The 72,089-nt window shown below is 35.3% G+C and overlaps 5 protein-coding genes across 14 annotated transcripts; 4 read left to right on the top strand and 1 right to left on the bottom strand.

Moving 5' to 3' along the window:
* Positions 1–33,226: 33,226 nt before the first annotated feature.
* On the top strand, positions 33,227–36,829 carry LOC120075188 (Nucleolar histone methyltransferase-related protein). Of its 8 annotated transcripts, none has more exons than XM_039028388.2 (6): positions 33,227–33,449; positions 34,537–34,615; positions 34,744–34,839; positions 35,130–35,231; positions 36,060–36,189; positions 36,317–36,829. In XM_039028388.2, the coding sequence occupies exons 3-6, from the start codon at positions 34,780–34,782 to the stop codon at positions 36,604–36,606; spliced, it is 582 nt and encodes a 193-aa protein (XP_038884316.1). In that variant the 5' UTR covers positions 33,227–33,449; positions 34,537–34,615; positions 34,744–34,779; the 3' UTR covers positions 36,607–36,829. The 8 variants fall into 8 exon arrangements, with proteins under 8 accessions (XP_038884316.1, XP_038884314.1, XP_090168821.1 ...); XM_039028386.2 differs by having other exon boundaries at positions 33,228–33,449; positions 34,537–34,602; XM_090312695.1 differs by having other exon boundaries at positions 33,234–33,449; positions 34,537–34,602; positions 36,335–36,829.
* Positions 36,830–38,429: 1,600 nt separating this feature from the next.
* On the top strand, positions 38,430–44,194 carry EGY2 (ethylene-dependent gravitropism-deficient and yellow-green-like 2). Its single transcript, XM_039028764.2, has 12 exons — positions 38,430–38,883; positions 38,984–39,056; positions 39,858–39,989; positions 40,544–40,594; positions 40,695–40,805; positions 41,381–41,455; positions 41,547–41,652; positions 41,748–41,841; positions 42,117–42,270; positions 42,810–43,017; positions 43,519–43,679; positions 43,847–44,194. Exons 1-12 carry the CDS (start codon positions 38,726–38,728, stop codon positions 44,093–44,095), a joined length of 1,572 nt encoding a protein of 523 aa, XP_038884692.1. The 5' UTR covers positions 38,430–38,725; the 3' UTR covers positions 44,096–44,194.
* A 1,359-nt stretch (positions 44,195–45,553) lies between these two features.
* LOC120075399 (protein yippee-like) lies at positions 45,554–48,542 on the top strand. The gene is made up of 6 exons (XM_039028765.2): positions 45,554–46,013; positions 46,190–46,287; positions 46,666–46,709; positions 47,102–47,210; positions 47,304–47,359; positions 48,223–48,542. Exons 2-6 carry the CDS (start codon positions 46,192–46,194, stop codon positions 48,320–48,322), a joined length of 405 nt encoding a protein of 134 aa, XP_038884693.1. The 5' UTR covers positions 45,554–46,013; positions 46,190–46,191; the 3' UTR covers positions 48,323–48,542.
* Positions 48,543–49,222: 680 nt separating this feature from the next.
* LOC120076550 (arginyl-tRNA--protein transferase 2-like) lies at positions 49,223–54,020 on the bottom strand. 3 transcript variants are annotated; one of them, XM_039030410.2, is made up of 7 exons: positions 53,741–54,020; positions 53,223–53,429; positions 52,620–52,661; positions 52,204–52,354; positions 50,589–51,725; positions 49,954–50,275; positions 49,223–49,548 (listed from the first exon to the last, which is right to left on the bottom strand). In XM_039030410.2, exons 2-7 carry the CDS (start codon positions 53,359–53,361, stop codon positions 49,432–49,434), a joined length of 1,908 nt encoding a protein of 635 aa, XP_038886338.1. In that variant the 5' UTR covers positions 53,362–53,429; positions 53,741–54,020; the 3' UTR covers positions 49,223–49,431. The 3 variants fall into 3 exon arrangements, with proteins under 3 accessions (XP_038886338.1, XP_038886339.1, XP_038886340.1); XM_039030411.2 differs by having other exon boundaries at positions 53,736–53,937; XM_039030412.2 differs by having other exon boundaries at positions 53,515–53,760.
* An 8,776-nt stretch (positions 54,021–62,796) lies between these two features.
* LOC150036888 (uncharacterized) lies at positions 62,797–63,200 on the top strand. Its single transcript, XM_090313263.1, has 2 exons — positions 62,797–62,950; positions 63,031–63,200. The coding sequence occupies exons 1-2, from the start codon at positions 62,797–62,799 to the stop codon at positions 63,198–63,200; spliced, it is 324 nt and encodes a 107-aa protein (XP_090169389.1).
* The last annotated feature ends 8,889 nt before the right edge of the window (positions 63,201–72,089 follow it).

Below are 72,089 nucleotides of genomic sequence, written 5' to 3'. Positions count from 1 at the left end.
AGGATAAAAATGAAGGACTGTGAGGTCCATAGCAGAAGCGGGGATCATTCCCAATTTTTAAAATTCACAGTAATTAAAATACACAGAGAAATCATTATGCATATCATACATATTTTACAACATGCTTTTGAATTAAGAAGAAAGATTAGGGTTAGAATTTTACTAACCTTTGAAGAACCAAGATCTTCACAAATTTCCTCCCAATTGGCCACAAACTCTTCGTACAGAAACAAACCTCAACGTGGACACCATCACAATAGAACCTTCTGTATTCTCCATAGGGGTAGAGAATTACAGAGAGAATTGAGGGCTTTTTCTGATTTTTAGAAGAGGGAGAGATGAGAGTTTTCTATGTTTCCTTATAGGGAGATCAAGACAAAGAGAGTAATCAACACCCGGACCTCTTGTGATCCTCTACTGTGAAGAAGATGAAGTAATCGTAAAACAACTCCCCACACACTATGATTTTTTGTGAGAAAATCAAGGGGAGGGAAGTTGTAACTCCCTTCCTTTAATTTTAAAACTAAAATTAATTTAATTTAATAAATAATATATATATATAACTACATGTTATATCAAATATAACACATAATCTATAGTTTTTATATTGTATCAAATACAATATAACCTATAGTTTTTATTTCTCTCAATAATGCATGGTATTTAATATAAATCCAATTCATATTAAATTTAATTATATGAACCTCATCCATACAATTAGTATTTAAATCATATTTAAATATTTAATTCCTCTCAAAATAAGCTTTATATTATAATGTATCAAATACAATATATTAATTATATCAAATATAATTAATTTTCTCAGTTAATTTGAACAATTCAAATTAATTCTCAATAATTCCTACTGAGCTATAGAAGGGACCTTATGGACCTGTAGATTGAAGTCCAATGGTACTTGAATAATTAATTAAACTCCTTTAATTAAATTACTCAACATCCATTAACTGTCGGTCACTCCACTAAAGACCTACAATTGCACTCTTCGCACTAAAGATATATTGTTATGTCCATTGGATATAACCAGTCAACAATGCAATGACCCTTCATAAATTTCTCGTAATTGCTCGTAAGTACTAAAGATACATGTTTAAGCTACGTAAGATAACCTCGAATGTTAGTTTATTGGTTTTGTTGGTTAATGCTACTAAATGTCAAATAAAATACCTCAAATTTTATTAAATAAATAAATCGTTTCTACATTGCAATTACAAACTATGGAACCCACGAGATTTAGGGAATCAACCCAAACAAAAAGAACCTCAACCTTCGATCACATCAAACCATCTGTAGTATGTGCCTTGGTCTTTGAGAGATTGACCAGGACAGAAGTAGATAAAAAGAGTCCATGAACGACCCGTAGCTCTATCCGACACTTAGCCTTTCGAAGGTTGACTATGCCTTCTAAAGAAGAAGTAGAAAATGTCTGTCAATTTTTTATAGTTACACGACCATCAACCTTCGAAAGATTAGGTGCGGTTTTGAAGAAAAGAAAAGGAAAATCCTGCGCGTCTATTTTTTATCGCCTTAAGCATGAGGGTGTTGAGGATCACTTTAGCAAGCGAGTCTTCATTGAGATAAAAGGTGAAGGAGAAGCTCACAATGTCATCCCTAATGTAGCCATAAGGAAGAAGGAGTCGATACATCGCGCGTTAATCTGGCAGCACCTCAAGCATAAGAATACCGAAAGTCCATCAAGTGAGAAATCATCTTCTGAAGCAAGAAATGACGGGGAAGTTCGTAGTGTTGTTCTTTCACGGATGAAAATAAAAAATTTCGTTACTCTTAACACAAACGAGGGTTCCCTAAAGGTGAAAAGGCATGCTGTTATCTTTACTAACCCTCAGAATGGAAGCTTAGAGTAGGGGGAAAGTGAAACTTTAGATCACCACATTACCATCATCGAAGAGTTCGAAAATGACGCGGTTAAAGAGGATATGGAGAATACTCTACTAGGTCTAGAGGATGGTGATCAATCCATAATGGATGAACTCAAAGAGATGAATCTTAGCACAATAGAAGAGTCACACCCGACTTTCACTAGTGCATCTCTCTTTGGTGAAGAGAAAGGCGAATATATAAGTTTACACACTGAATACAGGGACATTTTTGCTTGGTCTTACGAGAAAATGTCAAGGCTCGATTCAAAGGTAGCAGACCATCATGTCGCAATTAAACCAGGGTGTCGGCCGATTAAGCAGGCCCAACGACGCTTTTGACTAGAGCTTATTCCCTAAATTGAAGCTGAAGTCAATAAGTTGATAGAAGCAGGGTTTATTCGGAAAGTCAAATACCCAAAATTGATAGCCAACATTGTCCCTGTTAGAAAGAAGAACGAGCAATTTTGTGTTTGTTTGGACTTCCGTGATCTAAACAACGCATGTCCGTAAGATGATTTTCCATTGCCCATCACAGAGATCATGGTTGATATGGCAACAGGGAATGAGGCCCTGTCCTTTATGGATGGATCATCTGGATATAACCAAATATGAATGCCTCTCGTTAATGAGGAAATGACGGCCTTTTGGATCTAAAAGGAATATATTGTTACAAGGTGATGCCCATCGGGGTGAAGAATGCTGGCATTACTTACCAACGCGCCATGTAAAAGGTGTTTGATGATATGTTGCATAGATATTTAGAGTGTTATGTTGATGATCTCGTGGTCAAGTCCAAGAAATGACAAGATCATTTAAAGGATATGAAAATTGTGTTCGATCGCTTATGAAAATACCAGTTGAGGATTAACCTTCTCAAGTGTGCGTTCAATGTAACATCAGGGAAGTTTCTTGGTTTTGTTGTAAGGCATTGAGGGATCGAGATAGATCAATCCAAGATCGATGCCATTCAAAAGAATTCACATGAGTTGAGAAGTCTTCAGGGGTGTCTGGCTTACATCCGAAGGTTTATTTCCGACTTAGCTGGTTGATGTCAACCTTTTCAAAGACTGATGAGAAAATGAGAAAAATTTGAATGGGATGAGGCTGCCAAAATGCTTTTGACAACATAAAGAGGTACTTGCTTAGTCCTTTTGTCCTAGGCGCTCCTATAGCAGGCAAGTCGTTGATGTTGTACATTGCCACACAAGAAAGATTGTTGAGGGCGTTGTTGGCACAAGAAGAAGATAAGGGAAAAGAGCGTGCTCTATACTATGTAAGCAGAACTTTAACCGGAGTTAAGATCAATTACTCTCTTATTGAGAAAATGTGTCTGCACTTTTCTTCACTATCAACAAACTAAGACACTATATGTAGGCCTTTAAAGTTCGTTTAATTGCAAAAGCCGACCCCATCAAGTACGTTCTATCTAGGCTAATCATCTCTGAGCGTTTGGCCAACTGGGCAATCATGCTTCAGCAATACGGCATTGTCTATGTTCTACAAAAGGCGATTAAAGGACAAACGTTGGTCGTTTTCTTAGCAAATCACCCAATTCCATCATATTGGAAGTTAAATGAAGACTTGCCTGATGATGAGGTTCTCTTCACAGAAATTATGGAGCCTTGGATCATGTTCTTCGATGGTGCAGTACGAAGGAGTGGTGCAAGGGCAGGCATCGTCCCCATTTCGCCAGAGAAACACATGTTGCCTTATAGCTTTGCTCTTGCTGGATTGTGCTCGAACAATGTCGCCGAATACCAAGCCTTGCTATTCGGCCTTCAAATGGTTTCGGAGATTGGAGTATCATACGTAGAGAATTTTGGTGACTCAAAGTTGATAATCAATCAGCTCTTACTTCAGTATGATGTGAAACATGTTGACTTGAAGTCGTACTTCCTTTATGCCAAATAGTTTATGGAGAAACTCGAATGTGTGATGTTGAAGCATGTCTCGAGGATAGGAAATAGGAAGGTAGACACCTTGGCAAACTTGGCTATTGCCCTGACAATTCTGGGCGATGTATATCTAAGTATATCGATTTGTTGAAAGTGGGTTATACCTCATGTCGAGACTGCATATGAAGAATTGAATGTGGTATCAGTCTGCTTAATTGATGAGAAAGACTGACGACAACCCATTATAGATTACCTTGAGCATGGAAGGCTTCCAGATGACCTACGTCATAAAATTGAGATTTGAAGGGGAGCTGCTCACTTCATTTATTACAAAGGGGTTTTATGTTACCGCTCCTTTGAAGGGCTCTTTCTTCGATGCCTTGGAAAAGAGGAATCAATGAAGGCCTTAGAAGAAGCGCATTCAGCCGTCTTCAGCCCACCAATCTAGACTAGAGATGTCCGAAAAATCTGCGGGTTCAAGGCCCTGTGGGGACCTGCCCCGAACGGGGCGGGGAATCCCCGAATACACGAGGAATGGGGGAGGAAGGGGAGAATTTTTTTCCCCATTTACAATTCGGGGCTGGGGATAGGGAATATTCCCCGTTCCCGGCCCTGCCCCGTTTTCCCGCCCCACCCCGACTTTGTATATAAATTATAAATTTTTAATATATATATATTCATATTATTATTGTTGACTTCATTAAGATAATTATGGATGTTTTAATTATTTAAGTTCAAGATTTTATTACTTTAATTCTTTAGATGTTGTAATATTTAAGATAGAATGCTCTAAATGTTGAATTTTAATTCTTACAAATTATGAGATTTTAGCATTTTAATTATGTTTTTTAAATTGCATGTGTATTATTGTTTTAATTAGTAAAATTGATATTATTTCATTTAAATGAAAATTCCATTGAAAATGTTTAAAGAATTGTAAATATATATATATATTTAATTGAAATTAAAAAAAAATGTTAGAGAAAAATAAAAGCTTGGAATTTTTCCCGCAAGGAACCCGATCCCCGCGAAATCCCCGCCTCATTCCCCCAAGAAAATTTTCGGGGACAGGGAAGGCTTCTCATCCCCGCCCCGCCCCGTGTACATCTCTAATCTAGACCAAAGCGTCAGTTCCAACTGCAAAGGATGGGTTGTTGGGAATGTCCTAGAACTCACAGTTTGTGTTAAACATTCTATTTATCAATAATAATAAGTTGATGATTTTGCATCTTATTATGAGAATTCAATAAACATATCCATGGCTATAGTCTGAACACTGTAACTTTATGTAGTGACATAAACAGGATCAAGTTAACAGTAGATAGTCTAAATGGTCTAATAAGTATATGGATGAAATTGGGTATCTCATCCTGGTAACACTATTGGATGCGGCCCACTCTGTAGTTGTTACAAGAAGTTGTAAAGTGCTACAAACGATGTGATTCAATGATCGTTCATGTTGAGACATGTGAGTGGGGACATCCTATGCAATGAGTTTGCATATAGACTGGACCATGAAAATAGTCACTTTTCTTTATAACGACCATTTACTGTTAAAACTGACTATTTCATTTATTACATAACCTAGGTTAACTCGATCTTAATCTTGAGCTAGCTATGAACTCTGGTTTGTTCGGGATATCCTTTTATCTGCAAACGGTGAGAGTAGTCCAACAACACTACTTAATAAGCTTCCCATTTTGGGGATAAGACCAGATGAATAGCTGGGGACATAGCTCTGCAAGATGGAATTCACTCCTACCCGATTTAGGGTTAGCAGATAGGTTGTTCTCTTAAGTACTGATTCGAGGTTTTGAACAATTGGGGCCCTACCTTCTCATGATAGAGAAAGGATTTGATTCATAGATGTTATGAATCAGAATTGTTCATTAGAGGGTCAGTGGGAACTTAAGGAACAAGATGTATTCACAGGGGTAAAACGGTTATTTTGACCCAGCGTGATTACGAACAACCTGTGAAGGATCGACTTACTGATTATGGTTACATAAAGTGGACATAATATATTTACAGTGAAGGGAGTTCAACTATGGACTATAGTGGAGTGACCCATTAGTTAACGAATGGGGGTTAGATCGGTCTAATGAGTTTAGCCGATTAATCTCGAATCGTTGGAACCCATGATCTATAGGTCCGTGAGGTCCCCCTACTAGCTCGTAAATGGTGAAGCTTTAGAGTAGTTTGAGAAATTAATTTTAAATATTCAAATTAAAATTAAACGATGGAGAATATATATTTAAATATATGAAGATGGATTTGTGCAAAAATTAATTTAATATTTGATATTAAATTAGTTAGTATTTTTTTTTAAATTAATGTATGAAACCTTACCTTTGAAGACTTTTTTCTTCACGATTTTTCCTCGAACAGATCACGAACAACTTGAAGACCTTCTTCAAGATACACCTTGAACAAAACTCGAACACTACCACAAAAGATACCTTAGTATTCTCAAGGTGAGAACCCAGAAGTGGTAGGCTCTGACTATTTTGGCTAAGAGGGAAAAGTTTAAGGTGGAGAAGGAAGAAGATCGAGAACTTTCACACAAAACTCAAAGTCACAGAACACTTCTGTAAAAAAACAATTGTTCATCCAACTTAGGAGAAGAAGAAGAAAAAAAATTTTCTTTTATTTTCCTTTCCATAAAAAATAGCCACTACCCACTAATGTGGGTGGAGAGAAAAGATGAGGAAGGGAGTTGACTCCCTTCCTTATTATAAAATAATAATAATAATAATATCAATACAAATATGATAACTAACTTATCATATATATATATAAAAAATGATATGTTATATCAAATATAATATATAACCTATAGTTTTAATATTGTATCACATACAATATAAACTATAGTTTCTTTTCTCTATAATATAGCATTTAATATAAATCATATTTATATTAAATTTAACAACTATGAATCCCATTCATAGAAAATATATTTGAATCTCATTCTAATATTCATTTCCTCTCATTAAGCTATAATATACCAAATACATTATGACAATTATATCACATATAATTTAAACAACTTAATTATATCATATATAATTAAATCCCTCTATTAATTTGAACAATTCAAATTAATCCAAAAACTGATTCTCAACTAAATCCTACTAAGCTACCAAGGGGACCTCATTGACCTATAGCTTGAAGATCCAATAGTACATGAATAATTAATTAAACTCTTTAATTACATTATTCATCATCCATCAATTGTTGAGCACTCCACTAAATACCGACAGTTGCACTCTTCGCACTACCGATATATTTCTGTGTCCATTGGATATACGAATCAACAGTATGATGACCCTTCACAAATTGCTCGTAAGTACAGCTACGCCAAATTACCGTTTTTCCCCTGTAGTTACATCTAACTCTTTAAGTACCACTGATCCTTCTAATAAACAATAGATCATAGTCCTACTTTGACTACCCCTCTCGAGCGAGGAGAAGGTGTAGCGCCACATTGTTCAAGACCCGGAATCAGCCCTTAAGGGAGCAATTTATCTACTTACCCCTGCCTCGGGGAAGGAGTGAATTCCATCTTGTGTGGTTGTGTTCCCAGCTCCCCAATCAGACGAATTCCTAAAATGGTAGGCATGTTGAGTCGACGATCTGGCCACTCTCACCCATACAAATCAAAAGACTGCCCTTATAGCAGGAGTTCACAACTCACTCATAATTCAGGTCATGTTATCTATGGTCATCCTAGTGAAATGTAAGTCTCTATTATGAACGACGTTATATAATGAGACTAAACATTTCGTGGTATGGTCTTATACAAACTCCTTTGTATAGAATATCTCTGCCCGCATGTCTATACATGAATGATCCGGTCATATTATTTGTAGCACATTACAACAATTGTAACACCTACAAAGCGGGCCATACTCGTAGTATCACAAGGATAAGGTACCCAACCTTATCCATATACTACAGACCTCTTAGGTTATCATTTAAATATGATCCACCCGTATGTCTTTACATACATGTTTAAGTTATAAAGATAACCTCGGATGTTAGTTTATTGGTTTGTGGTTAATGCAACTAAAATATTAAATATTTTATAGACAATGAATAAAATATCAAATATTTTATTAAAAACATAATGAGTTTGTTCAACAATGTTTATAAACTATAAGACCCTATGAGATTAGGGCATCAACCCCAACAATACCTTTTTTTCCCTGGCACAAAACAGTGGAAGAAGAAGAAGGGTGGAAGGGGGAAAGCTAACCTTGTAGTTGCTATTCAAAGCGACAGAAGACCGATCAAGGCTGCAAATAGAATCTGTTTCCATTGCAATGAAGATGGGCATTGGAAGAGGAATTACCCCAAATACTTGGCAGAAAAGAATAAGGCCAAGCAAGGTAAATATGATTTACTTGTATTAGAAACCTGCTTAGTGGAGAATGATGATTCTGCCTGGACTATAGATTCTGGGGTCACTAACCACGTTTGTTCTTCATTTCAAGGAATTAGTTCCTGACGGTAACTAAATGCTGGTGAGATGACGATGTGGGTTGGAACTGGGCACGTCGTCTCGATTGTGGCAGTGGGAGGTCTCCGATTGACTTTATAGATCAAATTTTTTATTTTAGAAAATGTATATGTTGTTCATGATTTAAAAAGAAACCTTGTTTCTGTAAAGTGTTTGATTGAACAATCTCATCCTATCAACTTTCTTTTAAATAAAATGTTTATTTCTAAGAATGGTGTTGATATTTGTTCTGCAAAACTGGAAAACAATCTTTATATGCTAAGACTATTAGCAACTAACGCCCTCTATAACACATAAATGTTTAAGGCTATAGTAACTCAACATAAAAAACTTAAATTTTCTTCTAAAGAAAATGCCAACCTTTGGCATCTAAGACTAGGACACATCAATCTCAATAGGATTGAGAGGTTGGTGAAAAATGGACATCTAAGTGAGTTAGAAAAAAAATTATTTACCTGTGTGTGAGTCTTGTCTTGAAGGCAAAATGACTAAAATACCTTTTACTTGAAAGGGTCATAGGGCCAAAGAACCTCTAGAGTTAATACATTCAGACCTCTGTGATCCGATGAATGTCAAAGAAAGGGGAGGTTGTGAATATTTCACCGCCTTTACCGATTATTATACAAGACATGGTTACGTTTATTTAATGCAACATAAGTCTGAATATTTTTAAAAGTTCAAAGAATTCAAGGCTAAAGTTGAAAATGCATTAAACAGAATGATTAAAATATTTCAATATGATCGAGGTGGAGAGTTCATGGATTTAACGTTCCATAACTATTTGATAGAACATGAAATGGTATCCCAACATGAAATGGTACATCTCAGCAAAATGGTGTATCAGAAAGGAGAAATCGAACCTTTTTGGATATGGTTTGGTCAATGATGAGTTACGCATTCTTACCTAACTCGTTTTAGGGTTATGCAGTAGAAACTGCAGCGTACATCCTGAACTGCATTCCATCCAAGAGTGTTGCTAGAACACCTTTGGAATTATGGAATGGTCGTAAAGCTACTTTACTCCATTTCATAACTTGGGGTTGCCAAGTACACGTGCTTGAGGCTAATCCTAAGAAATTACAACCACGTTCAAAATTGTGCTTATTTGTAGGCTACCCCAAAGGCACGAGAGGTGGTTACTTCTTCGATCCTAAAGAAAATAAAGTGTTTGTATCGACAAATGCTACTTTTCTTGAAGAAGACCACATAAGGGAGCACAAGCCCCTAAGTAAGATTGTGTTGAATGAAATTTCCAAAGAAAGCTACTGAATCTTCAACAAGAGTTGTTGAAGAACCTAATACCTCAACAAGAATTGTTGAAGTAGGATCATCTAGTAGGTCAAATCCACCTCAAGCATTGAGGGAACCTTGACGTAGTGGGAGGGTTGCGAACCCACTTGTTCGCTATATGGGTTTGGCTCTGCTAACGAATGGTGAAGTTGAGGATCCATTGTCTTACAAGAAGGCAATGGAGGATATTAACGAAGATGAATGGATGAAAGGGATGGATCTTGAAATAGAGTCTATGTACTTAAATTTCGTATGGGATCTTGTAGATCAACCTGATGGGTTAAACCTATAGGTTCTAAATGGATCTACAAAAGGAAACGAGGTGTTGATGGGAAGGTGCAAACCTTCAAGACTAGATTAGTAGTAAAGGGTTATACCCAGGTTGAAGAAATTGACTATGAGAAGACTTTCTCACCTATCGCCATGCTAAAATCTATCAGAGTACTCCTGTCCATTGCCTCATATTATGACTATGAGATTTGGTAAATGGACGTCAAGACTACCTTTCTGAATGGCAATCTTGAGGAGACAATTTATATGGAGCAACCCGAGAGATTCATAACCCAAGGTCAAAAGTAAAAGGTTTGCAAGCCTAATCGGTCCATTTATGGATTGAAGCAAGCTTCTCAATCTTGAAACATAATGTTCGATACTGCGGTCAAGTCTTATGACTTTATCATGTAAGCCTAATTGGTAAATGGACGTCAAGACTACCTTTCTGAATGGCAATCTTGAGGAGACATTTTATATGGAGCAACCCGAGAGATTCATAATCCAAGGTCAAGAGTAAAAGGTTTGCAAGCCTAATCGGTCCATTTATGGATTGAAGCAAGCTTCTCAATCTTGAAACATAATGTTCGATACTGCGGTCAAGCTTCTCAATCTTGATATTTACTAAACGATCAAGCAAGTGGGAGAAGAGGTCGTCTATCGCATAGACAGGATGCTTGATCATTTAGATGAAGTATACGATCATGTAGTAAAAGTAAACGATCGTCTATAGGATCGTGTAGGAAAAGATAAACGATCGTCTATACGATTGTATAGGAAAAGGGTGAGCGATCGTCTAATACGATCGCGTAGGAAAAACTAAGCGATCGTTTATACGATCATTTAGTAAATATCAGAAGCTAAACGATCGCTTAGTAAAAAGGTAAACGATCGTTTAAATAATAGCAAGCGACGGTGTACTTGGTATACGATCGCTTAACAATATCGTATATGTAAACGATCGTGCAGTCCTATTGTATAGGCATTGATTTTCTAAACGATGACTATCTTTTTCACAATACCCGCGCACCCCAAGATCAGCATACCATATGCTATTTATAATGCACTCGTCCATTATTTTATACGAAGAGGTGCCTTCCCATTTCCTTTAAAACCGACCAATTAGTGTGATCTTATCACATTCATAACTTATAAATTAATATCAAATATTAATTATAAAATTTTTTCCTCTGCTAGATATAAATCATATTTATATCCAATTTCATCCAAATTAATGTATCTCATACATAAAATTAATTATATCATATTTAATTAACTCATTCAATTATATCATATATAATCAAACTCCCTCTTGTCAATTTGAACATTTCAAATTGACCCAAAAACTGACTCTCAACTTGTATCCAAGCTACCAAGGGAACCTTATGGACCTGTGGCTTGAAGCTCCAACGGTGCGTGAATAGCTGACTAAACTTTTTAGTCATGATATTCACCATCCGTTAAATGGCAGACATGCCACTAAAAACCGACAATTGAACTCTTCTTGCCATAGATGTATTTCTATATCCATTGGATATAACCAATCATCAGTACGATGACCCTTCACAGATGCTCGTAATTACAGCAGGCCAATTTACCGTTTTGCCCCTATAATTACATCTTCCTTCTTAAGTACCACTGATCCCTCTAATGAACAATACAACATAGTCCTACTATGTGTGAACACTTCTCGGGCTATGAGAAGGTGTGTGACACCATATCGTTCAAGCCCTGAAATCAGCCTTTAAATGAGCTATTTATCTATTTGCCCTTGCCTCGGAGAATGAGTGAATTCCATCTTGTGTAGCTGAGTTCCCAGCTCCTACATCAGACGAAACCCAAAAATGGTAGGTTTGAGTCGGTGTTCTGGCCACTCGCACCCATGCAAATCAAAGGACCGCCCTCAATGGTAGGTGTTCCCAACTCACTCAGGATTGAGGTCATGTTACCTATGGTCATCCTAGTGAAGTGAAGTCTCAGTTATGAATGTGTTATATTACGAGACGTTAACACTTCGTGATCAGGTTTTATACAAACTCTTTGTATAGGATGCTCTCACTTGCATGTCCCCTACAAAAATGATCAAGATTAGATCATCTGTGACAAGTCACAACACTTGTGACCATTCCACAAAGCGGGCCGCATTCGTAGCATTACCAGGATAAGGTTTCCCTCCTATATTCATATATTACAGACCATTTTGGTTATCACTCAAGACATGATCTACATGTATGTCACCACATACATGCTTAAGTTACATATAGATAACCATGGATCTTAAGTTTATTGGTTTGTGGTAAAATGAAAAAACATCTAAATGTGCAAAGTCAAGTAGTGAAGTAAATATCATTTATATTATACATCACAAGTGTTCGTACAAAGTTGTTTACAAACTACTGGACACGAGACTTTAGGGCACAAACCCCAACAGTGTATACAAGAAGATCATCAACAGTTCAGTAGTTTTTCTAGTATTATATGTAGATGATATCCTACTCACTGGGAATGATGTTTGTTTATTGATTGAGGTTAAAAACAGGCTAGTGACCCAATTCCAAACGAAAGATTTGAGAGAGGCTCACTTTGTTCTGGGTATTCAAATCTTTAAAGATCGAAAGAACAAAATGCTAGCTCTGTCTCAAGCGTCGTATATTTACAAGATGCTTGTCAAATATTCAATGCAACACTCCAAAAGGGGCTTATTGTCTTTCAGGTACGAAGTTACATTATCTAAGGAACAGTGTCCGAAGACACCTCAGAATGTTAAGAAAATAAGACGGATACCCTATGCATCAATTGTGGGCAACCTGATGTATGCTATGTTATGTACTAAACCTTGAAGGAACTATAACTAGAGAGAACCGTGAGTGGAAGTAAGATCGACCCAAGTTCCATTTTTCATTGAATGTAAGTTTTGCAATAAATAAGAACAAGATGTGCATTTACATAAATCATAGCATGCTACAATAAAGGAAAACTTAGGGTTTCAGAAACCTTTACCTTTGAAGAACACTTTCTTAGAGAATCCCTCGAACAAATCATGAACGGATCTCCTTCTCCAAAAGGGACACCACCACTTGAGAATCCTCTGTATTCTCTTGAGACAAAGGATTTAAGCAAGAGTTGTGGGCTTTGCTCGAATCCTTGGAAGAAGGAAGGAGATGGAGAGGAGGAGAGGGAGGAAAAGAACTTTTCTTCTCTATAAGTTTTTCCTAGAGAGAACTCTTCTCTCAGTGTTTTCAGAAAGAAGATGACAATCTCATCATCTACTTATCTCACACAACCCATGTATATGGCTAAGAGAAATTAGGGGGAGGAAGTTGTAACTTCCTCCCTTTAATTATTTCATATTAATTTAATAAAATTAAATTAATAATGATTATACTTATAATAACAACCTTATTATATGTATATAAACTATATGCCCATATAACACATAATCTATAGTCACATATTGTATCAAATACAATATAGCCTATAGATGTATTTTCTCTCAACAATACATGACATTTAATATAAGTCACGTTTATATTAAATTCACTTATATGAATCTCATTCCTATAATTAATATTTGAATCATATTCAAATATTTAATCCCTCTCAACTTATTTATGGTATTTAATATAAATCATATTTATTTTAAATTAATTACATGAATCTCATTCATATAATTAATATTTGAATCATATTCAAATTCCTCTCATAATACCTTATATTATAATGTATCAAATACATTATATTAATTATATCTCATATATAATTAATTTAATTAATTATATCTTATATAATTAATTCCCTCAATTAACTTGAACACTTCAAATTAATCCAAAATTAATTCTCAATTAAATCCCTGTTGAGCTACGGAGGGGACCTTATGCACCTGTAGATTGAAGCTCCAACGGTACACAAATAATTAATTAAACTCTTTAATTAAATTACCCAACATATGTTATTTGCCGGCCATTCCACTAAAGACCAGCAATTGCACTCTTCGCACTATAGATAAATTTCTGTGTCCATTGGATATAACCAATCGACAGTGCGAACCAATCAATAGTGTGATTTCCCTTCACAAATTGCTCATAAATATAGCAGGCCCAAAATTACCGTTTTTCCCTTGTAGTTAAATCTAACTCCTTAAGTACTACTTATCCCTCTAATGAATAATAAGTCATATTCCAACTATGACCAAGTCCCTCTCGAGCCAGGAGAGGGTGTGGCCACTATGTTCAAGACACGGAATCAGCCCCTAAGTGAGCAATTTATCTACTTGCACCTACATCGGGGAAGGAGTAAATTCCATCTTGTGTAGTTGTGTTCCCAACTCCCAAATCAGATAAATCCCCAAAATGATAGGCTTATTGAGTTGGCAATCTAGCCACTCTCACCTATACAAGTCAAAGGATCGCCTTCATGAGCAGGAGTTCACAACTTACTCAAGATTCAGGTCATGTCACGTATGGTCATTCTAGTGAAATGTAAGTCTCTATTATTAACGTTGTTATATAAAGAGACTAATCATTTCGTGGTCTGGTCTTATACAAACTCTTTGTATAGGATACCCCCGCTCGCATGTCTCCACAGAAATGATCAGGATCATATCATTTGTAGCACTTTACAACACTTGTAATAGCTACAAAGCGGGTCGTATCCGTAGTGTCACCAGGATAAGGTACCCAACCTTATTCATCTACTACAGAATGTTATTATTTAAACAAAATCCACTTATATGTCTCTACATACTTGTTTAAATTACATAAAATAACCTCGGATCTTAGTTTATTGGATTGAGTATATGCTTATAAAATAACACTTATTTTATTAACAACAATATGTTTATACAAAGTTTACAAACTATGAGATTACAAGAGATTTAGGACATCAATCCAACCAATCTCTCACTTGTCCTAAAGCTTAGGGAGCCTAATGTACAATACAAATAAAGTACAAAATCACAATAAACTAGAGCATACACTATACCCCAGTAACATATCTCACTTGCCCTAGACAATATGTCGCATATCTCGTAGACCTAGACTTTCTAAATGACCCTCGAACACTTTAGTTGTGAAATTCTTTATAAACGGATCAACAACGTTATGCTTCAAAGCAATCTTTATGACAATCGCGTCACCTCGATGAACAATCTCCTGAATCAAATGATATTTTTGTTCTATATGCTTGCATTTTTTGTGACTCTTGGGTTCCTTAGAATTTGCCACAGCACCACTATTATCACAATAAAGTGTGATGGGAAAAGACATATTTGGAACAACTTCCAAATTAGTAAGGAACTTCTTAAGCCAAACAACCTCTTTAGCAGCTTCACAAGCAGCTACGTATTCAGCTTTCATAGTGGAGTCTGCGATGCATCTTTGCTTGAGATTTCATCATACTATAGCTCCTCCATTCATAGTAACACTGACCTTGGTGTGGATTTTCTAGAATCCTGATCAGCCTGAAAGTCAGAGTCTGTGTATCTTATAAGGATCAAATCCTTATCTCCATACACAAGCATATAGTCCCTCATCTTCGAAGATACTTGAGGATCGTTTTGACCATCGTCCAGTGATCTAATCCTGGATTTGATTGATATTGACTGACAATCCCTACTATATAGCAAATGTTAGGCCTGGTACATAACATTGCATACATAAGGCTACCAATAGCCGATGCATAAGGAATTCGTCTGATTTCCTCAACCTCTTAAGGAGTCTTAGGACACTGTTCCTTAGACAATGCAATTCCATGCCTGAAAGATATAAACCCTTCTTGGAATTGTGCATCGAATATCTGATAAGCATCTTGTCAATATACGATGCCTGAGACAAGGCCAACTTTTTGTTCTTACAATCCCTTATAATCTGGATCCCTAGAACAAATTACGTCTCTCCCAAATCTTTCATTTGGAATTGGCCAACTAGCCATTTTTTTACATCAGTTAGAAAACCTACATCATTTTCGATGAGTAGGATATCATCCACATACAGCGCAAGGAAAGCTACTGAGCTATTGATGATTTTCTTATAAACACAAGGCTCATCAACATTCTGATCCAAGCCATAAAATTTGATCGCTGCATCAAATCTTATATTCCAAGATCAAGATGCTTGTTTTAGTCCATAAATGGACCGACTTGCAAACCCTTTTCTCTTGATCTTATTCAATGAATCCTTCTGGTTGATTCATGCAGATGGTCTCTTTAAGATTACCATTCAAAAAGGCAGTCTTGACGTCCATTTACCATATTTCATAGTTATAATATGTGGCTATGGACAAGAGAATCCTGATAAACTTTAACATGACAACAGGTGAGAAAGTTTCTTCATAGTCCACTCCCTCAATCTGGGTATAACCCTTTGCCACAAGTCTAGCTTTAAAGGTCAGTATCTTTCCTTCTACACATCTTTTCCTCTTGTAGATCCATTCACAAACTATAGATTACCCTATCAGGTTGATTTACAAGCTCCCAGACAGAATTAAAGTACATGGAGTCCATTTTTTTATTCATGGCTTTAATTCATTCATCCTTATCAACATCTTCCATTACTTGTTTACAAGATAGTGGATCCTCAACTCCATCATTTGATGTTTTGGGCTTCTGTTAAACTCATGTAGCGTACAGGTGGGTTCACAACCCTCCTACTACGTCGAGGCAATCTCAACTTTTGAGATGGATGACTAGATAAGCTGACATCAATAACCCTTGTTGATGTATCAGCCCCTTCAACAACTCTTGCTGAAGTCTCAGTAGATTCATTATAAATCTCACTTAAAACAAATTTACTTTGTGGTTTATGATCCCCCATGTGGTCTTTTTCCAAGAAGGTAGCGTTTGTCGATACAAACACTTTATTCTCACTTGGATCATAGAAGTATCCACTTCTCGTTTCATTGAGGTAGCCTATAAATAGGCACACTTTTGAACAAGGTTCCAACTTTTTGGGGTTTTCCATTAGCACATGGGCTGGACATTCCCAAATTCTTAAGTGATGTAAACTACCTTTTCGACCTCTCCACACTCAAAAGGTATTTCAGAAACACTCTTTGAGCGAACGTTATTCAAAATATGAACTGTAGTCTCTACTACATATCCCCAAAACGAGTCAGGAAGATGAGCATAACTCATCATAGACTAAACCGTGTCCAACAAGGTTATGTTTCTCCTTTCTGATACACCATTCTGTTGAGTTGTACCTGAAGCTGAGAGTTGGGACATGATTCCATGTTCTATCATATAGTTTTGGAATCTTAAGTCCATATACTCTCCACCACGATCAGATCGTAGTGTTTTTATCTTTTTACCTAACAAGTTTTCAACTTCAGTCATGTACTCCTTGAACTTTTCAAGAGCTTTAAACTTATGTTGCATTAGGTACAGATACTCAAATCTAGAATAATCATTTATGAAAGAGATGAAATATTCATACCCACCGTGTGCTCTTACATTCATCGGACCATATAGGTCTGAACGTATAAGCTCCAAGGTTTTTTTTTTTTTTTTTTTTTTTGCTCTATAACCTTTTCCAGTAAAAGGTTGTATGGTCATTTTGCCTTCAAGGCATGACTCACATACTGGTAAAGAGTTTTCTTCTAAACCATTTAGAAGTTCACTTTTCACCAACTTCTCAATCCTATTAAGATTGATGTGACCTAACCTTGGATGCCAAAGATAGGAATTTTCTTTAGGTGAAATTCTCGATCTTTTTATAATTGTTGTTGTTTTGAACATTTCAGTATTGAGCACGACTTCTATGACTAATAGCCTTCCTACATATAAGTTATTTTCCATTGAACCAAGTTCTAACTCCATTCTATTCTTAAAAATAAATACTTTACTCTCAGAGAAGGATATGGAATATTTTTGTTCAATTAGAGAGGAAACAGAAATTAGGTTCCTCTTGATATGAGGAACTACATATACGTCATCTAATAACATATATCGTTTCTTGTCCAAAAATAACTTAAGCCTGCCTACAGCAACAGTTGAAACGGCCTCACCAGTAATGACTCTAAGAGTCATCTCTCCAGTTTTTAATTGTTTCCATGAATTAAATCCTTGATGGGAAGAACACACGTAGTTAGTAGTTCCTGAATCAACTATCCAAGCATAATCATCATTCTTTACAAAGCACGTCTCCAAGACAAATAAATCAGATTTATTTTCTTTGGAGTTCTTCTTTTTTTGGAGAGTAGTGAGATCAATTCCACAAACCAAGTCATAAACTCCAAATTTCATCTTAGAGGACAATCCTCGTCGATGAACTTCATCAGAATTGGCAACAATTGTTTTCTCTGTTAGTCCCTTGACATTAAATATGGACTGGAGATTAACTTGAGAATTGACACTGTTGGTTTCATTGTCATCAATCTTGTTTTGCTTGAATCGTGAGAACTTTCATTCAAACAATTATTGTATTGATTCCATGATCTCAAGTGCAATGAATATGTTCTCAAACCTTTTGGCCAATGTATCAGGTATGCTTGCCAAAATGTGAACTCGGGCGTTTGAATTAGTCTTTGTCCACACCTCATATGCATTACGAACATTCTGTGGTGCATCAGAGGTTGGGACTTGAGGACAATCCTCGGTCATGAGAATTTCGAGGTTGTTTACCACGAAAAATGTTTTAATGGATTCTCTATGTCGTGTAATGGAAATCGGTCAAACTAGAAAAGGCAACTAAAGGGAAAACGCTATTTGATGTATTTGCTAAAAAATAAACACATTAATCTACATTAGATTTTAGTATAACTCTTAAAAAATCCAATCAGTTTTAGAAAAATCTAAATGAACCCTATTTAACATCTAATTATGCAATGACGCTTTAGTGATTTAGGACAAAAGCCACCGAAGGGTAGTCAGTTGTCCCTTCACTGAATTGAGACACTCCCAACCAATCGCTACACCAGAATAACTCTTATTCCTATAACAATCAGTCATCATTTATTCGATCAAAAAATCATTAACTTGGTTAATGATTTTCCTTAAGTGTGACCCTCCATTTTAGATCCTAAAGTTCTACCCCAATGAGCCAACCGAAGGGAAAAATCGATTGGGCAAAAACTAAAGCGATCCTATCCATTTCTGGAGTTCGTCTTGATATTGACCTACTGCACAAACCTTTTAAAGAGGGACGCTCTCAAGGCGCCTCGAGACTGTGCAAAAAGGTCTCACTATGAAAACCAATGAAAGAGACCGTAGGACATGTTGACACATGCCCCTCTCCCACTTACTATAAATACTCTCTCCATGCACCTTGATATTGACCCATGCAAACATCATCCGACGGGGGACGCTCCTAGGGCACCTCAAGGCCAAGCATGAGTCTCACGACATGAATATTAAGGGAGAAACATGAGTGGAAAAATTGACGTATCATATACATCTTTTCCTCCCACTGAGTATTTTAACAACCTAGGGTTTAATTTACTTAGGAAAAATACGGCTAATTATTTTCACTAAATGATTGTTTAAGCTTGCCAAAAGTAACATTTACTTTGGAAAGTTAAAATTTTTTTATTAATATTCGTTAAACACTTTAACAAATGTTAATCAACAATTGCATACTTGTAGCAAATCTATCTAATTCACCTTTCCAGGTAGGTTCCCAGGTAAAAGTGTTCCGTTTCCGTCATCTTAAGTACCCGAGCCTAGACAGAACCTGCCTTAGACAAAAGGTCCCTTATAGATATATTTGCTACAAATTTAATCTTTTATTGAAATTAATTTAATCCTATTAACCTGATTTAAAATGAATAATCTAATTTCTAATCTCATTAGAAATTTGTGAACTTAGGTCTATGTGGACCATATTTTAAAACTATTTTAAAAAATGATTTTACATAAGTTTGCATGCAGTTCTTAGTTATTGATTTTAATTTCTAATTTCATTTATTTATAACTCTTATAAAGTAAATGAAACAAATTAAAACCTATATTGCATTGATTGACATACTTTATAAAATTATAACGTTTATAAGATTATCTAAAGTAATGTCATGCATCATGCAATATTCATTTCATTACTACATATATATAACACTAATATATAACAAAGTAATGAAATTAAATAACATACATCATATGCATAAATTCAAAATATATATTATAACGATTATAATATAAATGATGCATGACTATGTTATTTATGCATGTAAGCATATATTATAACACTTATATTATATGATGCACGAGCATGCTATAAAATTAAATCATGCATATACATATATTATAACACTTATAATATAAATGATGCATGAAAATAAATGCATAGCCTATGGTTAGTTTTGATTCTATATGACATACAATATGACATATAATATAGAACATACATCATATGTATATTTAAAATAAACAGTTGATGGACCAGGATAGGACAATTAAAAAAAATTTAAAAGGCTAACTATTACAATATAAGAGTCATCCAGTTCGAAACAGGTGAACCAGGTCTTGAACTGCTCGAACCAAACCACAACCTTTGGAAGTCTCTACAGTGATCGTGTAGCATAACTAGTTGTAAGTGTTGCAAAAATTTTCTATCGCAAAAGCTACACGATCTTGTAGTTAAAGCTACACGATCTTGTAGCAAAAGCTACATTCCTCATCGAAGAAATGCTCTGAATTTCTTCTTTGAAGCTCCTCGGGAACAACACAAGCAACTCAAACTTATGAATTATAGACTCTATAGCAAATAATTATGCCCAAAATAGGGGCCTTTCCAAATCAAATTTGTAAACAAAACAAAGCCTTAAAACTAAGTATCCTATCCCAAAACATCCATTAACAAAACCACATTCATAACCATTCATCGCATTAACTTTAAACTGAATGCAAAATATGTAAAGTCCACCATCGATGTAAAAACAACTCAGTAAAAGAATGGAATTTGGGATCAGATAACCAGTAAACCTGGCTCTGATACCAATTGAAAGAACTCTAACTGAAGAGAACCGTGAGTGGAAGCAAGATCGATCCAAATTCAATTTTTTATTGAATGTAAGTTTTACAGTAAATAAGAACATGTTATGCATTTATATAAATCATACCATGCTACAATAAAGGAAAACTTAAGGTTTTAGAAACCCTGACCTTTGAAGAATACTTTCTTCAAGAATCCCTCAAACAAGTCACGAACGGATCTCCTTCTCCAAAAGGGACTCCACCACTTGAGAACCCTCTGTATTCTCTTGGACAAAGGATTCAAGTAAGACTTGTGGGCTTTTCTCGAATCCTTGGAAGAAGAAAGGAGATGGACAGGAGGAGAAGGAAGGAGATGGACGGGAGGAGAAGGAGGAAAAAAACTTTTTTTCTCTGTAAGTTTTTCCCAGAGAGAACTCTTCTCTCATTGTTTTCAGAAAGAAGATGAAAATCTCATCATCTACTTCTCTCACACAACCCACGTATATGGCTAAGAGAAATTAGGGGGAGGGAATTGTAACTTCTTTCCTTTAATTAATTAATATTAATTTAATAAAATTAAATTAATAATGATCATACATATAATAACAACTTTATTATATGTATATAAACTAAATGTTATATCTCATATAACACATAATCTATAGTCACATATTGTATCAAATACTAGTCTATAGATGTATTTTCTCTGGACAATACATGACATTTAATATAAATCACATTTATATTAATTCACTTATATGAATCTCATTCATATAATTAATATTTGAATCATATTCAAATATTTAATCCCTCTCAACTTATTTATGGTATTTAATATAAATCATATTTATATTAAATTAATTACATGAATCTCATTCATATAATTATTATTTGAATCATATTCAAATTCTTCTCATAATACCTTATATTATAATGTATCAAATACATTATATTAATTCTATCTCATATATAATTAATTTAATTAATTATATCATATATAATTAATTCACTCAATTAATTTGAACACTTCAAATTAATCCAAAATTAATTCTCAATTAAATCCCTATTGAGCTACAGAGAGGACCTTATGGACCAATAGATTGAAACTCCAACGGTACTCAGATAATTAATTAAACTCTTTAATTAAATTACCCAATATCCGTTAACTGTCGGTCATTCCACTAAAGACTGACAGTTGCACTCTTCGTACTATAGGTAAATTTATGTGTCCATTGGATATAAATAATCAACGGTGCAGTGGCCCTTCACAAATTGCTCGTAATTACAGTTGGGCCAAAATTACCGTTTTGTCCCTATAGTTACATCTAACTCCTTGAGTACCGATGATCCCTCTAATGAACAATAAGTCATAGTCCAACTATGACCAAGTCATTCTCAGGCCAGAAGAGGGTGTGACCACTATGTTTAAGACACAGAATCAGCCATTGGAACAATTTAATTAAAGAGTTTGGATTAATTTGGATTAATCGTACTGTTGATTGGTTATATCCAATAGACACAAAAATATATTTGTGGTGCAAAGAGTGCAGCTGTTGGTATTTAGTGGAGTGACTGACAGTTAACGGATGGTGAATAATTTAATTAAAGAGTTTGATTAATTATTCATGTACCGTTGGAGCTTCAAGCTACAGGTCCATGAGGTCCACTTGGTAGCTCAATAGGATTAAATGAGAATCAATTTTTGGATTAATTTGAATTGTTCGAATTAATTGAAGAATTTAATTATATATAATATAATTGAGTTATTTTAATTATACATGATATAATTATATAATATATTTGATATATTATAGCATTTGAAAGGGAAAATAAATATTTGAATAAGATTCAAATATTAATTATATGAATTGGATTCATAATTGTTAATTTTAATATAAATGTGATTTATATTAAATGTCAAATGAGAGAGAAAAGAAACTATAGGTTATAAGTTATATTTGATATAACATGTAGTTTAATATATATATTGTGATAAGTTATATATATATAAATTAATTTATATTATTTTATATATCAAAATTAATTTATTTGAATTAGGGAGAAATCCCTCCCCTCTTTTTTCTCCCCTTGGGTGGTTTTATGATTTTTGGATTTTGAAAGGAAGATAAACACATTCTGATAGAGAGTTTTTGTTAGAGATCAATCATAACTCCACTTCCTCCTCTCTACTCTAAATTCATTTCTCTCATTCCAAAATAGATAAAGCCCCACCACTCCTAGGTTCTCTACCTGAGAATACCAAGGTCGCTATCGTGGTAGTGCCCCTTTCGGGTTTAAAGGATTCTTGAAGATCTATCTTCAAAGGTAAGGGTTTTTAAAATCTTACTTTTAAGCATGTTGTAATTTAAGTAAATGCATAGTTTGTTATTTCTTTTCTATAAAAATTTCTTTCGATGAAAAATGGGAATTTGGACAATCTCGCTTCCGTTCAAGGTTCTCTTTAATGAGATCCTTTATTATGGACTCCTGTTCACGAGGAATTGTTTTTTTATTTGTATAGGTGAGAATAGCCAGTTCACCGACTCAATAAGCCTACCATTTTGGGGAAAAAATCGAGTGAGGAGCTGGAAATATAATTTCACAAGATGGAATTCACTCCATCCTAACTTTAGAATAAGTAGATGAGTTTTCCCTTAAATGGTGTCTCCGAGACTTGAACAAAAGGTCATACCCTCTCACTAGCCCAAGAGGGATTTTTGTTTAATGATTGAACCATAAATAGGTTGTTTAATAGATGAGCACTGGTAGTTAAAGATATATAGGTATCTCAGGGGTAAAATGGTAGTTTGATCCAGGTGATGTTACGAACATTCGTGAATGACTAACTTATTGTAATTGATCAATGTTCGTGGACACAGAAATATATCTGCATGGAACTATGGGTCTATAGTGGAGTGTACCCACGATTAATGAATATTGATTAATTTGGTTAATGAGTTTAGCCAATTAATCTCACATTGTTGAAGATTCTGATCTATAGGTTCATTAAGTTCTACTGGTAGCTCATAAAGCGTATTGGGTAATTAAAGTAATTTGGAATGTTCAAATTTACTAAGGGAAATAATATAATGTATGGTGATACATTACAATATAAAATTTATATTTTAATTAAACTTTATAATATAAATTTATTTTGAATTTGATTCAGAAATTAATTTATAGGAGAATCAATATTTGAAGTAGGGGTGTTCAAAAAACCTGATGATCCGAAAAAATAGATCAACCCAACCCAACCCGTGCGGTTTGGGTTGGGTTATCAACTCATTTGGGTAGGGTTAGGTTGGGTTCAAATAAATGAAAATTTTATGAGTTGGGTTGGTTCATGGGTTCACCTAATACAATTGTTTATACATATATTATTTTAATTTTATTTAATTCCAATATTTTTTTCAATAATTTATTCTTTACCAACTCTTAAAATAGTTTCTTTGCATTTTAGAAAGAAAATTTTCACTATATAAATTGAAATTGAGTTGTTAATCTTAATACAATATATGAAAATAATTAAATTAGATTTTTATATATTTACGTTTTGCTTCTTTTTAAAAAAAAATTAAATAAATGATCCGACTAACCCGAACCAACCCTAATATTTCATGTTGTTGGGTTAGGTTCATTTTTTAATAAGGGTTATTTGGGTTGACGAAATTTACAACATGAACAATTGGGTTGGGTCTAAAAAGTCTTTCAACCCAACTCATGAACACCTTTTTTTGAAGGAGTTCAAATATTAAATTTAATATGAATATAATTTATACTAAAACTATAGGTTAAAATTAATGTATATTAGATGCGGATTAAAACTATAGATAATATGAGAAAAAATGTAATTGAATATGATTCAATTATAAAGTTAAATTAAATATGTTATATTTAGTTTAACGTTTAATTAATTGGAGAATTAATTAATTATTTAATTAAATTAAAATTAGTTAAATTTGATTTAATTAAATTAATTGAAATAAAACTATAAATTATGGGAGAGAAATGTACTAAAATATAATTCTAATGCACATTTAATTAAATATGAGATATTTAATTATTTTTAATTAATAACTATTTGATTTATTTTAATATATTAAATTTTGATTTAATTTAATTTTTAAATTAAACGAATTTATTGTTATTTAATTAAATAAATTAAATTTGATTTAATTTATTGATTAAATAAATTTAAATAAATTTGTTGTAACTAACTCTCAACGTGGAGAGTTATACGGAAGCGGGCGGGAGAGATCTTTTCCCTAACCCCCTTCGCTCTACATGACAGAAGAAAAAGTGATACGCAGAATTTTTTCTCTCTTGGCTTCTGGCTTTCTGAGATTTTTTCTCCTTAGAAAATTCTATCCAAGGATCTCACCTCCTTCTACCTTATTTGCAACCCTCAAGAGTCGTAAAAAAAGTAAGATATTCTAAATTTTATTTCCCAACCTAGTAATGAGGACAGGTTGGTTCAAGATATCTCGTGTTCAAATCCTTGTAACATTGTAATTAAATTTGCTCTCACCCATTAGCTTAACCTTTTTGGTCAATTGGTGATTTAAAATGGTATCAGAGTATGTTGGTCCAGGAGGTCTATTGTTAAAGTTTGCATTGTTATATTCATGGAATAATCAAGTATATAACAGTAATTACACTATCATTTGGAAAAAAATAGCAAAAGGCGAGATCCTTTTGAACTATAGCAAAACGCATGAAAGTTATGTGAGTCCAATTTTTTAAAATCCTAAAATGCCCTCATCGTCCCTTTTTATTGCAGTGCAATTAATTCGATATCTTTATTAATGAGATTGAAATTAATTAATCAACTATATATCCCACAAAACTTTCAACTCAACTAAGATCATCATTTTAAGCGAATAATTCCCTATAAATATCGTGATTTAATAGTTGTTTTGAATTTTCGAATAAGGTACATCAACTGATTTTCAAATCTTGTTTTAAAATTTAAAATATCCTAATATGTTAATTATCCTAACTGATATTTGTTATTTTTATTATACTTTCTATTAATCTTAATCAATATTCAAGGATTTTATAAAGTATTTTGAACGTTATATTTATTATCCTGTTTCAAATATTTATTATCCTTTTATTTCAAACATAAAATATTAGAATATGACACGTAGCCCTAGCTTTCTTCATCCTCTGTACTGAACGCTTTTTTGTTATGGCTGTTCAACGATTAAGAGTTTTGTTCAATGGTAAGTAGGATGAAAATAATTACTATCATGACTTGCGATTTATTGAAGTTTCTGTTGCTTCGAGCACATCTTTTTCAATTTTTATCTTTTTTTTATTGATTTTATTTTTTGTTCTAAATCGACGAAAAGTCTACTTTGGAGGCTTGACTTAATCGATCAAATTCACTGGTGCATGGATGAAAGGCTTGACTTAATCAATCATCGACCAAGAGTTCAAGTCACAAAGTCTCTTCTTTCCAAAGTGATTCTTATCGAGCCATTGTGAAAAGGTAAGTCAAGCATATGGACGGTGTTGGTATTAACCAGTTTGCCTTGGGGTCTTAAACCCAACTTGATAGATTCGATCAAGGAGATGTACCATATTCAAATATTTTTTATTTCTCTTATATTCATGAGATCTCCACGATTGGCATTAACGATTTTTAATTGGGATTTTCATACTACAGTCTAAATCTATTTCTTTTTTCATGAATGTAATTATTTAGATAAAGTTTTTATCGGTACAATCCTCACTTCTAAACTGATATTTTGGGTCTAGAACAAGAAAAAATATTGTTATAGAATTTTGGATAAGTTCAAAAGCGATTTAGATGATTTGGTTAATTGATTTTCAATTGTAGTATATTTGTTTTTAAGTTTAGTGTAGTTGTTGGGCGTAGTTTGGAGACTAATTACAGTGTATTTATAGGTCATGTAAATATTGAAGGAACTCTTATATAAGAGTACCTCTGAGCGGAAGCGGATCTTTCTAAAGATATTGTGACAGAATTATCACATTTACATTCAAACAAACAGATATTCATCATACTGTAAAATTACCGGCATGCTTTAACAAAAACAAATACGAGAACAAGAAAACTTACCAGTTGAAGAACTTTTCTTCTCAGCATATCTCGCTCTCTCTAAGGAACGGGTGCTATCGCTCTCGCTGGAACGTCAAGTTATTGTTCAGCAATACCACCGGTCGTCTACCACGAGCGACCTTCACACGAACAGACGAAGATGGGGGCGACACCACCACTTGGAACCCTTAGTATTCTCGGTATGAGAATCCAAAGAGTGGACTCTGTTCGGATTTGGTAGAGAAGAGAAGGAATGAAGATCGTATGCAACGATCAAGCAAGTAGGAGACGGTTGTGTCTATCGTATAGACAAAATGCTTGATCATTTAGATGAAGTACACAATTGTGTAGTAAAAGGGCAGCGATCGTCTATACGATCGTTTAGTAAAAGCTCGACACTAGACGATCGTTTAAGAAAAGGTAGGCGATCGTTTAGAGGAAGTGCGTGTGTAAGCGATCGTGTAGTAAAATGTGAGCTATCGTATAGTCTCTGATTTTACTAAACGATGGGCAGCAAACATTTCATGAGCAAAATAACCGTGTTCCTTTCAAAATGAAAACAATTTTCATTTTATTCTTCAGTTATGAAAAACGAATGGAACTTCCCACTAACGCACAGATACAGAGAAAACGACGGCCAATTATTCTATAATTGTCCAATTAATAATAATAAATATAATCATATTATATTCGTTAACTAATAGTTTGATATCACATATAAACCATAGTATTTTCTCATCCACTAGATATAAATCATATTTATATCCATTTTCCTCCAATTAATGTATTTCATACATAAAATCAATCCTATCATATATAATTAACCAGTTCAATCATATCATATATAATCGAACTCCCTCTTGTCAATTTGAACATTTTAAACTAACCCAAAAACTGATTCTCAACTTGAATCCATTGAGCTACCAAGGGGACCTTATGTACCTATGGCTCGAAGCTCCAACGGTACGTGAATAGCTGACTAAACTCTTTAGCCACGAGATCTACCATCCGTTAACTGGCAGACATTCCACTAAAGACCGAAAACTGAACTCTCCTTACCACAAATATATTTATGTGTCTATCGGATATAACCAATCAACAGTACGATAACCCTGCACAGATGCTCGTAAGTAAACCTGGGCCAATTTACCGTTTACCGTTTGGTCCCTGTAGTTACATCTAACTTCTTAAGTATCATTGATCCGTCTAATGAACAATATAACATAGTCCTACTATATGTGGACACCTCTCGAGCCATGAGAAGGTGTGTGGCGCCACATCGTTCAAGCTCTGGGATCAACCTTTGAGGGAGCAATCTATCTACTTACCCCTGCTTTGGGGAAAGAGTGAATTCCATCTTGTGTAGCTGAGTTCCCAACTCCCAAATCAGATGAATCTCCAAAGTGGTAGGTTTGAGTCGGCGACCTGGCCACTCGTACCCATACAAATCAAAGAACCGCCCTCAAAGGCAAGAGTTCCCAACTCACTCAGGATTGAGGTCATATTACTTATGGTCATCCTTGTGAAGTGAAGTCTCTGTCATGAACGACGTTATATAACGAGACCTTAACACTTCGTGGTCATTTCTTATACACTCTTTGTATAGGACGCCCCCGCTCGCATGCCCTCACACGAATGATCAGGATCAGACCATTTGTAATAAGTTACAACACTTGTAACTATTCCACAAAGCGGGCTGCATCCGTAACGTTACCAGGATAAGGTTTCTCTCCTATATCCATATATTACAGACCATTTTGGTTATCACTTAAGACATGATCCACTTGTATGTCACCACATACATGCTTAAGTTACATAATGACAATCAGGGATTTTAGTTTATTGGTTTATGGTAAAGCAAATAAAACATCCAATGTTCAAAGAAAAGTAGTGAAGAAAATATCATATATTATACAGCACAAGCATTCGTACAAAATGTGTTTACAAACTATAGGACACGAGACTTTAAGACATCATCCCCAACAAATATCTCATCAAAAGTATCGCAAAAAACTTTCAAAAGACCTTTTATGACTACAAAACTCTCATCTTAATACACTGTAACTAATTTTTTCCTTGCATTCTTTTATCATGCATCTTTATTTTCTCCTAAAATATCCCCCCGTTTTAAATCATCGAATCATATTGTTATTATTTTTTAAAAAATTCAAAACTAAACCCTGTTTTTTTTCAAATAACATTTTATTTATTTGTTTTGATCTTTTTAATATTTTTCAAATAAAATTTTATTTTTCAAATAACATAATAACATTTTATTATGTTTTTGCATTTTGATTTTTTAATTAGTTTGAAAAATTTATACAATCAAATATCTGATCTTTCATTTGGTTCGAAAAATTTTGAGCGAAGGGTGAAGACAGACCAATTACATTTAAAGTAGTAGGGTGGAGAAAATTATGGTTGCGATGATAGATTCAGATATAGTGTATTCTATTCACAACAACACCATTGTTAGGAGTTGAGGTGGGCGACGGAGCCTGGGTTAGAGGAGTTGAGATAGAAGAAGATGGAACTAGAGTGATCACTAGTGGCTTCAAAGGAACAGTAAATGAAGCTCATGGAGAAGGAGCAGAAGTCGAAACTGATGGTGAAGTATTGGTGGAAGGAGAGGGAGCCACGCCCAACGGAGCAATTTCAAGTCGGAGGAGTTGTCACTGTTGGTGGATGAGTCGATTTCGGAGAGAAAAATGACAACAACTTGGTTGGAGAAGAAGTTGCTTTGAGCATGACCAACCAATAGTCTCTAGATATTTGTTTTGGTTACCGTGTAATCACGAATATTTCTTAATAAGTCAATAGCAATTTCATTTGTATGGTTGGAGATAGTTTAGACTTTTATAAATTCGTTTATTTTTTATTTTTAACTCGTTGTGCCATTTTTACAAATGAAATGTTGATTTGCTATTTTTATAAATGAAAAGTTAAAATTTATCATTCTTCTTGTTAGCACTTTCTACATTCATTTTTGAGTCAATTGATGATTTAAGAGATAGATCGATGGTATATCAACGTTGATGATATTTATGTAAATTAACAAATTTGTAAATTTTATTTAAGTTGACTTCTAAGTTATTTTTACTTAAAAAAGCAGTTCCAACTCTGGTTATTATTATTCGTATCGCTTTAAACTTAATCAATCTTAATAAAAAAAGTGGACCTATTTAAATAGGTTTCCATATGACTAGTTGATAATATTCCATAAATTATGAATAATAAAAAAATAGTACAATTGCAGTAAATTGATTATGGAGTTGTAAATATGACCTAAGTGAAGAGAAAGAGAAATCCTCTAATTGTTACGCCGTGAATAAAATTACTCATCTTCCTCTTGCACATGCTTTCCTGGCGGTTCATGTTCCCAAAATTAAGGGGGTGACCGGTCGGAAAATTTGTTGGTTCAACAATGCTTCACATTTTTCGGTTCGGTTTGTTTTGGTTCTCAATATTGGTCGAACTGACCCAAATGTAGTTTGTTAAGGTTTGCTTTTTCATTTTCATCAAACATAGTAGATGGAAAATTGTCGAAAATAAACCTTTTTAAATTTAACTTTTCCTAGTTAATACGTTTTTTGAAAATTCGTTAAACTAATTTTTCTCGGTACATCTTAGTGAGATTGACCAACGACATTTAGTTTAAAAAAATAACCCTTTTGATAGTTTGAATATAAGATGAAAAAGTTAAAACCTTTTAAATAAATCTTAGTGACCGATCTCGATCGAGATGGACAAAAAAAAAACTCGAATTTTCAAAGAGAGTTATGAAAATTGAAAATTAAAAAAAATGTTATTTCTGACAATTTGGTGTGGTTTTCGTAAGCGGTGTACATGGGTTGGATTGGGTTAGGGAGATTTTTTGGACCAGCCTGAAAATTCAAGTTGGTTGGATTGGCTACCCAAATGACCCATATATGGTCTCCAACCCAACCCAAATTGGGTTGTCGTGGAAAATTAGAGGAAATAGTAAAATCGGAGGATGTCTTTTGATTTTTGTAAAAGAAAGTGGAAATAATAAGATTTTCAGCAAAAGCATGTTGCACACATGACATATATATTTTTAATCCTCAAATTGTTCATGGTATGGTTGATTAACAGTTCTTTCAAGTATTGTGTAATTGTTATACCATGTATAAATTCTCAATAGAAATACAATGTAAATGGAATTGTCTGTTATGAGACCGTGTATCAATTCTTAATAGAAATACAGTGTAAATGGAATTGTCGGTTATAAGACTTCAACCTAACAAATTCAAGAAATAAAGGTGCCGAATTTTTCTCCCATTTTAAAATTTGAATTAGTTGTTTCATATCCATTTTGATTTGATTTAAGTACTGTTAGAAAATATTCAGAATTAATCATTTTTTATTTTTTTAATCACCATTTTGATTTTAATTTATAATATATCTTTAGATTTTACATTATTTTATTTGTTTTTATTATTTTAAATTCGGATTAATTTTTTTTATCCAGATTAGGATTTCACTTAATATTTTATACATATTATCATCTAACAAATGGTACATATCATTTAAATTTTATAATTTTTTGTATTTTTTTAGTCACCTTTTATTCATTATCATCTTATTATACTATTATACTATTAATTTATCTTTTTGACAAACAAATAAGTATTCACTTTTACAATCTTCTATTTTTGTCATGTCTCTACATCGTATTGGGCTTCTTTAAGGTTTTATGATTGATGGAGTTATAAGTACAGTGTAATTGTTGAAGCTTAAATGAAAATGAAATTATGTATATAATGTAATTATACATAAACGAGCTGATTTTTCTCACCCGAATTATATTTGAATTTATATTTTATTAGCAAATTAGATTTTATCTAAATACTTATTGAATTAATCACAATAAACAAAAACTTCTTGATTTTTCTATTTATATTTGAATTTATCTTTTATTATCAAATTTGATTTTATCTAACTAATTTTCGATTTTTTTAAACGTTTGTCACAATTTCAATTGTATTTAAATATTTTTTCATTATTTTGTACATATTATTATCAAATTAATTTGATTTTTTTTCATATTATCGATGTTTCAAATTTTCATATAAAAACACATAAAAATGATTTGGTTTACTTAAAAGGAAATATATAAATGAGAATTAAACTTTAAATGTTTGAAACATGTACATGTATATAATATATATATATATATATATTGTTCACTTTATTGTTAATATTATTATTATTATTACTATTATCATTATCATTATTAAAATAAGATAACAAAAAACCCTAAATCTCATATTCTTCATCTTCTTTACTTAGTCGCCCCCCAAAATCTCTTTTTCTCCTCAATCTCATGTCTGTGATCATTGGTTCAACAACCCTTTTTTAAGTTCCATGTCTTGGCTAGCTTTTGATGATCACCCTCGTCAGGTTGTCGATCTTTTTTCGCTCGCACACATGTTCCTGCTTTTGTTTCTACTTTGAATGTTGTTTTCAACAATGACGTTCTGGGATTGAAGTGCTTAAAGTTGGCTTTCAAGATCATATGAGCAACATGGTCACATGGAATGAAGAAATGAAACTCCCTACAACTTGTTTGATGTCAAATACAATCATATTTCCAATAGTCATATCGTCCTGAAGTTGCAATTCCTTCAAATACTTACTTGCTAACAACAACTTCATTGGTACAATCAACTTTGCTCTTTCTCACCTTGGAGGAAGTCTATCGTTGTAGACATCCATAAGTTTCTAATGACCCACATTACTTGGTCGTCATCTTCCCTCGCATACACACATTCTATAGGCAGTTGGAAGCGTTAAGGACCACATTGGATGATTTTAATTTCTACTTTTGAAATGTTTAGATACTATGTAACTGTGGTTCTAGAATGTTTAGGTAGAGTATATTTGTGGTATTCGAGTTTTTTTGAAATAGTGTATCTTTGCATTCTCGTTTGTACTTAATTTTGTTGTTTTGGGTAATTTTGTCATTTACTAATTAGTATTTTCTATTATATAAATTCATTTTGCTATTTTTATAATTTTGAAACATTTTTGCCATTTTTCCAAATGAAACTTTAAAATTTGCTATTTTTCTTGTTAGCCCTTATATTTTTAGTATATTTTATTAACTTAAAATACTTAAATTGTCTATAACACATATTAATAACTAAAATTTAATCAAGACTCAAATGTTAAATATCAAAATCTAAGATATTCATTACCGTCTTCCAGCAAACATCATATCAATATATATAAGTTATATATTTATAGTTATAATAGCCCATCCAATCCAGAAAACATTAAAAAAAAAAAAATTGATCCAACCCAACTCAAAATTTAAACTAACCTAATCTCACACATATAATTTGGGTTGGATAATATGGATTGTTTGGTTGTCGGATCATTCCTAGGTCTTTTGATTTTGATTTTGATTTTCATAAATGTAGCTTGTAGTGGTCGTTTGGTTCTCTCCCTCGAGTCTTTCGTCGCCTCACTCGCACTCGGCCACTGAGTTGTCCACGTCGGAGAAGCTAGGAGCTTCGGCTTTTTATCTGCTAACATCGGTAGCATCTGTGTGGACTTCAGATAAGTAATGGTCGTCGGAACGGTGAGTGATTCTGATTGAACTTTGTTCGGCCTCTTTTTTAAAGTTGATTGCGGCAGGCTTAATGGTGTGATTGTTAGATGGTATAATATTAAAATTTTCTGCACCTATGAGCTTAAGTTTTTAAATAATATGGTATTACAGAGAAGTGTTCTACCTATTTCAAGTTCTAGTGATATAATATTAAATTTATCTTCATCCATCAACTTTGGACCTTAAACGGATTCATTGCATTGACCCAATAATGAATTTGTTGTTCTTGTGATGGGAAAATGTTGGCTTGCTTTAACCTGAGTTTCTTGTTAGGTCATAGATTGCTTTCTACGGGGTGGGAAATTTTATCAGATATTGTATGAAGAAATGGTTTAGAAAATCAAGAAATTGGTACAAATGTTTTCTTTTTTAATATAATTGAGAGGCCATTTACGATTTGAAAAAGAAGTCCTTAAATATGGAAGGAGAGAGACGGGGGGGAAAAGAAAGAACGGCTTTCTTATACAGATGACCTACATTTTGTATGTTAATGTGAGGATGACCATATGCCACAAACAACGTTTTAATCATCCAAATTGTCCCTCACACACCATTAACAAGAGTTTAGAGTGCAAATGGGCGAGCGAGAAGAAGGAGTGAGGAAGGAAGAGCCCTACTTTTGTGAAAATGACTTTAATTTCACATCCACCAATATTGCGGGGGGAGTATGGATAATTAACCGTCTCTTTTTGCTTCTTGACAATGGTAGAGAATCATATTTCATTATTTTAAAAAATTGGGACAAATGAGATCATGATAGCAAAATTGAGGTTATCCGTACAAAAAACCAATGAAAGAAAACCGTCCCATTCTGGCCAAAATCACGCCCCTTTTCTCTTTTCATTTATTCCGACACCATCCCATTCTGCTGCTCAAGGTATGTTTCTTCTATGATTCTTAGGTTTCTTTTGAACCCATATTCCTATTTTTCTCTCTCTTCTGTATGTTTGTTGGGAGACTTTAGCGTTGTAGTGGAATATTGTGATTCTTGGTAACTGTTCTATCAGGTTTCTTGGGTTTTCAGTCGTATGAGAAATCTTTCTTTATTGTCTTGCAGCTTATTCGACGATTCTTTGTTGGGTTCTGAGGTCTAGAAATGGCTCCTAGAGTGCGAAGCAAAAAGGCATTTTCTATGTGTATTTAACCTTTTTGTTGATTCCTTTCTTTCTTCCAGACGAACTTTCTGCATTTCTCCTTTCACTTGCTCTCTTGTAGATGATAATAGTATTTTTCTAATTTTATCCTAATTTGCTCGCAATTTTAGAGGGTTAACTTACGAATTGATGCTGCGCTCGATGCTATGAAACCGTTTGGATTTCCTCTGAAGTTGGTTCGTGACACGGTTAAGGAGCTCCTTAGTGTAGGTTTTTCAGATTTCTTCTCTGTTATTGTTATTGTTTTTGTGTGTGCTTCTTCTGTGGCTGTAGTTTCTAGAAATGTGGGTGGATTGATTCTTCTTTTTCATGTTATAAAACAAGAAAGGAAGCTTATTAATTTATCCATTTTCTTATTTTTCAGTTTGGGGTTATGTCATTATTTTATGGGTGGTGCCTCAAAATATTTTATTTGTTTCGTTTCTTTAAATTGATTTTCTTGCAATCATTGCGACATTTTGTTTCACTCATACATTATGGGAAGAATTTTCTTTAGGTGTATGGAGGAGACGACGGATGGGTATTCATTGAAGAAGGCTCTTATACTCTCTTGATTGATACCCTTCTCGAGAAACAGAAAGAGGGTGCAATAGAGTTGGTTAGTTTTTCCAACTACTTTTGTTGCATTTGGTTCTTAACATGCACATGTTCTTTTCTTTTGCATATTGTCTATGGATGATTAAAGATGCCAACGGAGAACCATTGATGTTTGTTTTGTTGGGTTAAGAAAATGCTTGCTTTGTAGATTTTAGTAAACTATTAGCACCAAGCGTCCTTCTTAAACGGAAAGGTGTGCACCGCACTGTTTTTGATATAAATAAGAACCGGAATATTTAACTTCATGAGAAACTCGAATTCAAAATCTCAAAGGGGGTGTTTGGTCCAAGAAGTTGGAGTTGTGAACTCCTCTCCTTGTTTGGTCCAAGGAGTTTGTGGACCCTCTGATTAAAAGAAATCACTTTTATGCTTTATTGACTCTATACATTATGGGTCCCACAACCTCCTAACTCCTCGGATTTCACAATTGAGTTCACAACTCCACTCCTTTTGCTAGTCTTAGTTAAATTGTTATCAGTTAGCACGTATTTGCTCATGCATATAGTTTTTGTTTCTCTTTTACTTGGAGCACTTTTAGTTGAACTTCTAATCACAATAATTCCACCGTTTGTGTCAACTGGGAAGTGTGCTTGTAGTTCTATTGGCACTTTAAATTCAAAATGGCTGTTGTTATGTTGAACTGTGTAGAGGATTGGTTTTTTCTCTGGTGAGCCTGTTGATCCTATTTTTGAGGTCATGACTGTTATCTTTATCCCCTCTGGAAGCAACATGATTGACTAATTATCAGAATAATGCACACCTTGAATTTTTTCTTTCCCAACGTTTTATTTCTTCAATTTTTCCACGTTTGAATGCCCATTTTCTGAAGGTTCATGATAATGAAAGAGCCAAAGATCATCAGGAGACCTCAATAGCTAGCTGTTCGTCAAGTGCTATCAATGAAATTCCCTCAAATGAAGTTACAATGATCACAGCCACATTGCCTGCAAATGATTCAGGTAACTAGTTTCCATACCTTACCAAAGTTTACATCGTTCTATAACTACTGTTATCAATTCCTTCAAATGTAATTTGGTGAGTTTAGTCGTAAAGTTGATGATTGGTGCCTTAAACTTGTAACCTCAGTACCTCACTATGTTTTAGATACATTATTTCCTGGAGATGAAAGTTATTGGAAGAGCGATAAAGCTTCTGTTGACCATGACCATCTTAGGAGTACTTTTAATCAGTCTTTACCTGCATATACCCCCAAAATACGAAGGCGAAAACCTTATCATGGCTGGATTGGTAACGATGACAAGGAGGAGGATCTTGTGTACTTAACCCCAGATCATTTGCCCGAAGAGTTTGCCAAATTACTCAATGCATTTAGAAAAAGAAAGAAGCGTTGGGACGTGGAACCTTTGAAATCATGAGTTTTTATTTGGCTGGTTTGTCTGTCGTTTGAGGAAAGAAGATAGGTGAAAGTGTAAATGGTAGTTTTTCTTTTTAGTACAATAGGGATTCGAATTACAGACTTCTTGAGTACTAACACATATCGCATACTAATTGGGCTATGCTCAGTTTGACAATGTAAATGGTAATTCTGATGCTTACTTTAGCTCTATAATTTAATAATAATATTATTATTATTTTAAATAATCTCTCCTCAGGAAGCAGCTCCATTTCCTTGCGAGACAAGAAAAAACTGTGTTGTGAATTTCACCATATCTTGTCTGTTACTAACATTGGAAGTAACTTCCAAGCTTTTTAGTTGAATTGCCCACAAAAAGGTGTTTTTAGTAGTGTGATGGATTACGAGTATTTTGGTAAATGTAGCTCATTCATGTCTCTATTTTGAAAAATGAATTTACCCCTCTTCTATCAACTTCCTATGATTGTGTGTGGAAGATTTTTTTTTTTTTTTTTTTTTTGAAAAAAAAAAAAAAACTAGGATGCAGGCATTTATCTTTTGTGTAACCCAAGTTGTACTTAATAAAAAGATTTGTCACCTGACAAATTTTTTTTAATTATTTTTTATTTTTATTTTTATTATGCTAAAAAAGGAAAGTATTGGATTATGTATAGCACCTAATTATTGTCCTAAAAATATAGAAAATATGATGGCGATCTCTTTTTTACAATTATGAACTTTTGTTATGCCTCCCTTTTAAAATCTTAGATAAGAAGGAAAAGTGATAAGATGGATTAAAAAAATACACTTATTTATTTATTATTAATATTATTATTAATTTAAAGTTAAATAATAAACTTGGGCTTATGGTTTGGAAAAAAGTTACAATTTAGTCCTTTTGATTTTAAAAGTTAGAATTTGATTCTTATAGGTTGATAATATTTAAAAATAGTTCATATGATTTGATAAAATGATAGGGACTATTTATGAAGGTTTTATCAAACTCTATAGATCAAATTGTAATTTTTTCTATTGGAGGGTATTTTCAACTATACACAAACTCTTATTCAAGACAAAATGATCTATGCTTATTTGAGCACAAAATTTGATAATTATGAAACAAACTAATGGGCAATTATATTAAACAATTATTATTATTTTGGATGTAAACCAAACCTTCCTTACATAAAGGAATAGGGATATTCGTGGGTTGAATTGGGTTGGGTTGTAGAATTTTTTAGACCCAACCCAATTATTTGAATTGTAAATTTTTTCAACCTAAATAATCCTTACTAAAAAATGAACTCAATCAAATCTAACCATAAAACATTTGGGTGCAAAATGTAAATACTTAAAAATCTAATTTAATTATTTTCATGTATTGAATTAAGATTAACAACCCAATTTCAATTTATATAATAGAAGTTTTCTTTTAGAGTGGAAAAAAATTATTTTTTAGAATTGTTGAAGAATAAATTATTAAAAAATAATGAAATTAAATAAAATTAAAATTAATATATGTATAAATAATTGTTATATATATATATATATATATTAGGTGAATCCATAAGCCAACTCAACCTATAAAATTTTCATTTACTTGAACCAAACTCAGTCTAAATAAGTTGATAATCCAACCCAAATCACATGATTGGATTTGGTTGATGAGTTTTTTTCGATTTATTGGACTTTTTGAACACCCCATAAAATCTTTTCATATTCCCATAATTGCCCCATAAAATGCAAAATTAGATATTAGCCCACAAGATTTTTTGTCAAAGCTCCCTCAATCTTTAATCCACTCAATAATAACACGTGCGAAGGAATAATTCGCAGTTCAGATTCGCTTCAACTTCAATTTCATCTATTCCCTAATTTCTCAATATCTATTTTTGTATTTAATATATAATAATGAATAAAGGCCTGTTTTAAAAAATAATAATAATAATTAAAAGCCGGTTCCATTTTCACCATTTTACGAATTTGCCCCTCTCGAATCGGTTTTCGTTTTTTCCGGATAATTCATTCTGCAATCAATCTCCTCGTTTTTCTCACAATTGCTTGGAGAAGCTTCAATTCATATCAATGGAGTTCTTTAATCTACTGAGTTAACTTCAGCAGTTTCGCAGCTACTTTCTTCAATGGATTTACCTGCAACTTTTCGCCGGAATTCCTTCCCTTTGTCTCAGTGCAGCTCTTGCTGTTACATTCGTTTCAATCCTTGTTTCGCTTCGTTTACTAGCTTGAGGGAGCAACAACGGATTCGTCATAGCAGCCTGAAGCTCTATCAGGTTTCCAGGTAATTTGCTTAGTTTCTAATTGGAGGCTCGTAATGCAGGGCTGTAAGGGTATCGAAATCGTTACTATTCTGTTTGTTTGTGTTGTTATGTTACTGATAGCCGTGTGAAGCGCGGGATTGCTTGTAGAGTTACTGAAACGCCGACTGAACCAGATGGCAATAATAATGATAAGGTATTCGGAATTTTCCGGCCGAATTCTTTATTATTTTTTTTCTGTTGTGGTTGTTCGTTTTAGTTTTATGAGGTTTCGTACAGATGTTTCTCTTAAGCTTACTGTTACAATTGCTTCGTAATCCACAATGTCCCTTTTCCTGTTGAATTGGAGGCGCACTAGAATCAATCGCTTTGTATTAATTTTCTATAACTTCACACGGCTGTCAGTAACATAACAACACAAACACCTCGAGGTTTAGGTTTTTCCTTCTCTTTCTGATGAGGTTCCTTTCCTTCGACTTAGGGCACAGGATTTATAGTACGACATGAGTTCTAGATTACACAGTTCTTGGTGTCATGGTTAATCTTAGAACCTGGTGTCATCTTTTTAAAAGCATATGCTTACCTGTCATGTAGAAATCACTTCCAAAATTGGGATTGGATTATGGTTAATTTTACACAAAAGCCTAAAGCGGATGTGTTTTGATAAATTTAATAATATCAATGCTTTTAACACTTTCTTCACTTGTGGGCTTGAAAGTTTGTAGTAGGCCTAATAAGTGGAAATCAATATTAGTTAGGGAGAAAATGCCATTATAGGGGTTTGGACATAGGATTGATACATCTTAAATCACTAATTAACCCCAAAAGCTCAAGCTGTCATGTTACAGTTAATTTAATTCATTACTTTAATACAAGGGAGTTGTATTTACATTCGGAAATAGATGTCTTACTTGTCTAGTGACATAGTTGGATTAATATTTCACGTCATTCTTGTGAATGGTTAAATGGGTTAATGAAACTATACCTCAACTTGTAGGAAGAACATGGCTCTGAAGGTGGAGATCAGCCATCTTTCTCCAACTCTGTCACAGAAGATAAATTTCAGCTTGATTCTCAGGCTGTTGATGAAGTCAATAATGTAGAAAATAAGGACCAAGGTGACATCCAGGTATGTATTTCTAGCTACTTGCTAACCTTATACATAAAGAAACTAGCTTGGAAATCAGTTTCTGGTTAGTAAGTGTTCTCGAGTAGACAGCCGACTGAAATAGACATTCATGCTTTTACCCGTTGATGAGTTCTAAATGATGTTTTCTTAAAGAATATGTGTCAAATTTGCCTTTTCCCAACAGAAGCCTGCAGAGCTCTATTGCATGGTGCACTTGATTGTATACGTCTATCAAGTTCTATATACAGTAGAATTATGGATTACCGACACTGAAAGTGCATATAATTCACTTGTCGTAATTAATATAACGTAGAAGGCTATATCCTGATCCTACTATCAGAAGCCAGCATATGATCCACCATTTCATTTTAAAGATCAAATCTACGATGATCCATTTTAAGACCAAATCTTCTTTTGGTTGTCATTTTTGCTTCAACGATCTTCATTTCTTGTTTGATTTCTGCTTTTAAAAATTCAACCCTGCAGAGAAGGGGTGGTTACAAAGTTAGTTTGTGACCTCAGTATATTTGAAGTGTTTTTAAACTTTGAAACAGGACATTGATAATGTAGAAGTTGCTAGTGGATCTCCCCTTCCAGGACTAAAGGTACTTATAGTTTATTGCTGTATTTCTCTTGTAACAGACAAAAGGAAAATTTTCGTGCTCCATACTTCATCTGTTATTTGTTTGATAACATTTCAAGCAGCCACAACAACTGGATGAATCATTCAGAATTCCCCGAGAAACAATTGAAATTCTTAAGAACCAAGTGTTTGGATTTGATACTTTCTTTGTGACAAGTCAGGATCCATATGAGGTGAGTTGATTACATATCTTCTCTTTTTATTTATGCCTCGTGGTTTTATATTTTTGTTTAAATTTTTATAACTAATATGAAAATTCCGAAGACAGCCTTAACCTCTAATAAAACTTGTAACCAATGTCTTGTGTATTGAATATAATATGTGAGTACTCAACAAAAAAAAAAAAAAAAAAAAAAAAAACCCTAAAAGAAGAGATTTATATCAATTATCAGACAAACACGAGATCCTATCCTAAAACCAATTGGCAATGAGAGGAGTAATCCATGTTTTTTACAAAGACCACGTGGCCTTTCCATGTTTCCAATGTGAGATCTTCAACATGCCTCCTTAGGATGATGCCTTTAATACCATTTTAGAGAAACATGAGGTTCTATCTCAAAACCAATTGACAATGAGACGAGTAACATATGTATCTTATAAAGATTGAAAAATCTCTCAATCATTTTATTGTGAGATCCTCACCGATATAGAGTGGAAAAAATGATCCAGATGGCCAGATATGATTATCCTAGCCTTTTGCTATATAAACTTTGATTTTTTTTTTTCCTTTTCTTTCCACTTCTACTAGGGTGGAGTGTTGTTTAAAGGAAATTTGCGAGGAGAGGCTGCTAAGAGCTATGAAAAGATAACAAGGAGAATGCAGGTATCTCTATGTCTGCATTTGGTATTATTTACTGGTTTTTAAACATTCCTAAGTAATTAATTGCTTACTTGATATTTCGGTAACTGTACAGGATACATTTGGGGATGTATATAAGCTTTTTCTTTTAATTAATCCAGAGGACGATAAACCTGTAGCTGTTGTTGTTCCACGAAAGACCTTGCAACCAGAGACGACAGGTGAATGTTTAGTTTGTGATTGATGTATTTTACCCTTGTGGGAGTTGGAAGGTAGAAGGAATAATGACGTTCACATTAAGGTTAAAAAATTGCAGCTGTCCCAGAATGGTTTGCTGCTGCCGCTTTTGGACTGGTTACTGTATTTACGCTACTTCTCCGAAATGTGCCTGCATTGCAATCCAACTTACTGTATGAAAGTTTTCCTTTATGTGTATTGATCGTTCTCCCTCAGTCCAATTAACCCTTGCACTTTTAGTATTATCCTCTGTTAAGTGATACAAATTCAGTTGTAAAATTTTTCCATTTTTTTTTAATGTAAATCTGCTGCTTCTATTGTACAAATTTTCTTTTCCCGTGTCTTCTAGAGAACCTTTTATCTTCTCGGGAAGGTCTTTATTGCTGCTTCTTGACCTATTGACTTATTGTACTCATTTGAATTTTTAGATCTATTATCTTTGTGGCAGATCGACTTTTGACAACCTTGAGTTGCTTAAAGATGGACTACCTGGGGCTTTTGTAACTGCACTTGTTTTAGGAGTGCATGAACTCACCCATATATTAGTTGCAAGAGATGCAGGAGTTAAGTTTGGAATTCCATACTTTGTTCCTAGTTGGCAGGTGATATACATTTTTCCCTCAAGTGTTCTTTGAATCATCAAATGGTGCATCAATATTTTGCCGTGAACGCTATGCTTTTTTTTTTTTTTTTTTTAACCAACCAGCAAATCAGTCTTCTTGCACGAGGCAACCTAGTCAGAGACTGACTTATGGATGATTTTATTGAACTTAACTGGCGACATTCTTTTTATTGTATTGATATTATCTATGTTTTTGCTTGAAAATTTTGTGTTCAGCTAAAACCAAACGACCACTTCTATCAGAATATTGCTTAGTACCAATTCCCTGTAAAGGAGTTACAAGAAAATATGCTAAATCATGGGTCTGCCTTAGACAAGAGTCACAAGACTAACGTCTTTTCCCTCATAGCTCTCAGCCTAAGCTTCTCCACTATTTATATCTCCTCAAGTTCTCATCTATGCTTTCCAGCATATGTTCCTAGCAGATTTCAGTTGTTTTTTCTCTGTTCAATGCTTGTCAACTTGGGTAGAAGGCTGTCCAAATATACCTACGAAGCTAATGAACTGTTTTGGTGGCAGATAGGCTCCTTTGGTGCAATCACACGGATCCTAAACATTGTACCGAAGCGTGAAGATCTGCTCAAGGTGGCATTAGCAGGACCGTTAGCTGGGTTTTCCGTGGGCTTCCTTCTTTACATTCTAGGTTTCATCTTGCCACCTAGTGATGGCATTGGAGTTATTGTTGATGCTTCTGTGTTTCATGAGTCATTTCTTGCCGGTGGTATTGGTAATCATAATTTCTCTTATGCGTTAGATCTTTAAAGTTAATTCTTTCACGTCTTCAAATTTCAAATTTGGGTGGAAAATCTAGCCAAACAGATCGTGTGGCGTCCCAAGTTTCCCTTTAACCAATAACAAAATTGCCTGGCACTTTCAAAAGCATCATCTGGGATCTGCTTCAGGAATTTAGGTCCCATTCGATAATTGTTTAATTTTTAGTTTTTTACTTTTAAATATTAAGCACTACGACCACTAACTTGTTTCCTTATATCTGCTTTTGAGGAATGTTTTCAAAATCCAAATCAAGTTTTGAAAACTACAAAAAGAATCATTTTTCTAAGCTTGTTTTTGTTATTGAAAGTTGGTCCTGATTTTTTCAATATTTTCAAAAATTAAAAATCAAATAGTCATTGAACGAGGTCTCAGCTATTGCTTTTTTTTTTTCCTTCTGCTCTCTAGTTTGTGTAACAGACATTTAACCTCTATGCTATCCTTTTCCATTTCTCAGCCAAGCTACTTTTGGGCGATGCCCTCAAGGAAGGAACTCCTATATCCGTGAACCCTCTTGTGATATGGGCTTGGGCTGGACTTCTCATAAATGCCATCAACAGCATCCCCGCCGGAGAGCTTGATGGTGGGAGAATTGCCTTCTCAATATGGGGAAGAAAGGTATGTTATTTGAAGTTCACTTGCTGCTATCATCCTCTAATATGGTTACTTTATGATCTCGGCTGCCTGAAATCAAATGCCTTAATGGCCCCCCTTGAAATTAGTAGTGAATAGGGATGAACTAAATAAAATATTACTCTGGCTAATCAAATTCTCATTTTAAACAGGCATCAGCTCGAATTACTGGCGTCTCAATTGTTCTTCTAGGACTAGCCTCTCTGTTTAGTGATGTAGCATTTTATTGGGTGGCTTTGATATTCTTCTTACAAAGGGGTCCAATCGCTCCACTTTCTGAGGAAATCACTGATCCTGATGAGAAGTATGTTGGTCTTGGAATTCTAGTTTTGTTTTTAGGATTGCTGGTCTGCTTACCATTCCCCTTCCCCTTTACAGAAGAAGTCATCACAAATTTTTGATGTTATAGTCCATCCCTTTTTGTTTATACAACTTCAAATGTGCATTGGTAGCTACTCAAAACTTAGAAGAATTCCCCTATTCCATTCCATTTCAGTTAACTCCATTCTGATGCATGAAATTCACAATATACACCATGATTCGGATCAATAGTGAATACCGACCTCCCCCACGAATGTTTAGGCTCGGTTGTACTAATCTCAAGGGACAATTGTTTGACTCAATAGTATTTGGGTGTAAAAGAAACTCATAAGACATTAAATTCTAGGTAGGTGGTTAACATGAATTGGCCTTATTTCTTTCAAATTTTAGGTAGGTGATCACTAAATCGACGGATGACTAAATCGGATGATAGTTGTACAATTTACTTAATAAATAACTTACCTACATAGAGAATAGGAAGCTCCAAAATAAATTACGATGTTTGATAGACCGTTGGAAGTTAGGGTGATATTTTTTCCCCACCAACGATGATTTGTTCATTGATTTTCATAAAAATTTCAATAACTAGCTTTTTATTGCATTGGGGTATGTTGATGGACCATGGTTATGACTTTATTCTGGAAGGTAATTCTTCTAAATCCTCAGGCTATGTGCATCTTAATTTTAACAGTTTTGCTCCTCTTTACAAATCAATTACTACACTCTATCCTCTATGTTAAATTAAATTCATATGTTTCAACTAGGTATATTATAAACTCAAAACTATGGATATAATGTTGCCTCATAAAATAAAATATTATGTTAAAATGATAAAAAGAATTAATTACAATTTTTTTTTTTTGAAAAAAGAGTTAATTACATTTAAGTTAACAATAAAGAGTATCGTTAGGATAAGTGATAACTCAATTATGTATATCCTTTCACATTTAGATAGACCAAGCAATTAAATAGTTAGGCATGCCCTTTCCCAAAAAAAAAAAAAAAAGAAAAAGAAAAAATTGCAGATATCGGTCTAGTATAGAAACAAATAACATTAGATACGTCTTTCAATTAAAAATGGATTGTTTTAAAATATAAGAAAATAAACTAAAATATCTATAAATATAACAAAATTTTATTGTCTATGAAAGGTTGTCATTTAAAATAATTTTCTATAAAAAAATACTCTTTGAAATTTTCTATTATATTTCTTTTAGATAAATAAATGAGGGATGAAATGATGGAAAAATGAGAGGAATTCCCTCCCCCAAAGAAAGAACATGTTTACTTTTTAAAGTATTTCTATTGACCGTAGAATGACTAATTTAGTCGGTAGATCTCAATTCACATAAATTCAAATAAGTTTTAATCAAAATTTGAAAGGAGTATAGTTTTATAATTTTGATCCATATTGGTTCGAAATTCAAACTAAAGAAAGAAAAAAAAAATCAGATAATTAGGCTTTTAATTAGATTTGTTTTAATTACTCTCATTCATATTTATTAACATTTTATATATATATATATATTTTCCCTTTTTGGGTGAGAGAAAAGGGAGGGATACGAATCCTTTGGGCCATGACTGTCTTCGCTGGCTCAAAAGATCCTTAACCGACGATGGCTTCAACCCTCTTTTTTCTCTACACTTCACAGTCAGCGCCGGCCGCCGACAGCAGTCAGCTCCATGAACTTCGCTTCATAAATGGTCGTACTGGCGATGGCTTCGCTTTGATCGTTGGAAATCGCTGTTTCTCTCTAAGAATTTGGAGATGAAATGGAAATGGAGGTAATTTAGAATGAACCCAAAACCCCAAATGAGAAAATAATATAAAATTCCAAGTGGAAAATGAAGTTGAAAAGTTGATTGCATTAGCATCCACGTCGTATCGGGTTAAAGGGACCGTCTTTTCCAGAGAAAGTGGTATTTATAATTGGTGAGACGTGACCAAACTTCTCTGTCCACATTTCTTGTAACTTGCGACTACCCACAAGAAGATAGGTAAAGTTCCATTTTGATTCTCCTCTTCCCTTAATTTCCCTCTTTTTTCTTCCATTTCTTCCTTGCTTCCCACTCGATTCTTCCTCTTCTTCTTCTATCTGTTCTTCTAGTTTCTTGAGCAACTCAATTTCTGATAACCCATTTTCCCCTTTTCAATTTTTGATGAGATTTCAAAGTCATGGGGAGGTTGTTCGTGGTGAACCTTGAAGGAAGGATCTATAGCTGCAAGCACTGCCGAACCCATCTTGCTCTTTATGAGGACATCGTTTCCAAGGTTTTGATACACAATAACTGTTCATCTCTGATTTCTGATCTGATTTCGTCTATGGATTGTTCATTGATGTCCTTGCAATATTGATTGACCCTTTAATATTGTATGAAAAATATGGTGTTCGACTGTTTTTAATTGCTGTTACTAGAAGGATCACATCCAATCCCCAGGCTTCTTCTTGGGGGTTCTTCTCAACTTGATGATCTATGATGTTAATCTGAACTTTGATTGAGTATATAGACTGGTTCTGTTTATGCTCTTTATTGGTTCTACCCTTTGAATATTCATTTTCAGATTAAAAAAAAAAAATACTAGGAATGTCATTGGAGGAAAGTGTTCTGACTTGATTTTTTTTTTCCTGTGTTTCTATAATTTATTCAGTCTTTCCAAAGCAGGCATGGGAAAGCTTACCTCTTCAATAAAGTGTAAGTTTTCCTGGATGATAGTAGTTATTTGGCCAAATATTTCCTTTAAAGAGATCCCAAATGTCCTTTGTTTCTTCCCAATGACAAACTAAGAGAATGGGGATAAAGGTCAAATCCCCCATTTTATTTCATTTTATCTAATTGCTCCATTTTAGATGTAGTTTTGGAATTCATAACTTTGTCTATTATGCTGCTCTTCCCTCGCTATTGTTTTTGGTTTCTGTAAAATTCAAGTGAATGTGTTTGTCATTTTAGAAGTAAACGTTCATCATCCTATATATGCATACAATTGAATGAAGTTCAAGCTTCTTTTTTTTTTTTTTTTTTTTTTTTTTTTTTCCATGTGTTCTTTAAGAATTGAGACTAATCTTCACCTTTTTCACCTTTAACAGAGTGAATGTTTCTGTTGGAGTGAAAGAAACGAGGATGATGATGACGGGGATGCATACTGTTGCTGATATCTTTTGTGTTGGCTGTGGATCAATTGTGGGATGGACATATGTATGATATAAATCAGAAAAGCTTAGAAGGTTTATGCTGTTATGTTCTTATTAATGATGTCTTCTTTTGGTGATCTTTGATCATTCACTTCAGGAAACTGCCTTTGAAAAGAACCAGAAGTACAAAGAAGGGAAATCGGTACTGGAGCGGTAAGTAAATGTACATGATGAATCAATTTAGATCAAATGGGACTTAATATTTTCCAGTAAGTTGCTTTGAATCATTACTTTAAGAGACTTGAAGCTGCTCTAAAATGTCCATTTCTGGGAAGACCATCTTTCTTGGATCATAGTTAAGAAAATGATCTTATTCGGCCCATATAGTTTAACCCTTGAAGTATGATTCTATGAAAAATGTATTAGACCCCCAATTATTAATACATATAAGAAAAAGGGTAGAAGGGGAATTGTGCCTAGGATCCTAAATAACCGTGAGGAGGGGATCACCATGGTGTTATATAACTGAATGGGGAAGATTGCAATCGGGAGGTTGTTTTTGGTAAAGGCTGAAGCAGCTTTCGGAAGGAGAGACTGACAGCCCTCTCCAATTGGCTGGGTATCTTTGTTTTCTTTCATTTCTTTCTACATTGATCTAAGTCATTGTTTGTGGATCACGCACTGTTCTATTTTCCAATTTTGTTGGCATTACATCAGAACCCTTTTTCCTATATCAATATATCTACATCAGAGCTTGTGCTCTATTCTCTCTCCTTTTGCCTCCTCTCATTAGAGCACTTCAATTTTTCATTTTTAAACGTAATGTAGTTTCAACCATATAAGAATTCCATATTGGACATCTTCAGAAAATCTTGTCTTCAAGTATAACCATCCCAAGATTGTTGTATCATCACATGGAATATTTCTCTTATTAGAAGTCCGCGGTTGAGAAAATTTGTCCAACATAACCAAAGAAGGGGCAATGAAGTAGTAGCAGTAGTAGTAGTATGAGTTATATATAGAAGTAAGGTGGAAATGGAAATAGGGTTTTATGGATTTGTTTGTTTGATGAATAGGTTCAAGGTTTCAGGGCCTGGTGGAACTAGTTACTGGGTCAGTCATGCTCATAGTCATGAAACAGCACATGGTGGAGGAAGTGATGCAGATGAAGCTTGATGATGATGATATGATTCCAACTGTATATTCTGAACTCACAATGTTCATTGTTCATATTCTTCAAACTCATTGTTCTTCATCTGTCATTCCTCATTCCAGCAGCAGCTAACTTGCTTGCTGTTTGTAACAGAACTGGAAACATTTCATTGTGATTCTTCTTTAACAGATATTATATTACTCAATATCGCTTCGCAATACCATGATATGTTTTTTCATCAAATTTTGTGGTCTTCTTTTGGTTAAATACATCAGTTAGGCCCTAATGTTTGTCATTTTTCAATTTGATTTTTTTATTGGTATATATTAGAATATAATAAAAATGAAAATTTCGTGTTTTGGTTTAATTTGAAACCCCGCATTGTTAAAATTTGAATGAAAATTTATTACTTAAAAGATAAAATAAGCTTCTCTAAAAGGAAAAAGAATATGGTGTTATAGATTTCTGTTTGATTTAATTGGAGGGGCACTGGGGCATTTTTCGGTTTTTCTAATAGCTGGCAACTCATATAAGAAATTTATAATCCAACTGCCAAAAATCAAAATAAATAACACGTTAAAGATTCGATTCTTTCTTTCTATATCATCAATATATACAAGAGGGTCGTCTGGGAAGTAAAATTTTTAACGATAGAATCTGTTAAAGCATACTTTTTAGACCACTTAAAAATGATTTTAACTAATTAAAAACCATCCAATTATTCCACAATATTCAATGACATAGCAAAAATTGCTTAATAGACCTACTAAAGTGTTCTCAGAGTAACATTTCATCAAATATTCGCCCCCCCCCCCCCCCCCCCCCCCAAAAAAAAAAAGCATAAGAAACAAACTTCACATTAAAAACATTCATCCTGAAAAGTATGAAAAGTAACACATCCCAAACTCACCCTGTTCCACCCCTTTGATGTATATATATATATATATAACTCGAAGCATAACACTAGAAAACATTCCTCGTTAACATGGAAAAATGAAAATGGAAGGACTCAAATGCCTCAGCTGTCTGTAATGTAATTTCAAATATAGTTGACAGAGCAAATATATAAACAATCAACAGAGAGCCCTCAGATAGCTTCAAGAATTGAAGTTTGCAGTCTTGCATTTACAGGTCATCTTAGTATATAAACTATCCTTTCCGAGAGCTCTTTACCAACCACTCTCTTGTATTTAACCAACTGATTTTCTAAGTAACTTCTTCCAGAGGGGGAGATGGCTTGTTGTATATCCTTTTATGTAAGAAAGACACAAAAATAAGCATTAAAAAGCAGGAGAGATTAAAACATCAACAGAATGAATAACAGGTTCTCAGTTCAGATGGAATATATCTGATGTGTAGTAATTCCAGGCAGTACAGTAACATAACTAGAACCAAGGAACCTAATTCTTGCATTGAATTTGGTTCTTTATAAGGAATTTTTTGTATTTGTATTCTAGATTCTAGAAGCAACACATATTTCAAAATGGAAAAAGAATAAAAAATTGAATATAATTTTATACCCAAGACAACAGGACAAATCAATATCCCAAACCAACATGAGGATAGTATGAATTTCTTTTGTTACCAATATGAACTTGTAGGCGAAGGATTGAAGCAAAGCACAACATATTAACAACAAAATAACAGTATATACCTTATATCTCATACGGGAGTCGCCTATGCCGATTAAGATATTGGAGACATCTCCATCTTCCATTTCAGAGGAGGCCAGGCTACTGCTTTCAGAGCCCAAATCCTCATCAGAACTATCCGAGTAAACCTCAGCCATTTCCCCATCCTCATCCATATTAACGTCATTTGGTTCTTCTAGGAAATCGGCATTGTGTTCAAGTTCCATATCGTTTGATACCTTGAGAAGTGGTGACGATTCCCCATTTAGTTGGAGTGAAAAATCTGATAAGACTACATAGGACTTTTGATCAAGCAATGGCTTCACGGCATCAAATGGAACCCACCTGAGATACATAGCTCATGGGTCAAATTTGAAGTGACTCATTAGTCATATCATCTGTAGGAACAAGTTACTTAGAGTTGAACAAATTTCTAGTTCCTTAACGGCTCCTAATTCTAAACCACATTTGTTGCTTAGTTTCTATTACTCTTGGTGTTTGTCTAATGTCAATGGCCATAGAAATTAAGGAATTACTAACTAAAACCCTTAAACTGACTCGAGCTCTAACTGGGGAAAAACAAGACATGAATTTTAACCCCACCCTTTAAATAAAGAAATCAGCCTCAATAATCCCCCACCTACAGAGAAAAACTTACGTGTAACGAAGTGGACAAAGAAGCTCTGATGGGCGATATGTTGCCTTATATCTCATCTTTCCGCAGTTGTGAATATAATAACCAAGATAATAATATTGAAGACTGGCACAATGCGTTTGATTTTGTTTAACCCAGTCTATTTCTTGTAAGGCTGAATATTTGCCCAGAGATAGGAAAGCATAGTCAGGGTCCCAGAATAGATATTTACTCGATAAACATCTTGGAAGGATGTCTACAACACCAACTGCAACCAACTTCCCATCAATCAAATATTGCTGGTGAAAAGAACCAAAACCGCAGGGAGGAACTGTACCATCACCAGTTGAGGGAACAAAGTTGAGGGGGGTGTCGACCAGAAAACTCCTATATGAGGCTTCTGTTATACGATCTGGAGTATCATTATGCACAAGAAGCTGATAACGTCTATACAAAGCGTATTCTACAGGATCAAAACTGGACCTTTTCATGCGTATCTCAAACTTTTGTCTCTTCGGCGAAGAACATTTAGGGTTCTTGTCCGTACTGGAATCTTTACTCCTGGCTTTAGCTGTTTCCTGAGAAATGGTAGCCTTTTCACCACTCTTCGGGAAGGAAGCTTCTCCTTTATCAGAATAAAAATTAATATGTCCATTGAACGCTTTGATTGAGAAACCGGATAGCTCATCGACCTGGCTCAAATGATTTACCAACTTTTCAGCTATTATTTTAGGTATGAACCCAGTTTCTGCTGTATTACTCTCTGATGATGATAAGTTGTCATTTTTCATCTCACCAACTTGGGCACGCCTTATGCAGGCAGACAGTTGGAATGCAACATTGCAGGAGTATACAAGATCCGCTGATCCTTGAACCAACACTTTCTTCTTTGCATGGGAGACCCTTTTGACAGAAGCTCTTGGAAATTGTATGTTATGGGGAAGATCACTGCTTTTGGTATATAACCTTATGGCAACATCGACCTTATCAGACAGATGAAGCATAAAGCGGTCTTCCTCATTCTCTTTATTTTTAAAGGACATTGAGTTCTTTCCTACTGAGTGAGATTCACCATTAAGTGCATAGCTACCACCCTTGGAAGTACTTGAAACTTCTGTGTGCTCCACTGGTTTATCATGCTCCAAGGCACCATCTAAAAACCTAAAGACATAAAACTTCATCAGATATTAAATAGGAGTACATCCAATTAGATCTGAAAAACTAACATTGAAAAGGAGCTCAAGTTTAGCAATTCAAACTGAGGCAGATTGTATAAACGAATTATAGATAACTTTAACTGCTAAAATGGAACAAGAAGCCATTCATAATCTAGCATTCTAGAAATGTTGGTCAACGTATTGCCTCCCTAGTCTAATTTTAAAATCACTGAAATAAGATAAAGAAGTTTTCCCTCACTAAATTTCAAATTCAACAAAATTATAGAACATCCTTTCATTTCTATAACTAGAACTCAAAAACTCATCAAAACCCGCTATGATCAATTTGCTCAAGTAATCAAATATATTCAGATGTGAATAATGACAACATTTTCCACCTCAAAATAATATGTTGAAAGAGAAGAATAGATTACTGGGAACATGAATATAAAATTAAACACCAAAAGCCTTTAGGATCACACCTTTGAAACCGTCTAGTTACTCGTAGTTGATCTTTAGATGGAACAAAGTCAGTTGCCTTCAAACGAATTGTATAAGAAGGGCAACATGTTCTTTCCATTTCAGGTTTGTAGATATAACAGCCAGATCTTCTCCAGCCACGATCAAGGAGACCTGTGAAACAAGGAACATTATTTCAATAAATAATAGTTATGAACCTTTAAGTTGACAATACATTAAAGAAAAATTATATAGCCTATATTATATTATTACCAGAAACTGGTTCAGAAATTGATTGGGCATCCATACTAAAATATATTGATAGATATGCAAGCATGATCAACGATGTTTTAAAGAGAAAATCGGCAATGCTGCATGAACTGTGATGGCAGAGAGAAAGGAGGTCCTAAAAGACTGAAGTAATGCCGGTAATACAAACCTTGATAGTCATCAACAGTCAGATTATTTGAAGCCCATAAACCTGCCATGAAAAAGAAAGAAAGAAAGATAATAAAAGGCAGCATAAATTATGATCAGGAATACTACAGCCTGCAACAACGACAACAATAATTGTTTTCAGGTTCTAAATTCCAAACTTGCAGCATAGAAATTGATACACATTGTCTAAAGGATCAAGCTGGGGAACAACAGAACGCATCATCAAACAAAATACCTTGACTATTCATGTTTTAAACGCATATTGTGGGATTTCCCTCCTAGAAAAACTACAATTCATACGTATTATTCATTCCACCAGAAAAGATGCAAAAGATTAGAGAGTAAAGCAACAGTTAATCAATACAGAACTCTTAACGATTATCCCATGAACTTGTAATTCTATTACAGCCCAAAGTACAAAAAAAAGAGGTAGAAATTCGTCAAAAGAATAACCCAACATATCTCACATATGAAAACACCAAACCAAATTAACTCAACCAATTCCAAAAAGGATCAAATAATTAAAGAAACTAGCGATGAAACGAAAGAACCCAGAAGCAGTAACAGAGAAACAATTCAAGAAATTCATCAAAACCAATCAGACCGTGAGTGATGCTGCCGCGAGAACTAGATTTGCAATAGCCACACGAGGATTTTCGTTTTCTACAGTCATACACAACGCTTTCCCCTCTCTCTGTAGCACCAATAGTACTACTGCTCGCGTCGCTCGTCTTTCCAGCCATTTCCGATTTCTTTCACAACGTTAATATCACCTATCTTCTCTACTACGCTTTCTGCATCAATCTAAGGTCTGCAAAGGTAGACTTTCATATATTAAGACTCCGAATTCGTACAAGAATCGTCATTTAAAAATTAATATCGTGAAGGCTACAGACCTGGTTGGTCAACAATGAAAAGAAAACCAATTAGGGGTTTGAATAATTCGTAGTTATTCAATTGATCTATATTTTTGTGAGGGGTCGGGTAGATATATGTTCTTTGGAATGATCCTGAAAGTGGAATCTTCCTATGAAATTACTTCAGGGAAGATAATCATCGTCTTCTTTACGACTTAATTTGCAGTCTCAAAACTTCGTTGAAAAAGAAGAATGGTTACCTTACCTCGAAGTAAACATGCGATTAAGCTTCAACTGCTTCACAAATAACCTACATTTCTTCACTGCAAAACCTCCCATGATGATTCCAATACTTCGTAATTTGCAACAACACTAGAACAACCATTTTTATTTATTAGGTTAAATTACACTTTCTTTCTAATTACACGTATTAATGAACTTCTTAGACATTATTTAACGTTTAAGAACCTTTTAATTTTTTTTTCTTTTTTATATGAATGATCTTAATTTTGCGATCTAATGTAGTTTGTCTCAAATTTAGAAAATGATGAAAGATCATGCATGTTAATTATACATACCGTTCCTTGTTATTTTAGTATGTAATTAAAGTCATCTGTATAATAGTACATTCATACTCTAGGACTCTTCCTCCCTCTCTCGTGCTCTTTCTCCCTTTATTGTTCAATTAATCTAGCACAATAGTACTCTTGTAGGCTAGCTAGGACTTCTCACACTCCTCCTTGCTCTGTCACTTGCACTCCTCTTTCTCTCACTCACGGGTGCTTTTCTCAACTTTCATCAATTATGTTCAAAGGGACAATATTAATAATTAACATGATGCACTCTCAAAATGATAAAAGTTACACATTATTAATTTCAAAATACGAGGGCAAGAGTCATTGTAATATGAAATTTAAGTCATCTATAAAAAATATATATTTTTATTACACAAACATGGAAAATTCAAAGACTAAACTTGTAATTAAACCTAATTTAACGAATTCAACAACAGGTGGGTACAAGAATTTTAGTTAGACTCATACATTATTCATTCATATACTTTTATGCCATAAAAGAAACCATCTCAATTAGAGTTGGCAGGTGATTGAAGAGATAATTGAGCTATCTCACGCTCTTTCTTATTACTCATTTAAATTATGCGAAAGAAGAATTAACAATTTGGTGCATGCAATGCGGCTAAAACTCTTGAGAATATCTAAAAAGAAAGATGGACAAAAGACATTCCAATAGCTCTATGAGAAGTGTATCGTGGAAGACACTCTAATTGAAGAGATCGAATCTCTAACGGAAGCAATTCGTGGAAGACACTCTAATTGAAGACACTCTAATTGTTTTGGAATCAAGTACAAAAAAGAAGAAAAACAAACAACAACATACATTATATCAAGTACAAAGGTTAACAAGAATCTAAAGGGAAGAAGAAAGGTAGCTTTGAAGAATATTTCTTCAAATCTTCTTCAGATCTTCACAATTCCACATACAGAAACTTCTCTACAACTAATCTCTCACGTAATACCGTGACGCCTCCATAGAGTCTTCACTACTATTATTTGATAAGATGTTAGTTTGTAGGAACCTCCTTTTGAAAGAGAAGGAAATTTTGTTGTAAGAGAGTTTTTATTTACAGAGAAACCATTTCTCTGCAAAAGCTTGAGAGATAGGATGGAAGGAATAAGTTTTTCTCTGCAATAATTATATCACAAGAAAACTTCCCCACTTTATTTCTAAAGTGAAGTGGGATTGAAAACTACCCACTTCACCCATTAATTGGATTAAATCAATTAATTAAATTAAATTAATTATTAATTACAATAATTAATAACTAACTTAAATTAATCAAATATCTAACCTTTAATTAAATATTTGAAATTTATTCAAATATATATGAATATCTCTTATAACGTATAGTTTTTAATATGAATCTTATTCATATTAACTTTTAATCTATAATCTTAATATGAATCTAATTCATATTATTTTAATATGAATCTAATTCGTATTTTTGTTTGAATTTTATTCAAATACAATAAATATCCTTTTATCATATAGTTTAATTTTGAATCTTATTCAAAATTAACTTTATATTGTAATGTATCTATATATTATATTAATTGTACAATTATTATTCCTTTAATTAATTTGAACAATTCAAATTCTTTCAAAACTATTGGTCTTTGTTTACCCCTTCTGAGCTAGCAGAGGAACCTAATAGACCTACAGATTATAAGCTCCAATGATCTGAAGTTAATTAATTAAATTCGTTAATTAAATTAACCAACATTCAGTAACTATGGGCCACTTCACTCTTATAGTTGCACTCTTAGCACTGTAGAACATGTTGTACCCATGGATTTGACCATTACAAGTAAGTTGATCCTTCACGAGTTGTTCGTAATTATAGTTGGGTCAAATTATCATTTTACCCCTGTAATTACCTCTTACTCCTCAAGTACCACTGAATTACTGATCCCTCTAATCAACAATCTATTTATGATCATACCATAATCCATGTTCCTCTCAGGCTAATGAGAGGGCGAGTACCCTTTGTTCAAGATTCGAAATCAACACTTAAGGGAACTATTCATCTACTTACCCTAAAGGTGGGAAAGAGTGAATGCTATTTTGTATAATTATGTTCCCAGTTTTCCACTTGGTCTCATCCTCAAAATGTTAGGCACATTGAGTTAGCGACTCGGGTCACTCTCACCTTCACAAATCAAAGAACAAGCCCTTATAGACAGGAGCTCATAATTCACTTAGGATTGAGAACAAGTTACATATGGTTATCATATGAGATTTTAATCTCTTCAATCAACAGTATTACAAAGAGAGATTAATGATTTCGCGGTCTAGCCTTATACAAACTCATCGTATAAGATACCTCTACTCGTATGTCTTCACACGAATGATTTGGATCACATCGTTTGTAACTCTTACAAAGTGGGTTGTATCCATGAAGGAACTCTTATTTAAGGGTACCTATGAGCAGAAACGGATCTTTCCAATTCACTGTGACAAAATTTCCACATATACATTCAAACATACAAATATGCATTCATAATGCTAGATTATTGACATGCTCAAAGGAACAATAAATAAGAGATCGAGAGATCATACCAGTTGAAGACTTATTCTTCATAGCAAATTTCACTTACGGTGAGACGGTAAGCTATCACTTAACAAAACCCAATCGTCTACCTTGAACAGTCTCCATACGAACAGAAGGAAACGGGGACGACACCACCACTCAGAGCCCTCAGTATTCTTGGAGTGAGAATCCAAAAGGTAGGCTTTGTTCGGATTTGGTAGAGGGAAGGAGGAAGGGAGATCGTATACAACGATCAAGCAAGTGGGAGATAGGCTTGTCTATCGTATAGACAAAATGCTTGATCATTTAGGTGAAGTATACGATCATGTAGGAAAAGGTAAGCGATCGTCTAAACGATCGTGTAGAAAAAACTAAGCGATCGTCTATACGATCGTTTAGTATATATCAGGCGCTAAACGATCGCTTAGGAAAAGGTATACGGTCGTTTAGTAAATATCAGACGCTAAACGATTGCTTAGGAAAAGGTATACGATCGTTTAGTAAATAGTGCGCACGGGTGTAATTGTTAAGCAATTAGTCAGCACTATCGTATAGGTAAGTGATCGTTCAAGCACTATCGTATAGGCTTAGCTTTTGCTAAACGATGACACTCTTCAATACAATGTCCGTGCATACAATGTTTAACACACCGTGAGCTATTTAAGCGTCTCAAGGTGATTTTTCAACTTACTCATCCGTTATGAAAACAGAAGAGATGTCGTTCTATTACCCCTTTAACCGTCCAATTAATCGACAATGAATATCATCACATCATATTCATAGCCTATGAATTAATATCATATATTAATCATAGTATTTTTTCTCCACTAGATATAAATCATATTTATATCAAATTTCCTCCAAATTACTGTATCTCATACATAAAGTTAATTATATCATATATAATTAACTAGTTCAATTATATCTTATATAATCGAACTCCCTCTTATCAATTTGAACATTTCAAACTGACCCAAAAACTGACTCTCAACTTGTATCAAAGCTACCAAGGGGACCTTATGGACCTATGGCTCGAAGCTCCAACGGTACGTGAATAGCTGACTAAACTCTTTAGCCACGATATCCACCACCCGTCAACTGCTAGGCATTCCACTAAAGAACGACAGTTGAACTCTTCATACCATAGATATATTTCTATGTCCATTGGATATAACCAATCATCAGTACGATGATCCTTCGAAGATGCTCGTAAGTACAGCTGGCCAATTTACTGTTTTGCCCCTATAGTTACATCTTACTCCTTAAGTACCACTGATCCCTCTAATGAACAATACAACATAGTCCTACTATGTGTGAACACCTCTCGGGCCATGAGAAGGTGTGTGTCGCCACATCGTTCAAGCCCCGGGATCAGCCCTTAAGAGAGCAATCTATCTACTTTCCTCTGCTTCGGGGAAGGAGTGAATTCCATGATGTAAAGCTGAGTTTCCAGCTCCCAAATCAGACAAATCCCCAAAGTGGTAGATTTGAGTCGGCGCTCTGGCCACTCACACCCATGCAAATCAAAAGACCACCATCAATGGCAGGAGTTCCCAACTCACTCAGAATTGAGGTCATATTACCTATGGTCATCCTAGTGAAGTGAAGTCTCAGTCATGAACGGAGTTAATATGACGAGACGTTAACACTTCGAGGTCAGGTCTTATACAAACTCTTTGTATAGGACGCCCCCGCTCGCATGTCCCCTACACAAATGATCGGGATCAGGCCATATGTGATAAGTCACAATACTTGTAACCATTCCACAAAGTGAGCCGCGTCCGTAGTGTTACCAGGATAAGGTTTCCCTCCTATATCCATATACTACAAACCATTTTGGTTGTCACTTAAGTCATGATCCACTTGTATGTCACTACATACATGCTTAAGTTATATAAAGACAACCAGGGATATTAAGTTTATTGGTTTTGTTGTAAAATAAAAAATATCTATATGTGCAAAGTCAAGAAGTGAAGTAAATATCATATATATTATACATCACAAGTGTTCTTACAAAGTTGTTTACAAACTACAGGACACGAGACTTTAGGGCACAAACCCCAACAATCTCCCACTTGTCTTAAAGTAAAGTGTTGAGTAAAAAAAAAAAAAGTACAAAACAATAAATTAAGGCATAAAAACCCAGTGCAATAAAATCTCCCACTTGCCTTTGTCCAGCCGCGGGTGGTCCCATAGACCTATGCTCTGAAGGTGACCCTCAAACACTGTAGCCGTGAGAGCCTTCGTAAATGGATCAACAAAGTTTTACTCCGAGGCGATCTTCGTGACGATCATGTCTCCTCGATGCACTATCTCACAGATCAAATGATACTTCCGTTCTATGTGTTTGCCGCACCTGTGACTCCTGGGCTCCTTGGAGTTCGCCACAACACCACTATTGTCACAATAAAAGGTGATGGGCCTAGACATATCTGGAACAACTTCCAGCTCTGTCAAGAACTTCCTAAGCCAGACGACCTCTTTAGCAGCTTCACAAGCTGTTACGTACTCGGCCTTCATCGTGGAGTCGGCGATGCACCCTTGCTTAGTGCTCTGCCACACTATAGCTCCTCCATTAAAAGTAAAAACTGGCCTTGAAGTGGACTTCCGAGAGTCCTTATCAGTCTGAAAGTCAAAATCCGTGTATCCAATAAGGATCAAATCCCTAGACCCATATATGAGCATGTAGTCCCCTCATTCTCCAAAGATACTTGAGGATATTGATAACTGGTAGAAATACAAGTTATTACAACTCAAATTAGTAAAACAATGAGAGAAAGCGATGGTAAAATAGGCAATATCTTGTCCGAACAAATTGAAAGGAATTGCGATCGTTAATGCTCATCGCATAAAAACAGTTAATTTACCTAGTTTGTGCAGGTACAATGCGATGACGCATATGAAATTGCGATCCAAGGGCACAATGCGACAACACGCTTAAAGTTGCGATCATAAGACATGTGATCGTGAGAAGTTTCTCAAAAATTTATCGCATAAAGACCTCACATCAAGGTGACAGCACAATAAATCATGATGAGACGTAAAGTTGATAACGGTCGATTTTGAATTCAGTTGACAAGTCGTTAAAAGCCATACTTTAGCAAGTACATTGAACTTTCGGTGACTTTTAAACGGCGCAACAGAGTAGGGAAATTAATGCCGCCCATTATTACAATCATTAGTAAGAAAAGTTGCTTCACCTTGAAATATATAAATACCGAATGTCACCAGAGAGAAAAGGATCGATCCACGCACATATATATACATATACATAGAGGACGGAGAGAGCAAGGAGACGAAGCAAAGCTGGAAGAAATCGCTACCGGACAAATCGAGAGACTGTCGAAAAGCAATACAAAGGAGAGAAGGCCAACCCTTGCGAGAGCAAGAACCCATTACTAGAATAGAGTTGAAGTGATAAAGAGCAGTGTAAAAGGCCATAGGAAGCAAGACATTGCCTACCAGGCTTGTTATCTCTCAAATCTATTTGTTATTTTGTATTCAGTACTTTATTTGTAGAAAATGGAAACTTCATTTCAATTTATGTTCAATCTCTCCACACCATGCATGAGTAACTAAATTTCTGAATGGGTTGAGAAGTACTTAGCTAGCATGACTTAAGATATGCATTTTATGCGATCATCTTGTCTTATGTCTGCATCATTCACCCTTTGGACGTACTTGAGAAAGTAGTCTAAAGATAGAATCTAGGCTTGAGAGAGTCAGATTAGATTGCATAAGCAAGAGTAGAAACTTAGACATAAGTTTTATTTGCTATTTACACATCGCATACGCCTTAGAAATAGGAATGGTGGTATGCAATCACCTTGTTTTATGTTTGCATCGTTCATCATGTGGACATACTTGAGAGAGTAGTCTAAAGATAGAATCTAGGCTTGAGAGAGTCGGATTAGATCACATAAGCAAGAATAGAGACTTAGAAATAAGTTCTATCGACTGTTTCACATATGCATCGCATGCGTTCTAGAAATAGGAATTGTGGCATTCTTCATTGAGAAATGTAGTACTGATATTTATGTATAGCATGATCGCATAACTTGTACACAATCTTGGGAAGTGTTAGCTAAACCCCTTTTCACATACTTATTGTAACTCTACACTTTCATCACTCCGCGTTCAACTCCGTCACATAGGAAACTTTAAATCAAAACACTATCCACTTCTTTTTCACCACCGCAATAGAATCAAAGAGTCTATCGCATGTCTACTTAGTAGTCCCTGTGTTCGACCCTGGACTTACCAGGAATCTAAGAAGGCTTATACTTAGGCCTTGTTAGAAAAACTTGTATGATCATCGCATACTCACACCATCACATCATAATTCTACGTATCAAGTTTTTGACACCGTTGTTAGGGACTACGGTATAGATTGCGCTAACATCAAACCTCTTTGATCTTTGCAACTTTCGACCTCTGTTGCATTGCCATTCCTTCGGTAAAGGAAGAAGCAAACGTCGCATGAGCGAAGGACACCCTCTTGAGCCCAATTATGACCAAGAGATCAAAAGAACATTTCGCAGAAGACAGAAAGATAGAGGTCGACAATAAAGAAGAACTCACAGAATGGCTGAACAACTTGAAGAACGAGCCGCAAATGAAAACAACATAATGGAAAATCCTATCCTACTGGCAAATGATCGCAATAGACCCATCCGGGACTATGCATCACCAAACTTGTATGATTTCTCTCTAAGAATCATGAGACCAGCATTGAATGGATCAAGGTTCGAGATGAAACCAATAATGTTACAAATGATACAAACAGCAGGACAGTTCGGAGGACGGCGTGGTGAAGATCTGCAAGCCCATCTAAGAAGCTTCATTGAAATTTGTAACACTTTTTTGTTCCCTAATATCTCCGCTGAAGAGGTTCGACTTACGTTATTTCCATTTTCACTATGTGATAAAGTAAGAAAATGGGCATACTCCCTCGAACCAGGAGAGATAACTTCATGGGAGCAAGTTGTGGAGAAGTTTATGAAGAAGTATTTCCCTCCTATAGAGAATGCCAGAAGGAGGAAATTGATCACCAATTTTGAACAAGAAGAAGATGAATCGCTTAGTGACACGTGGGCGAGATTCAAGAGATTAGTGCGCAACTGCCCACACAATGGATTGCCGGATTGCCTCCAAATGGAGTTTTCTATCATGGACTAAATTCTACATCGCAGACAGCTGCCAATGCGGCAGCAGTAGAAGGATTGCTGAACAAAACATATGATGAGACAAAGAACATTCTTGATCGCATCTAAAAAAACCACGAAGATTGGCAAGAAAATGATAAAAGAGTAAAACCCAGAGAAGGTAACGCAAATAATGGTGCCATCGCATCATTGCAAAATCAGATGAATGCGATGATAAATTATTACAGGGCATCGCAATAAACAATCCCGAAACGCAAAGAGGGCAAGTCAATGCGATAATAAAGAAAAGCACCAGCTGTGCTACATGTGAAGAATCACATTTTGTTGAAGAGTGTCCACGAAATCCGCAGTCAATCTACTTTGTCAAGAACAACCCTTTTTAAACACATACAACTCTGGGTGGCGAAACCACCCTAATTTTGCTTGGAAAAATAACCAACAACAAGGTTACCAACCTATGGCACAAAAAGAAGAACCACCAAAATTTTTCCAAAGAACTAACTGTCAACAGCAACAGTAAGCCAGCAACTCTCAAACACCACCATCATCCTCTCTAGAGAACCTGTTAAAACATATATCGAAAAGAATGAAACGGTCATCCAGAACAAAGCAACTTACATCCGTAATTTGGAAATCCAAATAGGATAAATTGCGGGAGAGTTGAAGAATAAACCGCAAGGGATACTACCGAGCTCAACTGAGCTCCCACATAACTCGGGGAATATAGGGAAAGAACACTGCCAAGTAGTCACCCTGAGAAGTGGAAAGGCGACGGTGGAAGTTAGGAAGAAGCATAACAGGACCGATTCCAATGTGATGGAATCAAAGAAACCGTTGATGCAAATTGAGTCAAAGAAGCCCGAGATTATAGAGCCTGAAGATGCGACCACCTCTAAGCCTCCAGACCATGGAACAGTGAAAGTACAGCTACCTCCATTCCCTCAAAGACTGAAAAAGAAGCAAAACGATGAAGGTCAGTATCATCGCTTCTTGGAAATATTGAAACAACTACACATCAATATTCCATTTACGGAAGCGATAGAGCAGATGCTGTTGTATGCCAAGTTTTTGAAGGATATGGTTTCGAAGAAGAGAAGCACAGGAAAATCTGCCACGGTGGCAATAACACAAGAATCAAACATTATAATCCTACCAAAGATGCGTGACCCAGGCAGTTTTACAATACCCTGCTCAATAGGAGGTACATTGGTCAAGCATTATGCGATCTTGGGGTAAGCATAAACTTAATGCCCCTTTCAATCTTTAAACAATTGAATGTAGGTCAGCTGACACCCACAACAGTGACTCTTCAGCTTGCAGATAGGTCCCTGGTACACCCTGAAGGAAAATTGAAGGATATCTTCGTCACAATGGACAAATTCATTCTACCTGCAGACTTCATCATTCTAGATTATGAAGCGGATAAAGATGTGCCAATCATATTAAGATGACCATTCTTGTCTACTGGTCGTGCTCAAATAGATGTGCATAAGGGAGAAATCACGATGAGCGTCAATGGAAAGAAGCTCAGTTTTAACATTATCAAGGCAATGAAGTTCCCAGAAGATGAAGGCCTATCAGATTCTGAAGATGAACATACTTGCGCTGAAGATTTAGAGTCCAAGGAAGAAAATGAAGAAAGAGAGGATGTGATAACATCCTTAGAAACCTGCCATGTAATAATAGAGACAGTGAACAATGAAGAAAAGTTAAATTTGAATGAAGAAAGAAAAACACAAAAACTCTTCTTAGAGCAACCACCTACACTGAAGCTGAAAACTCTACCAAATCACTTGAAGTACGTTTTCCTTGGCTAGAATGAAACCTTGCCAGTATTCATATCCTCTGCGTTACCAGAAGAAAAAGAAACTGTGCTGCTCAGTATTCTGAAGAAATATATTAAAGCAATCAGATGGATGCTCGCAGATATCAGAGGTATTAGTCTGACGTACTGCATGCATAGAATTCGGCTCGAAGAAAACTAGAAAGGCTTGATAGAACCTCAACGCAGACTGAACCCTGTGATGAAAGAGGTTGTTAAAAAAGAAATCATTAAATGGTTAGATTCCGACATCATATACCCTATCGTCGATAGCACGTGGGTTAGCCTCGTGTAATGCATTCTCAAGAAGGGCGGAATGACAGTAGTCCCCAACACAAACAACGAGTTGATCCCTATGAGGACTGTCACTAGCTGGCGGATTTGTATGGACTACAGGAAGCTTAATACGGCGACAAAGAAAGATCATTTCCCTTTACCTTTCATTGATCAAATGCTCGATCGACTAGCAGGGAATGACTATTTCTGTTTCCTTGATGGGTATGCAGGCTGTAACCAGATTATGATCGCACCAGAGGACCAAGAAAAAACCACATTCACCTATCCATATGGAACGTTCGCTTTTCGTCGCATGCCTTTTGGACTATGCAATGCGCCCAGCACGTTTCAAAGGTGTATGATGGCAATCTTCTCCGAGTACCTTGAAGACTTAATTGAAATATTTATGGACGATTTCTCAGTCTATGGGCAAACATACGAAATCTGTTTGAAAAACTTGGAGAGAATTCTGAAAAGATGTGAAGAGGCTAATCTGGTGCTAAACTGGGAAAAGTGCCATTTCATGATTAAAGAAGGAATTGTGCTTGGGCACAAGGTTTCAAAGGATGGGCTAGAGGTGGATAAAGCAAAAATTGAAGCCATAGAAAAACTTCCACCTCTAGAAAATGTGAAAGCTTTAAGGAGTTTCAAAGGATGGGCTCGACCATTGAATGCGTTGCTAAAAGCTGACAGACCTTTTGACTTTGATTCACACTACCTCACCGCATTCAAAGCATTGAAGAATGCATTGACTACAACGCCTATTTTGATCGCACCCAATTGGACAAAACCATTGGACCTGATGTGCGATGTTAGCGGTTATGCGATGGGGGCCGTCCTAGCACAAAAAGTAAAGACAATGTTATACCTTATCGCTTATGCGAGTAGAACATTGAACTCCACGCAGGCGAACTACACCACCACAGAGAATGAGCTTCTAGTGATAATCTTTACGATTGAAAAATTCAGACCTTACTTATTGGGATCCAAAGTTATAGTCCACACCGACCAATTGGCGATAAGATATTTAATGACCAAAAAAGATGCGAAGCCAAGACTGATCCGATGGGTTCTTCTACTCCAAAAATTTAATATAAAGATAATCGACTGTAAGGGAACAGAGAACCAGGTCGCTAACCATTTATCGAGGTAGGAGAATCCTGAAGTGGATCGCATTCAGTCGGAGGTGAACGCATCCTTCCCGGACGAGTAGTTGCTTAAAATTGAAGAACTACCTTGGTATGCAGATATTGTCAACTTCTTGGTCTGCAAACAATTTCTAGAGAATTACACATCCCACTAAAAGAAGCAGTTCATTCATGAATGTAAATTCTGCTACTAGGACAAGCCAAATCTTTACAAAAGGGGACCAGACCAGATATTTAGACTCTGTGTTTCAGAGACTGCTTTTCAGCGCATACTCTTTCAATGTCATGAATCACCCTATGGAGGACATTTCGGGGGATAGCGCACAGTGGCAAAAGTTTTGCAAAGTGGGTATTACTGGCCAACTTTGTTTAAGGACGCACGAGAATATTTTATGAAATGCGATAAGTGCCAACGCACTGGAAACATTTCAGAGAAAAATGCGATGCCGATGAACATCATATTGGAATTGGAACTATTCGACGTCTGGGGTATAGATTTCATGGGACCATTTCCACCGTCAAATGGTCATAAATATATTTTTTTGGCCATCATAAATACATTTAATGGGTCCGTTTCCAAATGGATTGAAGCGGTTTTATGCGTTGCAAACAATGCGATAACAGTCTCCAAATTCTTATAGAGAAACATCTTCCCTCGTTTTGGCACCCCACGTGCCATAATAAGTGACGAAGGGACCCACTTTGTTAATCGTATCAAACTGCTGATCAAATACAATGTCTACCATAAGATCGCCACCGCATATCACCCCAGAAAAACGGACAAGCCAAGATTTCTAACAGAGAAATAGAAAGGTGGTGAATCCATCACGGAAGGACTGGGCCATGTAGCTTGATGATGCCTTGTAGGCATATAGAACTGCCTATAAAACACCCATAGGCATGTCACCGTATGCGTTGGTGTTTGGGAAGGCTTGTCATCTGTCGTTGGAATTAGAGCATAAGGCGCTGTAGGCAGTGAAGAAGCTTAACTTTGATATGAAGGCTGCAGGGGAAGAAAGAAAACTTCAGTTACTCGAGCTGGACGAATGGAGACTACAGGCGTATGAAAATGCCAAAATTTACAAAGAATACATGAAGTGCTGGCATGACAAGCGTCTGTGCGAAAAGAATCTCCAGGCAGGTCAGAAGGTCTTACTATTCAATTCTAGGCTACAACTCTTTCCGGGAAAATTGAAATCACGTCCGTTCGGACCATTCATAATTAAGGAAGTATTCTCGCATAGAGCAGTAGAATTAACAAACGAAGATGGGACCAATGCATTTAAGGTAAATGGACAAAGAGTCAAGATGTATCATGGAGGAGATTTCCAACACGAGAAAACCTCCGTGGACCTGAGGAATCTAGAATGAAGAAGAAACGTGTAGTCCAAGCGACACACATTCATTAGGGACGAAGTATATCCTTTTTTTTTAGTATCCTTTTGATATTTTTCTTTCATGAATCTATCTTACTTTTTGCATGATTACTACTCTTTATAATTGCCAACTCTTTCTTTCATACCTTTTATCCTCTTGATATTTATCACACTGATCGTAGTAAATGATTGTGATAACCTTAAACACGCGACCGGTTCGATCAGACCATCGCAATCAAAGAATCAGCCCACCGCAAGAAAGGATGCAATAAAAAATGATGCGGGCGACAAAGAAAATTTGGGGGTTGTGTCTTTCCTTGTCTCATCTTATTTCAATTTTGCACTTCTCGCATTTCAATTTAATATTGCTGAATTCTACTATCGCATCCTCTTTAGTTTGACTCAATCTTGAATTTTTGATTACTTTATTTCGTCGCCGCATTCACCCCGCCAATTATGACTTCAATGATGAAATTCATGCCTTTGTTTCTTACTGCATGTATTAGAGTCAGATTAATTTTAGGACAATCGATTCATGAAAAATTTCTAAAATTTAGCAGTCTACCAAAACTATTTTTACGAAATTTCCTAAGTCCATCACATGAGTCATTTCGTCTCTCAGCAATGAGGACATTGCTGTGTGTTAAATTTGGGGGTGCTAGTAATGTTATTTTCAACCTTGTTACTTTTATAAATTCAATTCACACACACACACACACACACACATATATTTATTTATATAATGTTGAGATCGGATCCTGCTCATAGTTGGATGTCCACATGACACCCGTGGGGGCAAGCCAAAATGAAGGTGGGAATCATGATCAACGCATAAACTAAGTGATCGCAACTCTGATGCCAAATAAAGAGATGGGCATGAGTTTTGAATGAGAAAGAGTGCCTTGCTCATAGTTTGATGTCCGTATGACACCCGTAGGGGCAAGCCAAAACGAAGGCTGGGCACTCGTATCAGCGCAAGATCACAAAACGAATATCTAAATCACGCAAGGGTCAAAATCACTTGAACACCCTGGTTTGAGAAAGTTTGAAATAAATAATGCGATGTCCTGGAAACGAGTAAAGTTTTTTTGAAGGTTAACTTGCAGTCCCTAAAGATTAGAAATATTTTAGGAAGAGATGAGGATAGAAATTAAGAAGGCATTGGTTCATGAAATTTGAATAAAGCACCTTGAGAAGTCTAGGTAGGGTAAAGACGGTTGAATTTTTAAAGACAATCTTTAGATTATACTTGAGGACAAACATTGTTTTAAATTTGGGAGCGTGATAACTGGTTGAAATACAAGTTATTACAACTCAAATTAGTAAACAATGAGAGAAAGTGATGGTAAAATAGACAATATCTTGTCCGAACGCACCAAACTAAAAGGAATTGCGATCGTTAATGTTCATCGCATAAAAGCAGTTAATTTACCTAGTTTGTGCAGGTACAATGCGATGGCGCATATGAAATTGCGATCCAAGGGCACAATGCGACAACACGCTTAAAGTTGCGATCGTAAGACATGCGATCATGAGAAGTTTCTGAAAAAGTGATCGCATAAAGACCTCGCATCAAGATGACAACATAATAAATCATGATGGGAGGTAAAGCTGATAACGGTCGATTCCGAATTCAGTTGACAAGCCGTTAAAAGCCATACTATAGCAAGTACATCGAACTTTTGGTGACTTTTAAACGGCGCAACAGAGTAGGAAAAATAATGTCACCCATCATTACAATCATTAGTAAGAAAGCTGCTTCACCTTGAAATCTATAAATACTGAATGCCACCAGAGAGAAAAGGGTCGATCCACGCACATATATATACATATACATAGAGGATGGAGAGAGTAAGGAGACGAGACAATGCTGAGAGAAATCGTTACTGGACAGATGGAGAGACTGTCGAAAAGCAATACACAGGAGAGAAGGCCAACCCTTGCGAGAGCAAGAACCTATTACTAGAACAGAGTTGAAGTGATAAAGAGCAATGTAAAAGGCCATAGGAAGCAAGACATTACCTACGAGGCTTGTTATCTCTCAAATCCATTTGTTATTTTGTATTCAATACTTTATTTGTAGAAAATGGAAACTTCATTTTAATTTATGTTCAATCTCTCCACACCATGCATGAGTAGCTAAATTTCTAAATGGGTTGAAAAATACTTAGCTAGCATGACTTAAGATATGCATTTTATGCGATCATCTTATCTTATGTATGCATCATTCACCCTTTGGATGTACTTGAGAAAGTAGTCTAAAGATAGAATCTAGGCTTGAGAGAGTCAGATTAGAATCTAGGCTTGAGAGAGTCAGATTAGAATCTAGGCTTGAGAGAGTCAGATTAGATTGCATAAGCAAGAGTAGAAACTTAGACATAAGTTCTATCTGCTATTTACACATCGCATACGCCTTAGAAATAGGAATGGTGGTATGCGGTCACCTTGTTTTATGTTTGCGTCATTCATCATTTGGACATACTTGAGAGAGTAGTCTAAAGATAGAATCTAGGCTTGAGAGAGTCGGATCATAAGCAAGAATAGAGACTTAGAAATAAGTTCTATCGACTGTTTCGCATATGCATCGCATGCATCCTAGAAATAGGAATTGTGGCATTCTGCATTGAGAAATGTAGTACTGATATTTATGTATAGCATGATTGCATAACTTGTACACAATCTTGGGAAGTGTTAGCTAAACCCTTTCTCAACCCTTTCATCACATACTTATTGTAACTCTACGCTTTCATCACTCCGCGTTCAACTCCGTCGTATAGGAAACTTTAAATCAAAATACTATCCACTTCTTTTTCACCACTGCAATAGAATCAAAGAGTCTATCGCATGTCTACTTAGTAGTCCCTGTGTTCGACCCTGGACTTACCAGGAACCTAAGAAGGCTTATACTTAGGCCTTGTTAGGAAAACTTTCATGATCATCGCATACTCACACCATCACATCATAATTCTACACATCAAGTTTTTGGCGCCGTTGTTAGGGACTACGGTATAGTTTGCGCTAACATCCCCGGAAACGGCACTAAAAACTTGATGACTAAATTTAGGGGGATGCAATATGCGATGCATGTCTTAGGTTATGCGTTGGTTCTCATGCATCGGTCGTCATGCGTTGGAATGAAATGTATGCATTGATCTCATATGCAATGACCATGCGTTCCTATCACAAGTTTTCTTACGCTCTCGCCAAGTATAACGAGAACGCAAGTTTCTCAGATGATCCGAGGTCGAACTCAGGGACTTGTAGCTAAATGTATACGGTGATGTGTTTGCGGCGGATAAATAAAAGAATGATGGGGGTTGTAAGCTATAAACTACTCTTACTCCTAACTAACAGACAAAGTAGTGGAAGTATGAATGAGAGGTAGAGACACGGAAACTATTGACGCGTAGTAAAATGCATGGAAAAATAGATAAAATGTGAGGATGTCTTCACTACAACACTAAGCTTGACCGCAAGGGCAACCCCAGCCGGCGCAAGCTATGCGATCATGCTACACACACTTGTTCCTAATTCTAGGACGCATGTGATGTATATGCGATAGTGTCGAGAAGCCTATTTCAAGCCTCCACAACCCGCTCACGTGCTCTCACACATAAGCGTGATGACCACATACTACCATATCCTACTTCTGGACGCATGCAATATCCTATCCGAAGGGTGCATACGCTGTGTAATAGCAAACGGAGCTTATTCCTAAGTTCCCCATTCTTGCTTATACGATCCAATTCGCTCTCTCGAGTCTTAAATTTGGGTTTTAGACTACTTTCCCAAGTATGCCTAAATGATGAATGATGCGCTCATAAGACAAGGTAATCGCATAAACTTGGTTGACATAAGATTATTCCTATCTCTAGTGAATACTTGCTTACATTGCTTAATGCGATCAATTACTTACCCTCCCGGGCAGTTGGTTGCTACTGATTTTACCCATAGACAAGCATTGCTACAACTTCACACTAAGCAAATAAGGTTTTCTCACAAGACTCACGCAACGCACACCTCCCGGTGGTTTGCTACATGCTTCATATCCCTAATCCGCATGATTAAGTATGCGATACTCTAACAGTCTCACTAAGTGATGCAATGAAAGTAAAGGATATTAAGTAAATGAAGATAGAAACGAAATTGAAGGAAATATAGAAATGCATTGATCACAAAATGTATTAATTTCTTAAATCAAAATGTAATACAATACAAGGAAAGAAGAGAAATGGAAGGACCAGCTGGAAGTAATGTCTACTTCTAGCAGATGTGTGCCAAGGCTACCGGTGGTGCCATGGATGGGCGGTGGAGCAGACTCTATCGAGCTCTAACTCTGGCGAAGGCTTTGGTCGTCACTTGGAATTGATGAAGGAGATGAAGAACTCTTAAACTATCTTCTCACACTTTGGTCTAGATCACAAGGATCCGCCCTCAGGCAGAAAACCTTGGATAAATTGAAATTCTACTTAACGGCTTCTATTTATAGAGCTTGATTGCCGACAGCATTAATGGACTTACTCTGATTCTGACATTCACGGCGCGATGGTCCTTTTCTGAATCTCTGCTGCTAACGGCATGGTAGGTGAAATGTCAACATCATCTTTTGATAATCCCAATGTATGTGTTCATGCTTGCATTCCACCAACTTTGCGTTCATCTCTCTATTATGGTTATCATTATGTAGCTGCAATCTCTTTGCGATGACCGCATTCGCTTGATGACGCAATTTCTATGCGATGACTGCATTCACTTGATGACGCAACTTCTGTGCGATGACTGCATTCGCTTGACGACCGCAACTTCTATGCGGTGGATGCATGCGGTCGATGGCCGCAACATCCATGCGTTGAACGTATGCGTTCACTTCTGCGATGGAGAGTTTCCCTGCATGCGGTCGTCTTTGTGATAGCCCGACTTCCGCGTATGCGTGTTCTTCCTGCATTAGCTACAAAGATAGACAATTGAATGCATAATAATGTATAATAGTGGGTTAGCCGAGATACTTAATGCCGATCGACACAAACTCGTTTTCTCATGAATTTCTAACATATTCGCCACATATTTCTCTTAACAACCCTTATAATTCTAAATAAAAGGCCTATAATGACGTGCATTTTTACCTATCATCATCTACAGATGGAAATTTTCTACCACGGTTTGAACCCTGCATCGCAGACGGCTGCCAATGCAGTAGCAGCTGAAGGTCAGCTTGACAAAATTTACGACGAGGCTAAGAGAATATACTTGATTGCATTTCCAAGTACCATGAAGAATGGAGTGAAAGCAATCAACAACTGAAAATTAAAGACAGTGACACAAATAATGGGGCCATCGCATCCCTACAAAACCAAATGACTGCGATGATGAATTTAATACAAGGAATCGCAATCAGCAGCCCAGGAACGCATAGGGGGCAAGTCAACGCAATCGACCTAACAAGCGCAAGTTGTGCCACTTGCAGTGAAGGCCATTCAATGGAAGAGTGTCCGAGGAACCCACAGTCTGTTTATTTTGTGAAGAATAATCCGTTTTCCAATACTTACAACCCTGGGTGGAGAAAGCACCCTAACTTCATGTGGAAAAATCAACAACAAAATTTTCAACCAATGGTATAAAAAGAAGGGCCGCTAGGATTTTTTTTGCGACAAATGGTCAAACGCAAAATCAAGCCAACAGTTCATAGGTGCCGCAATCTTTGTCTCTGGAGAGCTTACT

Source organism: Benincasa hispida, chromosome 4 (genome assembly GCF_027475165.1).
Source record: "Benincasa hispida cultivar pf3 chromosome 4, pf3_genome.v1.1, whole genome shotgun sequence".
Lineage (NCBI taxonomy): Eukaryota > Viridiplantae > Streptophyta > Magnoliopsida > Cucurbitales > Cucurbitaceae > Benincasa > Benincasa hispida.
The sequence above is the reverse complement of the archived record's forward strand: the minus strand, read 5'-3'. Positions and strand labels throughout refer to the sequence as shown.

Bases quoted from the DNA above. Each gene is read 5' to 3' on its own strand.
- LOC120075188 (XM_039028386.2), top strand. From the start codon at position 34,576: ATGGCTCCTAGAGTGCGAAGCAAAAAG. The intron at 34,603-34,743 runs GCATTTTCTATG...TCGCAATTTTAG, and splicing joins CTAGAGTGCGAAGCAAAAAG to AGGGTTAACTTACGAATTGA. The intron at 35,232-36,059 runs GTTAGTTTTTCC...CATTTTCTGAAG, and splicing joins AAGAGGGTGCAATAGAGTTG to GTTCATGATAATGAAAGAGC.
- EGY2 (XM_039028764.2), top strand. From the start codon at position 38,726: ATGGATTTACCTGCAACTTTTCGCCGGAATTCCTTCCCTTTGTCTCAG. The intron at 39,057-39,857 runs GTATTCGGAATT...CTCAACTTGTAG, and splicing joins ATGGCAATAATAATGATAAG to GAAGAACATGGCTCTGAAGG. The intron at 43,680-43,846 runs GTATGTTATTTG...CATTTTAAACAG, and splicing joins TCTCAATATGGGGAAGAAAG to GCATCAGCTCGAATTACTGG.
- LOC120075399 (XM_039028765.2), top strand. From the start codon at position 46,192: ATGGGGAGGTTGTTCGTGGTGAACCTTGAAGGAAGGATCTATAGCTGC. The intron at 46,710-47,101 runs GTAAGTTTTCCT...CACCTTTAACAG, and splicing joins GCTTACCTCTTCAATAAAGT to AGTGAATGTTTCTGTTGGAG. The intron at 47,360-48,222 runs GTAAGTAAATGT...TTTGATGAATAG, and splicing joins GGGAAATCGGTACTGGAGCG to GTTCAAGGTTTCAGGGCCTG.
- LOC120076550 (XM_039030410.2), bottom strand. From the start codon at position 53,361: ATGGCTGGAAAGACGAGCGACGCGAGCAGTAGTACTATTGGTGCTACA. The intron at 52,355-52,619 runs GTTTGTATTACC...CTTGTTTCACAG, and splicing joins GACTGTTGATGACTATCAAG to GTCTCCTTGATCGTGGCTGG. The intron at 49,549-49,953 runs GTATATACTGTT...CTTACATAAAAG, and splicing joins ACTCCCGTATGAGATATAAG to GATATACAACAAGCCATCTC.
- LOC150036888 (XM_090313263.1), top strand. From the start codon at position 62,797: ATGCTGTTGTATGCCAAGTTTTTGAAGGATATGGTTTCGAAGAAGAGA. The intron at 62,951-63,030 runs GTACATTGGTCA...AATTGAATGTAG, and splicing joins AATACCCTGCTCAATAGGAG to GTCAGCTGACACCCACAACA.